General features: G+C 43.8%; 2 protein-coding genes and 1 long non-coding RNA gene across 3 annotated transcripts in view; all 3 read right to left on the bottom strand.

Annotated features, from left to right (window-relative positions):
- LOC311004066 (interleukin-1 receptor type 1-like) overlaps window positions 1–15522 on the bottom strand; it is a gene marked incomplete at both ends in the record, with an annotated part of 22211 nt that extends 6689 nt beyond the window's left edge. The window contains 2 exons of the mRNA XM_083996014.1: window positions 15129–15191; window positions 15417–15522. Of these exons, the coding sequence (XP_083852140.1) occupies window positions 15129–15191; window positions 15417–15522 (169 nt within the window). The remainder of the gene's footprint in view (window positions 1–15128; window positions 15192–15416) is intronic.
- A 15420-nt stretch (window positions 15523–30942) lies between these two features.
- LOC311004065 (uncharacterized protein) lies at window positions 30943–70537 on the bottom strand (the record flags this gene model as incomplete). The annotated part of the gene is made up of 7 exons (XM_083996013.1): window positions 70486–70537; window positions 70273–70332; window positions 68957–70142; window positions 33890–34027; window positions 33637–33801; window positions 33347–33492; window positions 30943–31191 (listed from the first exon to the last, which is right to left on the bottom strand). The coding sequence occupies exons 3-7, from the start codon at window positions 69918–69920 to the stop codon at window positions 30943–30945; spliced, it is 1662 nt and encodes a 553-aa protein (XP_083852139.1). The 5' UTR covers window positions 69921–70142; window positions 70273–70332; window positions 70486–70537.
- Window positions 70538–70629: 92 nt separating this feature from the next.
- Window positions 70630–71007, bottom strand: LOC311005082. The gene is made up of 3 exons (XR_014596331.1): window positions 70957–71007; window positions 70830–70865; window positions 70630–70731 (listed from the first exon to the last, which is right to left on the bottom strand). It is a non-coding gene; the product is annotated as an uncharacterized lncRNA (long non-coding RNA).
- Window positions 71008–72089: the final 1082 nt, after the last annotated feature.

Genomic DNA, 72089 nt, shown 5'->3' with positions numbered 1-72089 from the left:
AACTTTGACTTTCTGGCAGCAAACCAGAATATGCCGCTAAACAACACTCCTCATAATTTGATATTTATAAACACATGTTTCCACTGAAAAGTAGAAGTAAAAAGTATGATGCTTCTCTGATTAATGATATATCAAATAAATACCCAACATTTTGTGCTTTACTTCTTGTTTCAGCTCCAGAAAACTGGCAATAAAAACTTATGTTCCATGTTTGAACTCAACACTAACAATTCACAAAACAGATACCTCATCATCGGTTATGTAAGTGTAAAATCATATCTATGTGGGAAACTTTCATACCCTCATCAGCAAACTGCTCCGTGTTGATTGGAGAGAGGATTTCACAATGTTTCTGGGTTAACCCTCCTGTTATGTTATGGGTCAAATTGACCCATTCTAAAGTTCGAAGATCTAGGAAAAATAGTTAAAAGTATTTTTTCAGTATGAAACTTCTTCTGCTTGCCTTAATTAGTGTAATCAAGATATAATATGAAAATGGTTCATCTCACATATTTGCAACCACCCCCTGCATGTTTATATCACATAGATACTGCTCGGGTCAATTTGACCCAGCAGTCAAACTGGGGGTAAAAGGGTGTCAGAAATATCAGACTATTTCTTTCTTTGCAACTGTGAGACATGTTTCACCCCAATCACGCGCACGCACGCACAGGTGCAGGTGTTAATATTTTTGACGAGAACCATTCATGTTCTCGCGGGAAAACTCCACCCACATTCAGTGGACACTCAACAGGGGAGGGGCAAAACATATAAAAGATTCTCTGCATGGGAGTTCTACCAACATTACACTCTGTCAGGCAGACCTTTACAAAATGAGCAGCAGAAGCAAAAGGATGACAGTCCAGGAGGCTCTGGAAGTAATCATTGATCATGACAGTGAAATAGAGGAGGATGTGTCTGAAGATGAAGACTGTCTTGAGCTAAATTCTGATTCTAATGATTCTGATTTTGAACCAGATGAGGGACTTTCTATTCCTATTCCTCCAAGCATGACATTCATGTCAAAAAATTGTGAAATACAGTGGTCTTCATCCCCACATATGCGTCAGGCAAAACTGTCTGCAGAAAACATAATAAAGACAGTGCCAGGGCCCAGGATGGCAGTGACTTGTGTGACTGACATCAAGTCAGCTTTTGAAAGACCAACATATAAAACACAATAGTTTTACACAACATTGAAACATAGCATTTACATTTTGTTTTACATACATGCACTCTGTGAACCAGAAATGAACAAAATCGCAATACAACAATACAACAAAAAAGCAATTGCAATATGAACAAGTTGTGTGTGTGTGTGTGTGTGTGTGTGTGTGTGTGTCTCTCTCTCTCTGTCTGTCTGTCTATATATCTACACAGCACACAAGTGACATGACCTGCGCGAAATATGCAAAATTCCTTTGCACAAAGCCCAGTGTGATGGCATGTCACTCGTGTGCTGTGTAGATGTACAGACAGACACACACGCACACACACTCACACCTTGTTCATATTGCAATTGCTTGTTTGTTGTATTGTTGTATTGCGATTTTGTTCATTTCTGGTTCACAAACAGTGCATGTATGTAAAACAAAATTTAAATGCTATGTTTCAATGTTGTGTAAAACTGTTGTGTTTTATATGTTGGTATTTCAAAAGTAATAAAGTGGTGAAACATTAAAAAAAAGTTTAAACATGTATTTTTTTTAATGAAAAACGAGTGAATTATTATAATTGGACCATTACCTGTTAGAGGTAAGGAACACCATTGCACTAAATATTGATAGAATAGTTAGTAATGAAATGTTATCAATGCGTGTTAGGATTTTCTTTGCTTTCGGACATCTTTTGGATAATTAAACATGACCCGGGAACAGCATTGTTCCTGACAGTTCCTGACAAATGAACATAACAGGAGATAAAACACAGTGATCAGTGCTCCCTTCTCTTCTCTTTTCTTCAATGCTCCAGTGTTACAGCCATCATCATTTTCATTCTACGTCAGGGCTGTAAACTAACGGTCGCCACTCGCCAAATGCGACTAAAATATTCCCCTGGCGACTTAAATTTGGAGGGCTACACGCCATGGGGGCGGGTAGATGTCTGTCCCGCTTGTCCCGTGTTGTTGTTGTTGTGTCGCACTGAAGTACCTCCCCCGACAACCCCGCTGTAGAAAACAGTTGTAGCCTCATGCCAGTGTCACACGCGGACACCGCGGAAGCGCTGCAAAGCGCCGCGCACCGAAAATCTTGCGCTCTGCGCGAGCCGGAGCCCTCCCTTTCACACCAGACGTGCATTTCTCCGCGCCGGTTGACAGCGCTTTTGTGTGTGTGTGTGTGTGTGCGTGCGTGCGTGCCTATCTCTCTCGCGCTCACGGGCTATAGACCAGAGATGGGGACTCAGTTTGCGACTCTAACTCGAGTTGCACACACAGAGACTTCAGACTTGACTTGGACTCGTTTTTTGGGACTCGTGAGAGTCGTGAACAATCTTTTTTTTTGGCTCGTGCCAGAGTGCAGCCAAACACAAGAGAGAGGGACAGCAGAGCTCCTCTCTCCTCTGACAGCTCAGTCAGCTGCGAGTGAGTGACAGGTGACAGCCTATAGCCGCACCATCCGTACAGGTGAGGCACAACGTTTGTTGTCTGGCCCTCCTTCACGGGGACTAGCAGGGGTGGATTGGCCATAGGGAGTACTGGGAGTTTTCCCGGTGGGCCGGTCACTAATGGGCCGATAGGCGGCCGTTTTTTATTTATTTTTTAATTTAACTTTTATTTTCGCCATGCCTCGCCATGCCAATGGGCTCTTTGCACAGCTCCACTACTTCCTGGACTTAATGCTGCTCCTTTGTTTCCTGTCTTACATTATTGGACAACCTGATTAATCCAGGTGTGTCTGAGTAGTCGCAATGGTCAGACACACCTGGATTAATCAGGTTGTCCAATAATGTAAGACAGGAAATGAAGGAGCAGCATTAAGTTCAGGAAGTATTGGAGTTGTGCAAAGAGCCCATTGTCTCCCGGCCCAGGGAGAGAGACATGCATCGGCTCGGCCCACAGTGCTCAGCTGCAGACACAGCAGAGAGGTGACGATTGGCCTAGTGGCTTGTCTACCTGGCCCAATGGCCCTATGAGAGGCTACAGAGGCCCAGGAGTCCCACCCACGCATGTTCTCTAGACCCCCCCACGTCCAATCACTTTTAATGATGAGGAGTCACGATGAGAGAGAGAGAGAGAGAGAGAGAGAGAGAGAGAGAGAGAGAGAGAGAGAGAGAGAGAGAACAACAACACACCAGCGCACAAAAACGGAAAAGAAAAGTAAAAAAACGCAAAGGCAGCGCGGAAAAATGGAGGAAAGTAACAGAAAAAGAAAAGCTCTAGCAGCACAGACTGCTGAAAGTACAACAATTATGCAGATCAGGGGCCGCCTGGCCTGGCTGGAGCTAGAAGCACCGATGCTGCAGCTTCAGCAGCAGGTCCTTCACGTGAGTCTGAAGGGAGTGCGGCTCCCATTACCAGTGCCCTTACGGTACAGGAGGCTGAAAAAATAAGTGTTGAGGAAGACTCTCCACCATGTGAAGGAGGTAGTGTCAGTGATAACCATGGTAAGCAGTTATGTGCTTTCCAGACTGGTGTGGATAAACATTCATTAATGGTCCAGAACGGTTGCTATAACTTTACTTGACACAATAAATAGCTATAGCTAATAACTCTGATGGTGTGTTACAGCTAAATCTAGTTATCTAAAGTATTGGAAAACAATAACTATATTCACTATCCTGATTAATTGATTAGTTGCTTTTATTGCCCTCACTCAAATTTGGTCATGAAGGACATTGAGCTAACAACTTAACAAATATATACTTTCCATATTTTTTTCAGTCAGTGTTTATGGTTTATTGTCCTTTCAACAGTTTAACATTATAGAGTAAAAATTAATAAAACACAAATTAACTACTGTTACAGTAAAACATCATTCTGCATAGGCTACATATTACTCATGATGCAGTACACAAATTACAAGTAGCCTATTTCTTGTCATGCTTCATTGTCTATACATTATGTTGAGCTGTACTGTCTTTCTAAGATAAAAATGAGTGTTTGTCCATTTTTCAGATCATTGTAGGCTACTATTGTTTTCCATACTTTAGCCAACTAGCCAAAGTTCTGATTGCAGACTATGTGCATGTAATCTTGTCCAAACTTAACTTATTCCACACTATTCCTCTACTTTGTTGTGTATATCGTTTAGTAGTGGTGTTATTAAGAGCTTGTGTGTTTGTATGTACATCAACGGTGCTAGTTGGCAAAATATCCGCGCGCAGATAGTGGGCCGGTGTGGACCAAAAAGTCCAGGGCCAAATTTTTGTCCCAATCCACCCCTGGGGACTAGCTGCTGCATAACTGGTCTGGCACATATCAGGCTACTGTAGGATAAGTTGTTGTCGGGTTTTTTTTGCTGCGAAATATGACTGAAGGCCCGTATGGAAGTCTGCACGGGTCGACACGCCCCCATGAGTTGACTGAGCTAATTAAAAAAAAAAAAAAAAAACAGCAGTTCTTCTGTCAGAAACATGCAGAGGGGCAGAGCAGCCTTGATTGTTTCTTGACTCAGAATACAGTTTTTCTTTAAAGGAAAGCTTTCATTGTGTGTTTTCTTCATATTGCATTGCAATAGCCTATTTAAAGTGATCATAAACAACTAATCAATAGGTACTGTATGCTAATAAAGGAGTGATACAGTAAATGCTTTGAATTTCTTAGATTTAGCTGCAGTATTCTTAGTAGACCGGATAGCAGCAGATGATAGAAGGGTCATTACAACCAGAAGAGACAGGAGACTTTTATTACAAAAAGTTAGTTTACAGCCCTGTTCTACGTGATATACCTATTGAAACTTTTCTAACTCAAAGTTGTTGTACATTGGATGTACAATAGCTCCTTTAAACTCCCACTACCCAAATTAAAGGTTTATAAATATGTATTCTAAAAGAAAAACTCCTTCACCTTTAACCTCTAGCATCCTGGAGGCTGATGAGTTGTACTTGTTGTTATTGTATGGCCAGGTACAGATGCAAGTGTAGAGGCCGTTATCATCTTGGCTGGCCTCGTTCACCCATAGTTCACTTTCATTTTTACCTGGAAGATAATTGAAGTTCTGCAGAAGAGAAAGAACAGCTCTTGTTTAACATAAGGAACCCCAGCTAAATATTACATGCAAGAGTCTAAAATATGCTTAACAAAATATAGTACTGTAAATCCTGGTGATCATAAACTCTGTGTTGTTGTTTGCACATTATACTTCCAGTTGCTCAACAGCCAGTTTCTACAGAACTTCACAGGAAGTAATGGTTTCATAGCCACATAGCCCCAGACATGACATGGGAAAAAAAATTAAATTGTGGCCACAAAATAGATAAGCGCACTAAATACTAATTCATTCCCACGAGTTACTCATTTGTGGCCATGAAATAGTATAACGGGCACACGAAATACTAATTAATAATATATCATTCCTGGACTGGGTAAGCAAATCGAGCGCACCTTCTCTAACAGTTAGAGAAGGAACAGAGGAAGAGTCGTAAGTGGAAACATAATAGTTTCAAGGATTTATAGCACATTTCACTGCAGAGACTGATCAATAATATAGTGAACTTTTAATCTGCTGTGATTCTATTGAAGGACACATTCAGCAGTTCAGTCAGAGCTGTAAATCGATACAAACTAGTTACTGGTGATCACGACACTGATACAGTGAGTGCTACTGTAAATGCAGGTCGTGGTTAGTTTATGTATTCCCTCAGCTGAGCTTCTGACACAAGATGATCAGTGAAAGGCACCTTAAGCTGATTTCAAGCTGAAACTCTGAACAGAAGTAGGCGAGTAGCTACACCCTTCAGCTCTACTTGAATGTGTGCTGCAGCTCCTACCACCTAAATGTGGGACATATCGAGAAGATATTGACAAGAACAGAATAAGAAAAGTCAACCTTGGAAATCGCAAAGAGTAGACACGGTCGCGCACATCCAGTTCAAAAGGTGCTGGCCTCAAAATTGTAGACAGGAAAGGCAAGAAAAGGAGACCGCACACATCAGCTCCCTTATGTGCAGATGTATTAGCACATCAATAGTAACGTTTCGAGCTCATTGCTCTTCATCAGACTAACTCATACACATCAGACGCCCCGTTTTTAAACCTGCCCCTGAGGGTCACATGATGAGTCACATAGGGAATGTATAAATCAGAACACATCTTGTGCAAAACACAAACATACAAAAAGCAGTCAAAAACGCCATCATAATTAAATAGATCAACACCCATCAGGCCAACTGGCCGTCATACTGATCTAATAAATTAGAGGCGCCTCTAGTAATAGGATGGCTAATTTTCAACGTCTAAAACAAGGTTATCACATTTTTTTTTTTACATTTTATACATTTTAATCATGTTTAAAGATTTAACACATTTCAAAGTTCAATTACCTATAACCTTGAGCTAGATAAAGGACCAATCCAACCACAAAAAATGGAAAAGTTAACAATATATAGAAGATCAAACATGCATATAATCCAACAGTAGGACTCCCTCATGATAAGTATAACATGAGAAGTAACTACTACAATGATCATACGCAGGACATCTCAGGAACCACATATATCACACAAAAATAGAATATAGACAATAGAAAATTGTCAAATAGCAAATAACAAGAACCTTGGAAATCGCATAAGCTACTGCGGTTTCTAGGGGCACTCGATTTGTTTACCCAGCTGTCCAGGAATACCGTAATATATTATGTTTTAGTATTTCGTGCGCACGTTATGTCGTGGCCACAAATAAGTACTTTGTGCGCACATTATATATCGTGTGCGCAAATTAGTATTTTGTGGGAACGAATTAGTATTTCGTGTGCATTTTATTGTGGCCACAATTACATTTTTTGTCCCCATGTCATGTCTGGGGCTCCGTACATATCTGTTTCTTATAGCATTAAATAAAATAGGAACCAGTGGTAACACCTACTGGTGACAGAATGGCACATTATCTAACTAGGTCATTGCATCAGTTGCAGGGATAAGGTTGTGCCCTTATTCCTGCAACTGATGCAATGTAATACTATAAGTGTGAACACAACGTAGCTACACAAATATGAGTGACTGTCATTACTGTTTGAAATATTTTTTAATCTGTCCAACTAGTGATTCTCTGATATTGATACCAAAAGTTGGTGAAATCGCAAGTGACCATACCTTGTACCAAGTGTAGTTTCCTTTAAACTTGCCACATGTTTCGACAACAGGATCTGGACAGTTGATGTTAATATTGTCATTAGAGCTTTCCTGTTTTCCGTAGAAATAACTTGGGTTCTCTCGGTCACTTGCATTGTAGACACCAATGTATACATTAATGTTGAAGCAGCGTCCTGATTCTTGAATGAGCCTAAAAGAGACAGTCCAGATTATTAAAATTGGCATTTACAACCACGTCTTTAGTATGGAAGTTGAGAATGCCCTTGCTTTTTTTATTGCCGTTTTCTCATGATAACTACTTACTATCGATATAACAGTCTGTTTTCTTGTGATAGCCTAACCCTAACAAAGACTGTGATAACAAAATTATTTATCGTAGAATGTGTTGACATGGTTGCCTAGCAACAAGGTTCACAATCATTTCCGCTTACAGGAAGTTAGCTGTTGGTTAGCCGCTGTATGTTGGTAGCAGGAGGCTAATAAAGTGAGTCTGTCGCAGGTTAATTCAACCAACCGCGTCTGTTGAAATCACTACACATCTACAGATACAAAAGACTTTTGTTTCTTGGGATAATTATAGAACCAGAGTTGGCCATGTTACTTAGTTATAGTTACTAGTTACTTTCCCCCAAAAGTAACTGAGTTAGTACATGATAGTAATTACCAGGAAAAGTAACTATTGTGTTACTTTTTATAAAATGCTCAAATATGTCAAATTACTTAGACTTCTCTCTCTAACCCCCTTTATCTGGAATTAACCAATTCGCCCAGTACGAAGGCAGTCTCCGCGGCGTGCTGTATCACTTCTATCAGCTGTTTGGATCAGCGGCGTGTGGAAGAGGTGGAGTGCTAAACGCCTTTTTTCCGATCAGTTGATGAACTGAAAATAATGTGTGTAAGGTACACTTAAAGAGGAACTAAGCAGGATCTTTCTCGTGGCTATGCTACATTTTCACCTTAATTAATATAGGAGTAATTGTGATGTAACAAGTCATGTTAATTACATGACTTGTTAGTGAGAATGGAAGCTCTCTGCCTTCCACCTGGCGTCTCATGGCTGAAAACCAACCTTGCAACAGTGTAGTACTTGGCCGCTGCCCCGATCAGCTCTCGTTTCTGTGGAGCTTTCTGCCGCCTGGTAATCGCCTCAGCCTTCTGTCCCTGACCAAGATTTCAGCCTCTGCTCTCCTGATTCCTGTTTGCCTGTTTCTGACTGATTGCCTGGTTATATTGCTCCTCGTCAGATTGCCTGCCTGTGCTGTCGTCTCTATGGTACCAAACTCCTGCTTGCCCTGACCTAGCCGCCTGCCACTGAGTTTTTGAACTGTGTCTGCCAGAGTTTCAGTAAACCTTTGAACTCTCTCCATTGGTTCTGAGTCCTTTGTGGTCATTATTGGACCGACTGATTAATCCAGGTGTGTCTGACCTGCCAGCAATGGTCAGACACACCTGGATTAATCAGTCGGTCCAATAATGTAAGACAGGAAATAAAGGAGCTGTCTTAATTCAGGAAGTAGTAGAGCTGTGCATAAAGCCTATTGGGTTCATACACCATCTGTTACAAGATGTCAACAATGATGTACCAGTAAATTACACTCAGCATTAGTTTGTTTACTGGGCTGGGTTTATTTAAGGGGGCTAAGCCTAAACAGATGATAGGTTGCCCAACTCCCATCTATCCCACTGCTTCAGTTAAGGTAATGTTATGGCTGCTCAAATAAAGCTCCTGTTTTAACGTTAGCCTACATTTTCATCAGTGTAGGAAAACCCAAGGTCGCAGCTACCACGTGTCCATTAACATAAGGAAGGTTGTGATTCTGACAGAAGCAGCAAGTAGCTAACATTATCTTAGCTGAAATGGGATAGATTTGAGTTGGACGACCTGTCACTTTAAATAAACCCAGCCCAGTCAACAAACTAACGTTAAGTAAAACGTATCAGTGAGTAGGCTAACTGTTGACAGCTAAATGAAGTATTATCTGAGTGGACGATAATCATACCAGTGAGTAAGTGGATTTAAGTTTACTACCACATGCTCAAAGTGAATTTGTTATCACAAGAAAACATACTTTGTTATGCTGAGATAAAGTAGTTAAATCATGAGAAAACGGCAATTAAAAAAATATTTCAGTCAGACATTGAAATCATATTTAAGAGCACAACTATTTGCCTAAGTGAAGCAGAGCACGTGACTGATCAGCTGATTAGGATTGGTGCATCTTAAGTTGTCTGCCTGATCCGCAGGCTCCGCATCATACGTGTCAATTCTTGGCTTCCATACTTTAGGCTCATATTATAGCTACAGGTTGTGGTATAAATATTAAGATTAAAGCAGAAGTAAGCGATCCGGTTGTTTTGGCTAACTTCTTGTCAGCGGATGGAGTTAGCAGTCCCCGCCCTCGTCCCTACGTCACCACATTCACGCGCATCCCTTGGCTGCACACACAGAGAGGACCGCCCCTTTATGCCGTTCCCTCTCCTCATTGGATAAAGGTTGTAGGACACAAGGAAAGTTTTCTCCTCGGCTTACAGCAGAGCAGAGTGACTGACAGACCCGTGTTTCGGACCAAACACTCTATAGCCGTGTTTCCACTGCAGGAGTTCCTGGTAAAGGGAGGGGGTAGGAACTTCTACAGGAACCGTCCTCTCACTCGGCCCTCTCAGTGGCCGTGTCTCCACTGCAGAGTCGGACCCCGCGGTGACGTCATGAGTTTCGATCGCCGCTTAATCGCTGTGCGACAGTTTCGACCGTGACATCACCCAGACAGGAAGGAGCTGAGGCGGTAGCCGCGTTTCTGGTTTGTGTGTTTGTGCACATGGTGGTTGATTGTAATCCTGCTTGAGTTTTATTTTTATTTATTTTTTTTACTTTTCACGGCATTGTTTTGCGGCGTGATGATCCCCAGTGTGTCGAGGTGCGCTGATATTTTCATTTCGCCGCGATGACTCAAACCCCCTCTGAATCTCCTCGGTGCCATAGACTACAATCAATGTCTGCACCTCGTCGTCGCTCCATTTGTCGTACATCTTCCTGCTGTTTTCTTGTTGTTTACAGCGGTGTCTGCTAGGCTAATGCTCCCCTTCTGCTCCCCCTTTTAAAAATGTCGGTTGTTTTGGTGCTTTCTGGTAGCGTCAGAGCCTGCTCTAGCTTTAGCCAATCAGCGCCGGGTTAACCTCGAGCCCCACCCAGGAGCTTTTCAGGGCCGAACGGAGTACCTACCCTGGAGTATACTCCGTTGGCCCCCGTAAAAGTTCCTGTAAATGGCCCTGTGGGGGAGGTTCCTGCAGTGGAGACACGCACCAACGGGGCTGGCCCCGTAAAATTACCCTGAAGTTCCTGCAATGGAAACGCACCTTATATAAGTGATTGCTGTCGGAAGATATAACTATTTAAGACTTATATTAACACAAACATTCTACTTACTTCTGCTTTAAGTAAAGGTGTAAGGACAGTAGATCATCTCAAAGACAGAATACAAAGTTCAAACAAGGATTCTTACTGAGCAGTGTAATTGCCAGAGTCTTCAGGTAGAAGCGTTAAGAAGAAGAGCTCTCCAGCGTGATAATGTACCCTCTCTGTCTTGTCTGGAGAGATGTCGATGGAGTTTGTGGAGTTCTTTTTGTACCATCTGAACTGTTCATGTGGTATTTCGTCCAGATCTTGGTGCACAAACATAACATGTAAGGCTTCACCATCAGGTTGGTGGCGAGTACGCTCCTGTATGTCTGTACAATTCTCTAGAAATAGCAAAATAAAGTAATGTACGTGTTATTCATGAAGACACGTGTTTGTGTGCAGTACAAAATAATTTATCAAAACATCTTTTTTCTTCTGCTTCCTTTTTTTTTGCAGATGTCACTGCAAAAACCACATACCCACATGATATAAACCATCTCAAGCATCCATGATGTTGGATCCTACTTTGGCCTTTTATTCACTCCTGACATGATCAGGGCATGGGCGTACACTAGAGAATTATCCTATCTTTAATCAAGAGCATACATTTTCAGTTTGAGAGCATGATTTCATTCCTTTTCAGTGACACAGATCCTTTGTATGCTCAGACTTTTTCTCCTCATGCTCACATTTTGTGCTTGCACTTAAATGTCTGCTGCTTTCTTTCAAAATGTGTGCTCGAACTCAAAAATCACATGCCTGTGCTCACATTTCTCCTTCTTGCACACAAAAATGTTGCTGGCATTCAAATGTGCCCTGTGCGTGCTCAGAGCTAATGTCTGCACGCTAATGTAGTCAGGGCTCCAGACTAACTTTTTCACAGGTAGCACCGGTGCCACCTAGCTTTTCATTTAGTAGCACCAAAACAAATTAGGTAACACCATATTTTTCTTTGTATAGCGTGTTATTAACACGTGACCTAATACTCAGAGTGGCATGTTTAAAGAGGCTGCAGTAGAGTGGGCTGTTGATGAGGTAAGAATGCTAAAATAATCAACTATAGACCACAGTGATGGAAAGAGTACCAAAAAAATCTACTCAAGTAAAAGTACTGTTACCTTGATGAAATTGTACTCAAGTAAAAGTAAAAGTAGGCCTACTGGTATAAAAATCTACTCAAGTAAAAGTAAACTCATTTAAAATGTACTCAGAGTAAAAGTTACTTAGTTACTTCTTTTGGGTGAGGGGGTATAGTGGCCAGGGATTGGCCTCACATTCTGCGTGCATGTCTCTGTGTTCCAAATCCGTCCCTTCTCTATCGATACACTGGTCTCCATCATCTTTTAGCTCGTGGCACCAACTTCTCTATTCTGACCTTCTGACACTGCAGTTGTCCAGATAATCAGATGGACAGTTACTGGCACTAAGGTTGTCACGATCATGGTCAGGATACTAACATTTTCAACTCAATATCGATATTCGGGAAAATATTCAATAGCCTACCATAGGGATAAAAAAATATAATAATAATAAAAATCTCTCTCCCTACACACACCTGCTTCTTTACTGTCTTTCCTGTCTGCTCTCAAAGAGGGGGGGTATTTTACTGTAGTCTCTCTCTCTCTCTCTTTCACACACACACACACACACACACACACACACACACACACACACACACACACACACACACACACACACACACCACCTGCGTCTTTACTGTAACTGCTCTGAAGCAGTGCGCTTCTTGTCTGTTCCTCTGCTCCTAGATGACCATGGATCAACAATGGGCTCCTACATTTATCTCAACGGGCCGGTACCGAGAATGAAATCGGGCCGCGCCGGTCAGCGGTCCCGTTAAAAACAATGAACACCGCCGATGTTTTCATTTAGAAAAAAAAAAAAAAAAAACCCGGATGCCTCGGACCAGACGTGAAATGTGGACATGTCTGGGCAAACAGGACGTTTGGTCACCGTAAACGTAGCCTAATAGATGGACATGCCTGATAAAGTTAACGTCAGCTAGCTGCGGATAATGGTTAATAATAATAAGACTACAACATTGTAGCGACTAGCCCTGTGCACACGTAGCGGTGAGGGGGAGAGGGGGTGTCCCTGCCTGCTGCTGTGTGCGTGTGTGAAGGGAGGGAGAGAGAGAGAGCGAGAGAGGCGGCGGCGTATTTTTGACTGACAACCCATGCAGACGCAGTGCAAGTTCATCTATTTATTTTTTTACTTTGTAACGGAAGCTATTTAAAATAAAATAAAAACTAACAATTTTTTTTTCACTCGTCCTCCTGCAAGTAGTAGCACCGGAGCGACCACATTAAATTTTAACTCGCACCTTAAGAAATTAAGTCGCATAGCGACCTAATAGGTCGCACGCTGGAGCCCCGAATGTAGTACACGCAGTAGTGCTGCACAAAGCACGAAAATGTGCAATTGCGATTATGGTGGACAATATTGCGATTGCGATTACGATATTCTACTTGCTTGATTATGAAGGACAACACAAAGAATAACATAGATTTGAGTGTATTTCTCAACGCTCCCTTACTGTTCATTTTGTGTGTTTTTTTATTATATAGAAAAGAGCTAACTTTTTTTTGTGAAATGTCATACTGTAGTCTATTGCTATCATTTCATTAGATGTATTACAATGCATTTCTCTCCTTTGCAATGAGAGGGACTCCCCCCTCTCTCACAGCACACACAGGTGCTATATCACACCAGTAACACAGACACATGTGCGACCCTGCTCCATCTTTCTTTCTTTTTTGTGTCATTGTCGTGTGAGCTGCTACACTAATATGAATTTCCCTCCTCGGGATGAATAAAGTATTCTCTACTCTCTACTCTACTCTACTCTACATCCACCCACACTAACGACAGATTAACCCTAACCCAAGGGTATTTTACAAATGGACAACGATCTATCATGCTATCACTGACCTCTCTGTCTAAGGGTTAAAGTTGCAACCTTCCTCTCAAAATAACATGAGCAGGTGCATTTAAATGTCCGTTGAAAATCCTCCGCTGACACTTTGTCAATGGTCAGGATGGCGGAGGCGATGGTCTTACTTGTGCTTTTGTCAGTGGTTCTGAAAAAGGACAAACAAGTTGTCATCAACGTGAAGCGGTTCACCATGAAACCAAAGACAAAATATATACATTTAAGTTACAGTAGTAGAGATGTTTTAGATACTTGGGGGGGGGGGCTAATAATCAAAAAATCAGCTTTACAGAAGATTGAGTCAAAGGATTGGCACAAATATTTTACATAAATACAAAAACCTGTACATGTGTTGATGTTTCTAAGCAGAGAGATTTGTGCTGTATTTTTGGTCGGTATTATGTGTGGGTGAACAATAATGTTTGAACAAGTGGAAAAGCTTTCGATCAGTCTTACACTTTGGTGGTTTCTTTGTATCTGTCACTCATGCCTTGGTCAAGTGGGAGCCATCTGGCACCACAGCGACGTTCAGCCCTAAATCCACAATAAACTGAACAGTTCAACTTGATCCCAACACCTGGTGGACATAAAAATAGATATTACACAGATGAAGTGACAGTGACTTTGTGAATCACTGAGACATTATTGTCTGAATAGAGCTGCTTTGAACCATCACACACAAAATCAAAACAGTTTCACTTCTGCTCCACTGAAAGTATTTTCTGTCAGTCTAACAGAAAATTAAAAAGTCATTAATTCAAAAGTTCAGCACAGTTCAGGACATCAAAACTCTTCAACTTCCTGTCTTCGTTTTGTTCTTCTCCTTTCAAAGGGCTGCTCTTGTTAATGCTTCAACTTTTCATCTTTGAGTTTGTTCAGCTGCTGCACAAACTTGAAACAACTTACTTTTAAAGGACCAGCAGGGTGAGTCCACTCACCTGAGCTGTAGCTTTGATGGCATTTTTTGTCATAAGATATTTCAAAATAAACAACATCATGAAATTTAAATTGTCAAATTTATGAGTAAAAACTTGAATATTCTCTGACATTATCAAGTCACAAATTAGTGAGACATAAAACTCACAAATTATGAAAAATAGCTGATTTCCTGTAAATATATGACTTATGATTCTGAATTTTAAACTCACCTCTCTCAGCTTGTTACCTATGCCTGTGCATTTTATTTACCTAATTGAATATATCTACTCTGTATGTTAGACTTTATCATTAACAATATGCCATAACTTTGACTTTCTGGCAGCAAACCAGAATATGCCGCTAAACAACACTCCCCATAATTTGATATTTATAACACATGTTTCCACTGAAAAGTAGAAGTAAAAAGTATGATGCTTCTCTGATGAATGATGTTTCAAATAAATACCTAACATTTGTGTTTTTCTTCTTTTTTCTCCAGAAAACTGGCAATAAAAACGTATGTTCCATGTTTGAACTCAACACTAACAATTCACAAAACAGATACCTCATGGTTATGTCAGTATAGAATCATATCTATGTGGGAAACTTTCATACCCTCATCAGCAAACTGCACCGTGTTGATTGGAGAGAGGATATCACAACTTTTCTGGGTTAACCCTGCAAACAAAGATATAACACAGTGATGAGTGCTCCCTTCTCTTCTCTTTTCTTCAATGCTCCAGTGTTATAGCCAACCATCATCAGGTTTTATTCTACGTGATATACTGTACCTGTTGAAACTTTTTCTAACTCAAAGTTGTTGAGTTGTTGTTGTTGCTTCTTAAAACTCCAACTACCCAAACTAAAGGTTTATTAATATGTATTATAAAAAAACTCTCTCACTTTGAGCCTCTAGCATCCTGGAGGCTGATGAGTTGTACTTGTTGTTATTGTATGGCCAGGTACAGATGCAAGTGTAGAGGCCGTTATCATCTTGGCTGGCCTTCATCACCCTTAATTCACTTTCATTTTTACCTGGAAGATAATTGAAGTCCTGCAGAAGAGAAAGAACAGCTCTAGTTTAACATAAGGAACCCCAGCTAAATATTACACGCAATAGTCTAAAATATGCTTAACAAAATATAGTACTGTAAATCCTGGTGTTGTTGTTTGCACACATTATACCTCCAGTTTCTCAACAGCCAGTTTCTACAGAACTTCACAGGAAGTAATGGTTTCATATCTGCGGAGCCCAAGACATGACATGGGGAAAAAAACATTACATTGTGGCCACAATATAGATATGTGTATGGTACAAATTTATTCCCACGAATAACTAATTCGTTCTCACGAAACACGAATTTGTGGCCACAAATTAGTATTTTGTGGGAATGAATTAGTATTTTGTGCGCACGTTATATTGTGGCCACAATTTATTTTTTTTCCCCCCATGTCATGTCTAGGGCTCCGTTCCGGTGGTAACACCTGCATGAGTCTTGGTGACAGAATGGCACATTATCTAACTGGGTCATTGCATCAGTTGCAGGGAAAGGGGCACAATATGTAATACTACAGTATAAGTGTGAACACAATGTACACAAATATGAGTGATTGTCATTACTGTTTGAAAATGTTTTTTATGCTGTCCAACTAGTGATATTCTCTGATATTGATACCAAAAGTTGGTGAAATCACAAGTGACCATACCTTGTACCAAGTGTAGTTTCCATTAAACTTGCCACATGTTTCGACAACAGGATCTGGACAGTTGATGTTAATATTGTCATTAGAGCTTTCCTGTTTTCCGTAGAAATAACTTGGGTTCTCTCGGTCACTTGCATTGTAGACGCCAATGTATACATTAATGTTGAAGCAGGTTCCTGATTCCATAATGAGCCTAAAAGAGACAGTGCAGATTATTAAAATTGGCATTTACAACCACGTCTTTAGTATGGAAGTTGAGAATGCCCTTTCTTTTTTTATTGCCGTTTTCTCATGATAACTACTTACTATCGATATAACAAAGTCTCTTTTCATGTGATAACAAATTTTTTTCATTATCTCGTTATAACAAAGACTGTGATAACGAAATAATTTATTGTCTAATGTGTTGACATGGTTAGCCGCTGTATGTTGGTAGCAGGAGGCTAATAAAGTGAGTCTGTCACAGGTCTCTCCGTAAGAAAACGGATGAACTCCAAGCGCATGCACGCTTCTCTCACGAGTTTAGGGACGCATGTATCTTGGCTGTGACGGAGACTTGGCTGGCAGAGAAGGATCGGGACTCTGAACTGGTGTATTACTCAGTCAGTCAGTGTAGCACTTGGCTGCCGCCCGGTGTCCCAGCTCTCGTTTCTGTGGGGCTTTCTGCCGCCTGGTAATCGCCTCAGCCTTCTGTCCCTGACCAAGATTTCAGCCTCTGCTCTCCTGATTCCTGTTTGCCTGTTTCTGACTGATTGCCTGGTTATATTGCTCCTCGTCAGATTGCCTGCCTGTGCTGTCGTCTCTATGGTAATCATCACACCAGCGGTGGATTCAAGTTTACTGCCACATGCTCAAAGTGAAAGTAGTTAAATCACAAGAAAACGGCAATTAAAAAAAATATTTCAGTCGGACATTGAAATCATATTTAAGAGCATAAATATTTGCCTAAGTGAAGCAGAGCACGCAATTGATCAGCTGATTAGGATTAGTACATCTTAAATTGTCTGCCTGATCCGCAGGCTCTGCATCATACGTGTCCATTCTTGGCTTCCATACTTTAGGCTCAGTATAGCCTACACAAGTTTGTCTCGTGTCAAGTCTATTCCCCCTTCAGACTGTGGTCTGTTAGATTCCTAGGGTCAGATCTTATGTTGGGTTCAAGGTCAAGGTCAACATTACTATATTGTAACCTGTAGGTAGATTCAGATTAAAGCTACAGGTTATGGTATAAATATTAAGATAAAGTAAAGTGTAAGTGATAGTAGATCATCTCAAAGACAGAATACAAAGTTCAAACAAGGATTCTTACTGAGCAGTGTAATTGCCAGAGTCTTCACGTAGGAGGTTTAAGAAGAAGAGCTCTCCAGCGTGATAATGTACCCTCTCTGTCTTGTTAGGAGAGATGGGGATGGAGTTTGTGGAGTTCTTTTTGTACCATCTGAACCGTTCATGTGGTATTTCATCCAGATCTTGGTGCACAAACATAACATGTAAGGCTTCACCATCAGGTTGGTGCCGAGTACGCTCCTGTATGTCCGTACAATTGGGCTTCTCAGTCTCTGAAAATAACAAAATGAAGTGATGTACGTGTTATTCATGAAGAATAAAACACTTCCTTATACGTACATTCATGTATTCATACCACTACCCTCCATTAATATATTTTACAAAAATGGATATCTATTTTTAAGAGGTTTTTCTTTGACATGTGAAACCTTTATACAGGTTGATGCGGGTGCACTAATGCACTTCATTTTCTTTGTATCATAATGTGAACACTACCTGAACATTCAACTGCAGACATCACCACGAAAATGAGGAGGAGGAGTCGGGAAGGATCCATTATCTGAGGGTGATAAAGTAAATTAAAACTTTAGGCTGGATTCTTCATACAAACAATGGAGAGAGGAGAGAGAGGAGCCTCTTGGTGGATCATTACACAAGCTGATAAGTCCTTTTAATTTGACGCAGCAGAGGAAGCTGCTCCCTGCTCATCCAGTATAAATTCATAAGGAAAAGCCTATACAGCCAGGCGACCCCATAGTCCCACAGTGCCCCTGGCCACAACCGTACTTACTTGCAGTTGTTTGGATGCAACTGAAAACTGCAGCACTAAAAACTGTAAATTGTAAACGAGTAAAGGCAAGAACACCAACAGACAGAACACCTAAATTAGGGCTCAAACTTCACAAAATTAACCTTTTATTTAGTATATATAATGTAGGCTGCAAAATGTGAAACAGTAACTCTTCCTGTCAAATGATAAACTTGTCTCAAAAGTGAAACATCTCCCATGCATACAGCTGCAGAGGTATCTGCGTATCAGCACCAGTATCTGCACAGGAAAAAAGTTATTTATCTTCTGCACAGGAAGTTCCTTTCCTGATACGACCAGAAACCTGCAAGTTCAGTGGAACACAGATAAAATACACCACCACCTAAACACAACTTCCCATAAAGACGCGACAGTAGCAGTAGCAAACCCTGAGTGTGTAAATTCAGCAGTTTTATGATGTTAAAATGATCTTTTATGATAATATTGATAATGATTATTACCTTTCTTTGGTAAAAAATATGGTAAAAATATTATCTATCTGGGTAACACTTTACAATAAGGGTCCCTTTAATTAACGTTAGTTAGTACATTATTAAGCATTAAGTAACTGTTTACAGATCTATTAATTATTATTATTAATTATTATGTATTACTTATAGGAAACACATTTCCTAGGCCTAATCAGTTAATTAATGTTTACTACTCAAAGTTAGTTAATACATTATTAAGTAATAATAAACATTGAATAATGTAATTAGTTATCATTATGTATGCATAACTCAGCATTAATTAACACATTAGTTTATATATTAATGCTTAATAATGTACTAACTAAGGTTAATTAAGGGACCCTTATTGTAAAGTGTTACCTCTGTCTGGGTTAATCTGGTTTATATCCAGTGCTTTACGTTTGCAATGTCTGGGGTGAACTGCAATCAAACTGAATTAACAGCTCTCCTGGTGTATCCAGTGTATGGCCAGACCAACCAATCAGGTGTCAATAAACTTTCATTTGAAAATAATTAACCAACAGTTACAAAAACAAAAGAAAACACTTCTCAGTTAGTATCTTCCGACAAACAAAGAAAAAGTTACAGAGTGCTCACAGGTGAGGGGTAGACTCCAGACAATTTGTTCAGGTGCTCATGAAGTTGAGAAGTCCAAAGTAGAAACAGCTAAAGCGAAACGCTTACTTCAGGCACTCCGACTGAGCCAAGGAATTCTTTAAAAAGTCTTTATTTTATTTAGGGCATATCTCTATTAAAATATGAGACCCCATAGCGTCTCATATATAATATATATCACTGATTCTTGAGAGTCGGGACAAAACACGTTCTGAAAACCTTTTTTTGAAAATTTACACTATATTGATTAGAGTTATATATTCATGTAGATAAGGATCTGTGCTATTTAACCATGTAAAGGTGCAGGCTGGAGGTTAAAAAACATTTTAACAAATTCACATGTTTACCTTAAGGACTTGATTTGTGTCAACTCCGTCAGACACACTAAAAGTATATAATTATATAATTATAGCCTAACAAGAATCTTAAGTTCTGATGTATGTTTTAATAGTGTTTAGTTACTCTGATATTAATTTCACACTGTTATGAATACACAGATATCTAAAAATTAGCATTTTCAAACTTTATCTTTTATTTTGCCACTATAAATAAGAAAGAATTAGTTGTTTCCCCAAAAAATTACAAAAACATACATCCGACGGTGCTGATGAAGATCTGACGGAGCTGACGGAGTTGACAAAATTGTATTTGCATTTCTGATCAATGAGCAAAAGCTTTTTTAAACATATGGAAGTGACAATAGATTAAAGGGATAGTTCACCCAAAATTCAAATTTCACTCATTATCTACTCACCCTCATGTCGACTAAGGGCTGGGAGAAGTTTCAGAGTCCTCCGCGCCTTCTCTGAGTTACAGCGGGGCTCCGTGCTGCACTGCACTGCCATATGACCATATTGGTTGCGAATGGGCCTTACTTAAACATCCAAATACCTCCATAGTGCTCGTCTATAATGTCCCTCTTGTATTGAAGCCCCAACATGAGAAATTGGTTTAATTTATCATGTTGGGGCTTCAGTACAAGAGGGACATTACGAGCACTATGGAGGTATTTGGATGTTTTTTGGTGTGTCTTTTTGGACAAAGAAAAGTGAGCTCCGTTCGCAACCATCATACAGTATGGACATGCAGTGCTGCACGGAGCCCCGCTGTAACTCAGAGAAGGCGCGGAGGACTCTGAAACTTCTCCCAGCCCTTAGTCGACATGAGGGTGAGTAGATAATGAGTGAAATTTGAATTTTGGGTGAAGTATCCCTTTAAGAAATAACAACCCCTTGCCTTATACTTAACATATTTTTAATTCAACTGTAATAAACAAACTGAAAATACACCATTTCAAACTATAACAAATTGCATTTATTCATTCTGTACTCCGAAGCCCTTCTATAATGTCACAGTATCTAGCATTTGATTGGAAGATGTGTCCGTTTTTGGACAAATCTGCCACAGATGACACTGTACTGGAATGTATTACACTAATGACGGTGGAAAGGCAGGGTTTTGCATACTGTCCGAGTCAAAGAGACTGGATGCTGTGGCATTCTGGACACATATCCTATGGATCATGTCTTAAAATACTGTATATCAAGACAAAATTTCCACAGGTGCACTTTTGGTCTGACGGTCCAAGTAAACTGATTTGAAAAAGCAACATTGAACTTCTTCCCCACTCTATAAGAACGAAGTGTGTATATTTTCAATAGTGAAAACTATGCACTGCACGTTTAAAATTTTACATCAATCAACACACATGCTGGAAAGTTATTCAGTAATTAGCAGATAGAAAAGAGAAGAAAATTATTCAAGCAGACTATAGCCTGCCCGTGCTCTACAAATCATAAGTATATTGTAAAATAATGTAATTGCATGCTATATACCAACATTAATGCGCAGATAGAACCCTAAAATGACATTCTATCCCTTTACTATGTTTGAAAATAGTATAATATTAGCACATTAAGCGGTTATTGGTGGAATTGTCAACTCCGTCAGCTTACATGTCAACTCCGTCAGACATAAAACCTGACGGAGTTAACTCTGACGGAGTTGACGAAATGGCATGTTAGCTAGCTAGTTTTTTGACTATTGCTAGCTGTCTCCATAATCTCAATGAAATACTTTGTCCACTATGGTTTAAAAAAAAGCATCATAAGGGAAAGATGGTGTTGACATGCTCCGGCTGTGACAATAGGAAAATTTACATTGTTCATCTAAAATATCAAGTAATCTGAAGAAATCTGATGGAGTTGACAGAAACAGAGGACATAACTTTGATGGGCAGATTTCTACGGAAAATATTTTAAGATGTTCATGGCATGCATTGTTTTATACATTTATAACCCTTATCTTTGATTTGATAAATAATCCAGGCAAAATAGTGTTTTAAAACAGCCTAATTGTAACAGAATGTTTTTCACCATACATAATTTCTATGAGGTGTCTAGAACAACATACTAAAAGTCCTAAGAAATCCTAGTTGGGGAAATATGTTTAATTCACATCATTATTTACTGTATAAAGTCTATGGTGCCGACAACAATACACCCCAATGGGGCTATTTTTTTTTCCTTTACTCCTATCACAATGAAACTTTACACAATGAAAGTATCCATGAAATGTAACATTTTTTGTATTAAAAATTTCTTTGAAAATGAATTTGAATATGCAAATGAGCCTTACACTAATCAAATATGCCCCAAATACACCCGAATAGGCTTATTTTTTTCCTTTACTCCTACCACAATGAACCTTTACACAATGAAAGTAGACATTAAAAGTAAATTTTTTTGTATTACAAGTTTCTTGGGAAATGAATTTGAATATGCAAATGAGCAATACACTAATGGAATATGCCCAAAATACACCCGAAAAGGCTTATTTTCTTCCTATACTCCTACCACAATCACACTTCACACAATAAAAGTATACATGAAAAGTAACATTTCTGTATTTCAAGTTTCTTGGAAAATGAATTTTAAATGTGTAAATGAGCTCAACACTAATTGATTTATGTTCAAGAAGCCATAAAGCCACAAGCAGCAACAGGGGCCAAATAACTAACACATTCATGTCCATTCAATAAGTTAACCTATATGCACTGAGTGCTGTCACTTGCCACACTTGACTTATGCATACACACATGTCACTTGCCACACTTAAAAGACCTATATTGACCTTAAGAATTGATTGCACAGTCTTGTCTCCAGTTGCTTTCTAAATTAATTTTTTTATTAGCTAATAAGCCTTACCTAATGACTTTCCTCCCAGTTTGCAGAGAACATCAGAAGAAAGTCAGAATACATCAAAGTCGTTTCAACAACTGTGTGTGATGTTATATTAATTTAATATAACATCACACACCCCCGCCAGAAAATTCCTTTCTTTTTTGGTCATGACCCGTTTGCATCCCTGATTAAATATGCTGTTATGTTCAACAACATATGAGCGGGACTAAGAACTAAGTTATTTGGCCCCTGTTTTTGCTGCTTGCAGCTTTATGGCTTCTTGACCATAAGTCAATTAGTGTTGAGCTCATATACATATTTAAAATTCATTTTCAAAGAAACTTGTAATACAAAAAATGTTACATTTCATGGATACTTTCATTGTGTAAAGTTTCATTGTGGTAGGAGTGAAGGAAAAAAATAAGCCTATTCGGGTGTATTTGGGGCATATTTGATTAGTGTAAGGCTCATTTGCATATTCAAATTCATTTTCAAAGAAACTTGTAATACAAAAAATGTTACATTTCATGGATACTTTCATCATGTAAAGTTTCATTGTGATAGGAGTAAAGGGAAAAAAATAGCCCCATTGGGGTGTATTGTTGTCGGCACCATAGACTTTATACAGTAAATAATGATGCAAATTAAACATATTTCCCCAACTAGGATTTCTTAGAACTTTTAGTATGTTGTTCTAGACACCTCATAGAAATGATGTACGGTGAAAAACATTCTGTTACAATTAGTTCTATTTTTGGGTCCAAAATGAGCTAAATTGCCTGGACTGAAATGTTCACAATTTTAGAGGTTTTTAAAGTTTTTGGGGGCTGGTGAATACTGTGACCTATTGTTGAGGACAAGAGAAATAACATATGGGCCGTCTAATCACTGGTCATACAATTAAACAAATATCCCCCCAAAAAGGAATTATCTATGCTAAAACATAACATCGGTATTCACAATTCCTTTAGATCTTACTTTGTGAGTACTGTATGTCAATCATTATTAATTACTTTATTTTTTATATAAATAAAACCTTTCTATGTGGGACATGTTTTGTCCCGACTCTCAAGAATCAGTGTATGTTTTTTTTAAAATATATATACAGTATATATATATTTAATAGAGATATGCCCTAAATAAAATAAAGGCTTTTTAAAGAATTCCTTGGCTCAGTCGGGTACCTGAAGTAAGCGGTTTGGCTTTTTCTTTTTCTACTTCTCAGTTAGTATTTTAATATTACGATGATGCAGGACGGTTGGGTGTGGCGGCACAGATGTCATTGAGCATGCTTACCAGAAAAAAAATACAAAAGTAAGTATAAGAACAGTATGAAAACAGCTTATAGAGGATCAATAATAAAATAAATGGAAGGAAGGCAGGAAGGAGCTCTTGCCAGGTATGTTACATGATAAAGATATACATCAATGTGAGTAATTTTTACTAATAAAATCTTAATTGGCCCTGATTAGCATTGATTAAATTGGTGTAATAAGGTGATAAGTAAAATATAGCACACATGTCCTGTACATCAGTAGATTTCTATACTACACTCACTAAAACTTGAAATCAATGCACATAATCCATTAGAAAGACTGAGATAAACATGCAGCACTGCAGTAATGTTGTAAAAGTTCACTTACCTCATTAAAGTCCATGTGGCGACAGCTTGAGTGGTTTCAGTCAGACTCTGTCTGTGCTGCTCTCCTGCTCAGCGTGGCTTATATCTCCTCCACTATCGCTGACTTACGCAGAATCATGTGAGAGAGCAACATCAGAGCAAGGAAAACCAAGTTACACACACGGATACACACAGACACAGAGATACAGTATCAGTTATGCCCTAGCAGCAAGGTAGTGCATAATCATCATAGGGGTTGTGTCTGATGTCTGATTGCTTCACCCCGAGTACGTGACAGGTGTTTTTAAAAAGAAGTGTATATGTATATTTTATCCAAGTATCAGACGATGAGCTATGTTGGCTTATCTTATCATCCTCACCTCAAATACCCAGGGGGCAAAGCAAAAAAACAGACACGGAGCGTTGTAAAAGGTTTGACACCAGAAATGATATCTAGGAACTTCAAGGATTAAAACCTGGGTGGACAACCCGGGCAACTAGCTGCTGGAAAGCTACAGGGGGCTAAAACCCCTTTCTGGGGTCATTTTGCTGGCGAAATGATGTAAATGCAAATATTTAGGTACTACAATGACATAAATAGTCATACAACTATAAAATTTGGCAGAGAGTATCTTGACACATAGGGGGAGGCATGAAAAAAAGATTCTGGGGTTTGTTGCAACTCAATTTTAAGATATCACCCTCAACATCCCAAAAATGACCAAAAAAAGTACTGTTCGCCTGACAAATTCTCATGAAAATTATTATTTTTCAGCACTTTATGGAGAATATCTATGCTTAACCTCTTACCACTCCTATACATTCTGTAATATTCGCCTATCCAAGGCGTACCCAAAGTAAATTGAATGCTGTTCTTGAACTGTTTGGAGAATATGGATGGGCTTGGTCTCTTTTGAAAGGTATCACTCTGAAGTTTTTCCCCAAACTGAAATAATCACTATAAGTGCTACTATCATAGAGATATCTAAGTGGGAGCACACTGAATTAGAATGTTTTTATTCTCGCCTGAATTTTTTTGTTGCAATCAGATGCCTGAAGATGAGTGTGGCTGAGAATTTTTGCTGGAAAACACAATGGGACTACAGCATGAAGCCTTACCTGGCCCCAGTTCAAATTTGATAACAATCCTGCTAAAAATGAGTATTTTACACATGTTTTTCTAAGTGTATATCTAGGCGTTTTCCTAAAGTTGCCATTGAGAAACAATACATGCGCCAAAGTGCAGCTTTTGCAAAGTTACGCATGAAAATGGCAGTGCTGCCTTTTCCCAGGGACCGTGAATGCAGCACATCGTTCGTTTCGTAATCTCATTGGCTATTCAATGCTACAGTTTCCATCGGGATCGGTTCCTATTGGCTGAAGCCATTCAGCGCTGTCGGAGGGGATGTTCCTCATGAGACTCAGCCACTCATTCGCTATTGCAGGCGGCAGCCGGGGACAGGGAGCTTGTGATTGGTCGAGTGAGCTGTCAATCGAAAGGTCAGAGGGCAGCGCCATTTTGTAAAGTGAAATAAACATTGTTTTCATGTAAACGCCGGACTTATGAGGAGAAATAAACGGATTTACTGGATATACAATGCGTAATTTCATAAGATGCAGCAGCGGGATGAGGTTATCTACCGGTACAACCGTGTGTTTTGGACTAAATACTTTACTGGATTGGATTTACTGGACTTTTCTGAATGTAACGACACCAAGTTTGTGGGGAAACCCTGTGATCCTGAGCCTGCCCTGACACAAATCGTGAGTTATATCGGCTTTTTACGAACTTTGTTAGCATGTTTATAGTCTGATTCGAGTGTTGCTGTGATGATTATATTTAGGAATGGTCGGCATATCTTTAATCACAAGAGTTTTAGCTTTCCAACGATATGTGGCATGACTATTTCAAGTGACTGGTGACATCCTCTATGACACCTCCCTGATTAAAACCCCCCCGCGGGCCCGCCGGCGGGCCGTCGGAATGGCAAAATTTCCTTAATTCATAAGCTTCCATTTGAGTCCAAGATAGCCTTTCTATCTCAAAAGCCCCACTTGCTGTGGCCAACGGTATTCTCTATCTATCTGTTCACTTTGGGGAGACCAGAAATAGAATGGTTTCTGATCAGGCAAGTTAACATGTAGTTTTTCACAATAGGTGTTGCATTGTTTGGAGACAGCCTGTAGCTTTCCAGTAGCTAGTAGAAAGGCTATCTTGGACTCAAATGGAAGCTTATGAATTGAGGAAATTTTCTATATATATGTTAAGAATATATATTCTCCATAAAGTGCTGAAAAATAATAATTTTCATAAGAATTTGTCAGGCGAACAGTACTTTTTTTGGTCATTTTTGGGATGTTGAGGGTGATATCTTAAAATTGAGTTGCAACAAACCCCAGAATCTTTTTTTCATGCCTCCCCCTATGTGTCAAGATACTCTCTGCCAAATTTTATAGTTGTATGACTATTTATGTCATTGTAGTACCTAAATAATTGCATTTACATCATTTCGCCAGCAAAATGACCCCAGAAAGGGGTTTTGGCCCCTGTAGCTTTCCAGCAGCTAGTTGACCGGGTTGTCCACCCAGGTTTTAATCCTTGAAGTTCCTAGATATCATTTCTGGTGTCAAACCTTTTACAACGCTCCGTGTCCGTTTTTCAAAAAACTGGGATTTTGCCCCCTGGGTAAAAGCTTTGAAGTGACTTTATTTGAGGTGGGTCGCTCAGACCCGGTGCTGTGCGCTGTCATATACCGACCCCACAAATACAATAAGGACTTTGTGGATGACTTTTCTGGTCTTTTGGCTGAAATCATGCCGAAATATGACCGTGCCATTTTTCTGGGGGATTTTAATATTCATGTATATTGTCCTGATAAGCCGTTGGTGAAGGACTTTTTAAGCCTTATTGACTCTTTTAACCTGGTGCAGTGCGTATCTGGCCCCACACATGAACATGGACACACGTTAAACCTCGTCCTCTCTTACGGTTTATCCGTGTCTAACCTGGAGATCTGTAACGATGCGTTTTCTGATCGTATGCCTGTTTTGTTTGAGACTGCTTTATCCTGTGCTGATTTTAAATCTGGTGCATCTGTTCAGAGCCGTCGGTTTTTTAACCCTTTAACTGCTGGTCAGTTTTCTGTGGCTTTTGATCAGCTCTCTGCCTGTCCTGCCTCTGCTAACACAGAGGAGCTCAGCTCTTGGTTTAACTCCTCATATTGGACTCTGTGGCTCCAATAAAAAATGTGCAGCCCAAGTCTAAACCTGAGCCCTGGTTTAATGAGGAGACTCGTGCAGCTAGACGGGAGTGCCACAAAGCCGAGCGGAGGTGGAAGGACAAGCTGCAGGTTTCCTTCCAAATCTTAAAAGACTGTTGACGCTGCTACCAGGACACGGTCAAAGAAACCAAACAAAAATACTTGGCAAACCTCATCGAGTTAAATCGTCACAACCCTCGTGTATTATTTAAAACAATTGACACCGTTCTTAATGCCCCACAGCCTGTCAGCTTGGAGGCATCCCCTGAGACTTGCAATAACTTCCTGGACTTTTTTATCGATAAAATTGCTACTGTAAGGGCTCTGATCTCAGCTCCTGCATCGGACCCCTCTGTTCCTGTTCCTTGTTCTGCAACTCTTGAAATGTTTGAGCCGGTGTCTTTATAATTTTTAGAAGACCTGATTGGCCACATTAAACCATCAGGTTCTCCTTGTGATGTGGTCCCTCCTAGTTTTTTAAACGACGTTTTCCCTTGTATACCCTTGTGTACCCTTGTATACCCTTGTATAGGACAGTCTGTCCTGGCCATTTTCAATAGCAGTCTGTCCTCTGGTGTTGTCCCCCAGTGTTTTAAACATGCTGTGGTCCCGCCCCTACTTAAAAAACCTGGCCTTGATGGTAGCGTGCTGGCCAATTTCAGGCCTATCTCTAAGCTGCCTTTTATTTCTAAAATTTTAGAAAAAGTTGTGTTCACTCAACTCCAGTCGTTTTTAGATGAACATCAGTGTTTCCCCCAGAAAATGAGTTAGTTAAGGTGGTGTCTGTCCTGTTGGCGGGGGGGGGGGGGTACGCGCGAGCGGATCGATCGATCGTCGGGGGGGGGGGGTTCGGTGCGCCGTGCCGTATTCGCGGTCACCACGCGCGCTGCTGTTATGCATGCGCGCTTCTCTGTGGTGTGTATGTGTGTGAGAAGATACGGAGATGAATGAAGGCGCTCGTCCGACGGCGGCGAATATCGCTACATTTTAATTTTTTTTAAGACGTTAGTTTAGGCGGCAGCTCATTGTTGTAAAGGCGGCCGCCTTAACAGGAAAGCGCTGCGGGAAACCCTGAACATGATGTCCTGGAGGTCTTCCAGTCAGGTTTTAAAAGTCTGCATAGTACCGAGTCAGCTTTGCTTAGAGTTTTCAACGACATCCTCTTGGTAAATGACTCAGGTGAACATGTTATTCTGGTTTTATTATACTTGACGGCAGCTTTTGATACCGTGGACCACAACACCCTAGTGGCTCGGCTACGCCACCTAGTGGGTATACGTGGTACTGTACTAGACTGGTTCAAGTCATATCTAATTCTGAGGAAGCATGGCATATCCTTCCATTTTTATGCTGACGACAGTCAGATTTATGTGCCACTAAAAAAGAAAAATGCCTTCTCCCTCGCACCACTTCTGGCATGTCTTGAGGACATTAAAGGCCCCATGGCATGAAAAATGTGATTTTGGTTATTTTTTTGTGCTTGGGGAGGTCTCTGGGCCACGTATAAACTGCCCCATGCATCAAATTGGTCATAAACGGAGAGACACACACCGCCCATCTGTAGGAACATTCTATTTGAGACGAGCAGATAGCACTTCCTCCTTTCTGTGATGTCACACACAAGGTAACTCCGCCCACCGTGACCAGTTGTTTTTTTTCAATTTGTATGAATGCAGCTTAGGTTTCAGTTACTTGCCTGTGATTGGCCCGACCACATGCCACTCTAAAACAGTCAGCCAATCAGAGGAGAGGTTCTCATTCTCTCTTCTGATTGGCCAAATGACCTGTGCCTGTTAGAATTCCAGAAAGAGGCAACAGAAAGGGGCAATATAAACGATATTAAGCAGATCACAGGTACTCAAAACCAATGATACATTTTGTTAGGGATATCAGCAGGTAAATAAACCCAGAGAAAAGTGCACAGCATGGGGCCTTTAAAGCCTGGATGGCCCTCAACTTTTTAAATTTTAATGAGAAGAAAACGGAAGCGATGGTGTTCGCTCCCCCCCCCCCCCCCCCCCCCCCCGTTGACTTGGGCCCTTTGGCAGAGTTTACAAAGCCAACAGTTTTAAACTTGGGTTTTAAGATGGACAGTGATTTTAAAAGCACTTTGAAACAGTAATCCATGCCTTCATCACATCTCGGCTGGATTACTGTAATGCACTTTATTTTGGAGTCCGTAAGAGTACGTAAGAGGGAGCACATCACCCCTATCCTGGCCTCCTTCCACTGGCTGCACTTTAGAGTTCATTTTAAGATTATTTTATTTGTTTTTAAATCTTAAAGCAGAAGTAAGTGATATATTTGTGTTAATATAAGTCTTAAATAGTTATATCTTCCGACAGCAATCACTTACATAGAGTGTTTGGACTGAAACACGGGTCTCTTAGTCCCTCTGCTCTGCTCTGAGCTGAGGAGAAAACATTTATCGTATCCTACAGTTTTTATCCAATGAGGAGAGAGAACGGCATGCAGGGCTGTGTGTGCAGCCAAGGAACGCCGTGAATGTGGCGACGTAGGGACGAGGACTGTTATGGTGCGTTCAAGGAAACTCGTATTTTTCCGACCGTGAAGTCGTACCAGTTCGATCTGGTACGAGTTCACGGGTCTGAAGTTACGAGTGGCCGTTATAGTGACTTTCACCGGTAAAACAGGTCGGAAAAACACGAGTGGGTTGCCTGGAACGCTACAAAGTCGTAAGTTGTGACTTGAAGCTGTAATTTACGATTTCAAAAGCCTGCCTTGAACGCAGCATTAGCGAAAACGACCGGACCACTTACTTCTGCTTTAAGTTGAGTTGAGTTGAGTTGAGTTGAGTTGAGTTGAGTTGAGTTGAGTTTATGCTAGAAATGAGGTCCAGATTGTAAAAAAAAACACCAATTCCCCTTCGAGGTTCATTGTAATTAAATATGTATTAACCAAATTCATATATTTCAAACATCTGGGATAATTACACTGTGTGCACAATTATTAGGTAAGTGAGTATTTTGACCTTATCATCATTTTTATACATATTTTCCAACTTCAAGTTATATAAACTTGAATGTTTGTTGGATTTAAATATCTGTGGTTTATTGCAACACTTTACATACTATCAAACAAATAACTAACGTATGTCACAGCAAAAATGTTGCTGCACACGACTAGTATAAATAAAGAAAATGCCATGTCTTTATGAATTAACAGTGGGGATTAGAGTTGCATGGATATCATAGATGCTATGCCTGTAACACATAGGGCTTCATTTCAAAATAAAAGCTCACAGGAAAACAGTAGAACAAATTCTGTACATGATACAAGGTCTTAATTTGATTGAAGTTTACATACTTAACTACAAACTACAAATACAATAAATACATTTCATCTGGGATAAATCTTCATTTGGGATTCTGATATATAAATACTATACATATAGGACTTCCCTCAGCTACTTCTTATACATGCCATAGATTTGTCAGAGCAAATAAGACTGTATAAGTGTTTCAAACAATTGTTGATTGTGAACATTTCTTGGCCGGAGTTGCAGGCATTAGGTATCGTACTCTCTTCCAGAAGCGTGAGTTCCACGAGGCAGCTCCCCGTGAACCGTCAGGCCACCTCAGTGGGGCGCTCTTGCGAATCAGGTGTTGCAAGCCGATGGGAAGTTGTGTGTATCCCTGCGGCCCAGTGTCCCCGAGCTGGATCAGAATCACACTCATCTCCCTCTGGACCAACGCATGGTGGAGCCCCACCTGGAATATGACCAATAACATTTTTTTTTACTACTTCATCACAATCAAATAATTCCCATTAGCAGAAGAAAGCCACAAATGACAAATGTTATTTTAGTCTTAAGTTAATACAGGGCACAACTTGATAATCAAGTGTCAAGAAATCAAACAGTTATGGTGATTCAGTGATGATTATCTCAACATTTTAGGACAACAAATTATAATATTCTGGTACCTTTGCTCAACTCTCTATAGCTACTTGATCATTTTCTGAATGTTAAAAAGTCAGACAGATGATTGGTGAAACTTTATTTTGAACAAATCCAAACTAGGGATGCTCGTTTTTCTTAAGCCTGCCACACACATAAAGATTTTATAAATCTCAACCGATTTATTATCTGTGAGAGACCCCACACATGAAGATAAAAAATCTGTGATTGAACAGTTTTGATCGTATTGTGTGTGGTGTGCTGCGATATTCCAAACACAGCACACCACACACATTAAGATTTTTCAGAATCTTGACCCTCTGGTCAGAAAACAATCCGGCATCAGCAGCGATACCAGGGGTGTCGTTGTAGCTACTCTTTCGGGTCTATTTCCGGAATGGACAATGAGAGCGACGTAATTTTTTTTTTAATGAAAGCGGGACACTTCAGCCTTTACAACGATCCCATCTGTGTGTGTCTGTGGCTCCGGACGCCGAGCAGTCAAGCAGCTGTCCAATAGGGACCCGTGCTGTCACATGACGGGCTGTGAGCGGCGGTCACATGATCGTTTAAACATGGCTGCTGTATTGCCGGCTGTTGCCGGCTACGAGCGCTACTGTCTTTGCTATCAGTAGCCTCGCATCACCAGGCTCTTCAGACAAGCGAAGAGCCTGGTGTCCGTTACCTCTGAATTAGTCTGCATTCTGGTTCCTGTCTGTAGCGGATACCGAAATCACCAGATTCACCAAAATAAAAGTGTTCACCAACATAAAACTTATAAAATAAACATTAACTTGCAATACAATAAAAGCGAAATGTTAACTTAATGGCTCGGGGACTTTCTTGTAAATTATATTCCTTAAATTAAAGAGTTTTACCGCATTTTATTAGCTTGGTGCTTTTATTTTGAAGGAAAGGTCTGTCTCTCTCGCCCTGGATCCGTTTCCTTCCCAAAACAGCGTGTCAACGGCCCCAGACTAGCTATCAGCTATCAGGAAACCTCCCGTGTGCGTGAATGTCTGTGTGAACCTCATGTAATGCCAGGGCTGCACTGTGGCTCTCTGTGAGGTTGCCGGTGCTGTGTGGAGAAGTGGCTTGTTGCCGCGAGCAGCATGCAGAGCTCGGCAAGCAGGCGCTTCTCCGCACAACACCGGCTTTCCACACACAAGATGACTTTTGATTGAAACGGCCACGGTTGTCGGCCCCGATAATCGTAAATATTGAACATGTTTAATACTTACGATTATCGGCGCCGAACGTTTTCCGAGCCGATTGTCGGGGGAATTTTGACTCTTAACACACCACACACTACAAGAGAATCTTATAAGATAATCTTAAGACCTTAAGATAATCGGGCGGTGTCTGTCCGTGGTCGGAAGGGGGAAAATCGGGGCAAAATCAGCCCGATTATCTTTATGTGTGTGGCAGGCTTTAGTTTAGTTTCCGTTTATTTCAGACAAGTTAAAATAAATAAGAAATAATACAGTAATGGACAGACATAACAAATAAATACTTTACAAAGACAACACATGAAAAAAAATTAAATAATTGAAAATGAAAATAATTTGATTTTTCATATCCGAAAAGGAGTGGGAAGAAGTATAACTTATTTATTTTGAATTTCTTTTCTAACCAATTACCAACGCACATTAACAATTAAACTGTTGACAAACAAGATTAAATAGTATCTGTGACCCTTTAAAAAATACCAATACAACATGGTTGTTTTCATTTTAATACGATAATAATAAGAGGTATATTTTAAAATGTGCAAAACTGAACCAATAAGAACTTGGATCTCCTATGTAGGTAAATATTTTAGACTTAATAAAACTGATTATACATGAGAGAGTCTAACAAAATCAGAACACACCTTCATTGTTCAACTAGTAGTATTTATCAGTCCAAATCCTTATTGTATTGTTAATGGTGAACAGTCAAGATCCCTAAGGCTTTGTGACTCCTACCTGCCAGTCGAACCCTCCTATCGCTGACTCTTGGGTGGAGGCGGGACACTGGTCTGTGACCTGAGGCGCTGATCCTGAGTCCGGGGTGAGGATGACCATCAGTCTCCTGCTCTGCTTTATGCTGTCCTCCACCAGCTCCAGGCGATCTGTGGGGTCGGAGAGAAGGCTTAAAAAAACAAACTACCTTTTAAACCACAACAAGTAGCTCCACAGCCTCCATCCATACTTTACAGTATTTATCTTTGTTTAAAGCCAAAATACAAGAGAGTAAAGGCAAAAGGAATTCAGACCTTCCCCAGGTATGTCGTCCCTCCCGTGGATGAAGAGCCGGTAACCGCACTTGTCCTCGAGGACAGAGGGTAACATCTGTGTGACAAACCGACTGAGTTTATCCTCGGTGACCTTGTCCATGCTCTGCGTCTGGTAGACCACGTAGGCATCGTACATCCTCTCATCTGTTCAACGCAAACAAATTCCCCAAAGCAAAATGTAAATTGGAGACAACGTGGTGTCGTCTTGAACAAAAAAAACCCCTAACTGTACCTTTTCTCTGACTGCTCAGGGGGACGTAGCGTCTGAAGAGGAGAGCAAGGTCAATGGCGAAGCACTTCACCAGCACGGCAGCGCACACACAGGCGAGCAACACACAGATCGGGGCAACGATGAGAGGAGTTCTTGACTCTGGAAAACAACAGTCAAGTAAGTCACGTGTGTGTTTGGATACAGTCAGCATTTTTCATAGTATCTACAAATTTCACTACAAGACTAAAACCAACAATTGTATAACTTAAAGCAGAAGTGAGCGATATTAGTGTTAGTGTTAATATAAGTCTTAAATAGTTATATCTTCCGACAGCAATCACTTACATAGAGTGTTTGGACCGAAACACGGGTCTGTCAGTCCCTCTGCTCTGCTCTGAGCCGAGGAGAAAACTTTTCTCGTATCCTACAAGTTTTATCCAATAAGGAGAGAGAACGGCATGAAGGGCTGTGTGTGCAGCCAAGGGATGCGCCTGAATGTGGTGACGTAGGGACGAGGACCAATAGATCCATGACGAGGGCGGGGGCTGCTAACTCCATCGGCTGACGTTATGGTGCGTTCAAGGCAACCTGTAACTCGTGTTTTTCCGACCTGTGAAGTCGTACCAGTTCGATCTGGTACGAGTTCACGGGTCGGAAGTTACGAGTGGCCGTTATAGTGACTTTCACAGGTAAAACAGGTCGGAAAAACACGAGTGGGTTGCCTGGAACGCTACAAAGTCGTAAGTCGGGACTTGAAGCTGTAATTTACGGTTTCAAAAGCCTGCCTGGAACGCAGCATTTAGCCAAAACGACCGGATCGCTTACTTCTGCTTTAACCCTCAGGCCAAAAAAATACAAATTTTTCTTTTTTCTTTTTCTATTTGGGATAATTTTGGCTGTGTTAGGGCTAATGGCATGAATTTCTGCAAGAAGGATACTTCTTTGACATTAAAAAAAAAAAAAAGGAATTTACGTTCACAGGTCTATTGTACACTACAGAGCATCTTTGCATACTTTGGGGACCTTCGAGCCAAACATGTACAAGTAAAACAAAAATGCTTTAGAATCATACATCAGTATTTTTTTCTGCTTCTTTTTTTGAAGATCCTACTTTGACCTTTTATTCACTCCTGACATGAGCAGTGCATGGGCGTACACACAATAGTACTGCACGGTTTGACACTACTTGCTTGATTATGAAGGACAACACAGAGGGCCCTAGTTTGTTGGCGCAGCGCAGGTGGCGCAAGGTAGCGCAGCTGGTCTAATGCAAGTTTCGACCAGCGCAGCCTAGTGCAAAGTCAGATTGGGAGATTTGTAGATCGCGCTGCGCTGAGATAGGCGTGGCCGCGCAGCAGGGGGAGGCGTCACAGATTCAGCTTGGTGCAGTGGAAGTTTTGTGCGAAAATGTCCCGCCGAGGTTGCGCTGAAAGCTCGCCACCTCCAACCAGGTCTACTCTCAGCGCAGGGCGGAGCGCAGCAGGTGCAGTGGAAGTTTGGCTGACTGACCTGCAGTGCACACACGTCACCAAGACCTCACAAGCAGATCTCCACAGTTCCAGGCACATTTCAATGCAATAAATATCCACAATAACCACTATTTAATGCAACTAATGGAATCAACAGTGAATTTATATCTATATAGATTGTCCCGTCACATCTGACGTCAGATCAAAGCAGAGATCAAAGGCTGTCGGCGCGTAAAGGAAACTCCACCTGAATTAACACAGCAGGGACGAACTGGCACTGAAAAGCAGCTGTGGATGTCCCAAGCAGGACTGAGGGTGGATGACTGCATGTCGCTGCCGTGTTGAGATACGCACTCTGCCCTTGTGATGATCGCTTTATTTATTTATTTACTTATTAATTCATTAGCGCGAGCGACCGCGTCACGCAGCCGTAATGAAAAACAAAACACAAATCTTCATCTCTCTTAGGCTGTCTTTACACTGCACGGTTCAAGTGGCCCAATTCAGATTTTTTTCTCTCAAGTGGCTCAGATCGGATCTGTAACATGAATGTGTAAACGGGACAAATGCGCATGGAATCGGATATATATTGTCAGATCAGATTCAGGCCCCCGTTGTATGTGGAAATAAATCAGATACAAATCGGATCTCTGCCAATGCGTCTGCAGTCTAAACAGACAGATCGGATCTTCCCTGGCAATGCGTGTCATACGTCATCAATGATAATATTAATTCACGTGCTCGCGCGTCTCGCTGAACCTCTGTAGTCCGTGATTGACACGTGGGGCTGACCTGGACTACCGTGGCCAGCTGTGGCCAGCTGTAATCACTGTCACAGGCGTTACAGTGTTTAATAAACTCGTCGTCCCTGTAAATGAGGGAAACCTCAGTGACCAACGAGTTAAAATAAAGGTTTAAATAAATAAAAAAATAATTTTTGTGGTGTCCGCGCATCTGTTTTTTCCCCCCTCACTAGTTCTTGTTTTCATATAGCCACTACAGTAACATTCATTTCTATGCGGATCGATACGAGGGCAAGCGAGGGAGCGCGAGATAAACACCAGATTTCACGTTTTCCTACCGGCAAAAACTGAACCGAGCCAATAAGAAATCAAGAGAGGAAAAACAAACATTGTATACAAATGTGTGAGGCTGTCCCCCTCCTCACGACATGAGCAACGGAGGATCAAACGGTGGCACAACTGTCACCGTCACTCAGCTGCTCATCTCACAGCAGCTCCGCTCCACGCAGCCACTTCACTAACGTTATTTTGTAACGTTCACTTTGTAAGTGACGTGTTGGATACTCTGAGCACCAGACTCACCTTTGTTTAAAAATATTCTTATATTATTACATGACAATTTCCTGAAATCACTAGTTTATTTCCAGCGGGTTGTTTCATGCAAGCACAGCAGGTGTAAATGCAGATTATCAGATCTGGGTCACTTCTGATAGAACATGTAAATAGACCGTCAAAAAAATTGAATATAGGCAACAAATCGGAATTGGGCATCAAGACCTGCAGTGTAAAGACAGCCTTAGTCCACCACAACAGCCTCGGTATCAGATAGTCAGTATATAGCCTACTACAGTATACTCAGCATCTCTATCACAGAAAAAAAAGAAAAAAAAGAGACGGACAGAGAGAGAGAGAGAGAGAGAGAGGGAGAGCGTCCTTTACGCTGATTTCATCCCGCATGGTGTTTGTTTATGTTGTGATTAGTGTACACCTCTCATCTTGCTTACACAGGGTTTGAATAAATGTGAGTTTATTTATTAGTTTATTAGGGCCCGAGCGGCGACTGCTGTCGCCCAGCGAAAGCCCTATTGTTTCTGCTATGTTTATTATTAGGCCCGAGCGGCGAGTAGCACTCGCCGGAGGGACTATTGAAATCGCGTTGTTTTTTATTATTAGGGCCCGAGCCTGTGACAACGTCCCAGGGAGGACCCTATTGTAATTCGACATGCACATTAGTCAACGTGCCAGCCGACGAGTAACAACAAGTAAGCAAGCAAGTAATCAAGTACTCCACTGACCTGGCGCAAAATTCCCCGAAATGCAAATGTTTATTAGGGCCCGAGCCTGTGTCAACGACCCAGGGAGGTCCCTATTGTTATTCGACATGCACATTAGTCAACGTGCCAGCCGACGAGTAACAACAAGTAAGCAAGCAAGTAATCAAGTACTCCACTGACCTGGCGCAAAATTCCCCGAAATGCAAATGTTTATTAGGGCCCGAGCCAGTGACAACGTCACAGGGAGGACCCTATTGTAATTCGACATGCACATTAGTCAACGTGCCAGCCGACGAGTAACAACAAGTAAGCAAGCAAGTAATCAAGTACTCAAGTGACCTGGCGGAAAAAACGCTATCTTGAAATGCAAGTGTTTATTTTTATTATTAGGGCCCGAGCGGCGACTGCTGTCGCCCAGCGAAAGCCCTATTGTTTCTGCTATGTTTATTATTATTATTATTATATTCTCCCTAAAATCGCCTTTTTGGGGGCTTTAACATGCCCCAAAACGCGTAAATTTTGGCATGCACATCCGGCCTCGCGAAAATTTTGATATTTTGAAGTCGTTAGAAATGGGCGTGGCCAAATGCCTCTATAGCGCCCCCTAGAAATTTTAAAAAACCCCTCCCCATAGGGGTTTTTTTGGAGTTGGAACATGAAAATCGGTACACATGTGTAAGTTGCCAAGACGGACAAAAAAGCCTCTTAATGTCATGGTGAAATCACAACAGGAAGTCGGCCATTTTGATTTGAACTTTTGACCTGTTTGATCTAACTCGTCCTAGGGATTTTGTCCGATTGACTTCAAATTGGCTGGAGACCACCGAGATGCCACTCTGATCAAAAGTTGTGCTCCGCAGGTCTCTAGGTCAAAGGGCGTGGCTTCTGGGGCCTTGAGGATTTTGGCGACTTTTCGTTTGCTCGCCATTTCACCTTCGAACAGCTCTAACGCCCACATACTTTATCCGATCAACTTCAAACTTGCTGGACATGATGACGGCTCCGCCCTGAACGTCCCGATATATTAATTTCCTACGTCACTCATAGCGCCCCCCGGTGGTAACAGGAAGTGGCCAGGTTTTACCTTAACGTGTACTGATGCCACATAGTTGACCCCATCAACTTCATTCCACTTCTAAAACATGCAGACTAAGGTGGTGAAGCTACATTATGAAAGCTGTGAAGCTACGAGTAATGGCGTCCGTGTGGCGACGCGGCCACCATTCCTCGCCATGAAAATACGTTTGGCTTTATGATGGCTTTAATGAACTCGTATCAACATGAAAATTGGTACACAGGTCCAGGGTCACGACCTCAACGTCTCCATATGCTCATAGGTGATCTCACTCATGTTGCCCCCTAGTGGAAACAGGAAGTGGCATATTTTACATAAACATTGTCCGATTTCCACGAAACTTCACATGTGTGATGAGGGACTGACCCTGAACACACCTGCACGCATCGCATTACTGCCCCCTAGTGGACGAACCTTTAACTGCTCATAACTCCCTCATGCTTTGTCCGATTCACTCCAAACTTCACATGTGTGATGAGGGACTGACCCTGAACACACCTGCACACATCCCATTACTGCCCCCTAGTGGATGAACCATTAACTGCTCATAACTCCCTCATGCTTTGTCCGATTCACTCCAAACTTCACATGTGTGATGAGGGACTGACCCTGAACAAACCTGCACGCATCCCATTAATGCCCCCTAGTGGACGAACCTTTAACTGCTCATAACTCCCTCATGCTTTGTCCGATTCACTCCAAACTTCATATGTGTGATGAGGGACTGACCCTGAACACACCTGCACGCATCCCATTACTGCCCCCTAGTGGACAAACCTTTAACTGCTCATAACTCCCTCATGCTTTGTCCGATTCACTCCAAACTTCACATGTGTGATGAGGGACTGACCCTGAACACACCTGCACGCATCCCATTACTGCCCCCTAGTGGACAAACCTTTAACTGCTCATAACTCCCTCATGCTTTGTCCGATTCACTCCAAACTTCACATGTGTGATGAGGGACTGACCCTGAACACACCTACACGCATCCCATTACTGCCCCCTAGTGGATGAACCATTAACTGCTCATAACTCCCTCATGCTTTGTCCGATTCACTCCAAACTTCACATGTGTGATGAGGGACTGACCCTGAACACACCTGCACGCATCCCATTACTGCCCCCTAGTGGACGAACCTAAACTTCACGTGTGATGAGGGACTGACCCTGAACACACCTGCACGCATCCCATTACTGCCCCCTGGTGGATGAACCATCAACTCATCATAACTCCTTCATGCTTTTTCCGATTTGCTCGAAACTTCACGGGTGTGATGAAGGTCCGCCCCTGAGCTCATCTGCCTACATCTGGTTACCGCCCCCTGGTGGATGAACGAAATATTGCGTTTTTTTGCTCCTGCCAGGGTTTTTCTCCCTTCTCACCACAGCCCCCGCGTGCCTCAGGCCCCGCGGTGGCGCGGAGTCGCGAGGGCCCGATCATCGCCGCTTGCGGCTTTAATTATTATTATTCCTCGTCAATAAACCCCGATTTGACCCCTTTGCCACGCTCGAAAACTCACCAAATTTGGGACACACGTCGGGTCTCGCTTAAATTTCGATCTGATGCTATCGCCGTTTGTGGGCGGGGCAAATTGGCACAACAGCGCCCCCTGGAACTTTTTACCACCGGCCATAGGAACCAAAATTTTTTTTCCCGCAGGCCGACGAAACGTGGTACACATATGTATCATACCCAGACATGAAAAAAGTTTGTTTCGCGCGAAGCCCAAAAACCAACAGGAAGTCGGCCATTTTGGTTAGCATTTATTTTACGCAAAACGAACTCCTCCTAGGCATTTTGCCCGATCGGCTCCAAATTGGGGAGAGAACATCGTCAGACCTAGCTGAGCTTAACTTGTGCTCCGCAGGTCTGTAGCTCAAAGGGCTTGGCCTCTGGCGTGCCCCGAAGTTTGGCGACTGTTTCGGTGCTCGCCATGTAAATACGATTGGCTCTCATGCCCACATACTTGATCGTAGACGCTTCAAACTTGGTGCAAAAATCTATGGAGAGACCCTGAACGATCCGACATATTATTTGTCTACGTCGCTCATAGCGCCCCCCGGTGGTAACAGGAAACGTACAAAAATTCGTTAAAAATACATACTTGACCAAATCAACTTCGTTCCACTTCTAATACATGCAGACCCGGATGGTGAAGCTACATCGTGAACGCTTTGACCCTACGAGCAACGGCGTCCGTGTGCCGCCGCGGCGAATGTGTATCTTCCCAATTTAAATTACGTTTGCCAATTACGCGCACATACTTCGTCGTAGCCACTTGAAATTCAAAGAACATGACGTTGGCTCCTCCCTGAACGTTTTGATGTATCGACTTCCTGCCTGGCTCATAGCGCCCCCCGGTGGTAACAGGAAGTACGCAAAAATTCATTAAAAATCCATACTTCACCCGATCAACTTCATTCCACTTCTAATACATGCAGAACCAGTTGCTGAAGCTACATTATGAACGCTGTGAAGATACGACGAACGGCGTCCGTGTGCCGCCGCGGCGACTGACGATTTTTTATCGTACAATTACGTTTGCCTTTTTCGTGGCTTTAACGAAGTCGTGTCCTCACGAAATTTCATCCACAGGTCAAGAATGGCAAGATCTTTCAGCGGATAGAGTCGTTTCCCATGGGCGTGGCAAAATGCCTCTATAGCGCCCCCTTGAAATTTTTCCTAGATTCTCCATAGACAAATTCCGCTTACTTTGTCGTACACATACGAAACTCGACACACACCTGTATCATACCCAAACATACCAAAAATTGAATTGGAGCCACGCCCTAAACCCAACAGGAAGTCGGCCATTTTGGTTAGCATTTCTTTGACGCAAAACGAACTCCTCCGAGGGAGTTCGTCCGATTGACTTCAAATTGGGTAGAGAACATCTCCAGACCAAGCTGATTACGGCTTGTGCTCCGCAGGTGTGTAGGTCAAAGGGCGTGGCTGCTAGGGCACGGCCAAGTTCCCGAATTAAGCTAAAAAGGTTTAAATGCTATCGCGCCCACAGATTTGATCGCAGCAGCTTCAAAATTACTGGATATGATAATGGCGTGACCCTGAACGATTTGACATATTAATTTAATTCGTCACTCATAGCGCCCCCTGGTGGTAACAGGAAATGCCATATTTTGCATCGACATTGTCCGATTTGCTCGAAACTTAACATGTGTGATGAGGTAACGACCCCGAACGCAACGGCCCACATCCCGTTACTGCCCCCTGGTGGACGAACCGTAAACTTGCCGTAACTCCATCGTACATTGTCCGATTTGCTCGAAACTTCACGTGTTTGATGAGGGGACCGCCCTCGACTCAGCCGCCCGCGTCCGGTGGCGCGCGGGGGTTTCGACGAGCGCCCCGGGGGAGGCGGGGACCGGGGGGGTGTGGGAGCGGGACGCCGAGTGGCGTGGAACGAGGGCCCGTCATAGCCGCTTGCGGCTTTAATTATTAGGGCCCGAGCCAGTGACAACGTCACAGGGAGGACCCTATTGTAATTCGACATGCACATTAGTCAACGTGCCAGCCGACGAGTAACAACAAGTAAGCAAGCAAGTAACCAAGTACTGCATAGACCTGGCAGCAAAAACCCCAGATATTGTAATGTTTATTATTATTATTATTATTATTATTATTATTATTATTCCGCGACTTCGAACAAGATTTCGACCCCTTTCCCAAGCCGAGAAACGGATGAAATTTAACACGCAGGGGGGGAAGCCCAAAAATTGCCATTCTGTGGTGGTCTCGCATGTGGGCGTGGCCAAATGGCACCATAGCGCCCCCTAGACCGCGCATAGGAAATGGCAGTCTGCGACACCGATTTGTCCGAAACTTGGTAAACATATTCATCAACCTGAGATCTTCAAAAAATCTCATTACGGACATACCCGACAACCAACAGGAAGTCGGCCATTTTGCTTCAAATTTGGTTTACGCAAAACGAACTCCTCCGAGGGGTTACGCCCGATCGGCTCCAAATTGGGTAGAGAACATCGTCAGACCTAGCTGAGCTTATCTTGTACTCCGCAGGTCTGTAGCTCAAAGCGCTTGGCCTCTGGCGTGCCCCGAAGTTTGGCGACTGTTTCGGTGCTCGCCATGTAAATACGAACGGCTCTCATGCCCACATACTTGATCGTAGACGCTTCAACCTTAGTGCAAAAATCTATGGCGAGACCCTGAACGATCCGACATATTATTTGCCTACGTCGCTCATAGCGCCCCCCGGTGGTAACAGGAAACGTACAAAAATTCGTTAAAAATCCATCGTTGACCAAATCGCCTTCGTTCCACTTCTAATACATGCAGACCCGGATGGTGAAGCTACATCATGAACACTTTGACCCTACGAGCAACGGCGTCCCTGTGCCGTCGCGGCGAAAGTGTATCTTCCCAATTTAAATTACGTTTGCCATTCACGCGCACATACTTCGTCGTAGCCACTCGAAATTCAAAGGACATGACGTTGGCTCCTCCCTGAACGTTTTGATATATCGACTTCCTGCCTGGCTCATAGCGCCCCCCGGTGGTAACAGGAAGTACGCAAAAATTAATTTAAAATCCATACTTCACCCGATCAACTTCATTCCACTTCTAATACATGCAGAACCAGTTGCTGAAGCTATATTATGAACGCTGTGAAGATACGACGAACGGCGTCCGTGTGCCGCCGCGGCGACTGGCGATTTTTTATCGTACAATTACGTTTGCCTTTTTCGTGGCTTTAACGAAGTCGTGTCCTCACGAAATTTCATCCACAGGTCAAGAATGGCGAGCTCTTTCAGCGGATAGAGTCGTTTCCCATGGGCGTGGCTAAATGCCTCAATAGCGCCCCCTTGAAGTTTTTCCGAAATTCTCCATAGACAAATTTCGCTTACTTTGTCGTACACATACGAAACTCGACACACATGTGTATCATACCCAAACATACAAAAAATTGAATTGCAGCCACGCGCTAAACCCAACAGGAAGTCGGCCATTTTGGTTAGCATTTCTTTGACGCAAAACGAACTCGTCCGAGGGAGTTCGTCCGATTGACTTCAAATTGGGTAGAGAACATCTCCAGACCAAGCTGATTACGGCTTGTACTCCGCAGGTGTGTAGCTCAAAGGGCGTGGCTGCTAGGGCACGGCCAAGTTCCACGAAGCAGCTAAAAAGGTTTAAATGCTATCACGCCCACAGATTTGATCGCAGCTGCTTCAAACTTGGTGCACATGATGAGGGCGTGACCCTGAACGATCCGACATATTATTTTTCTACGTCACTCATAGCGCCCCCCGGTGGTAACAGGAAGTGCGCTAAAATTCATTAAAAATACATCGTTGACCCCATCAACTTCATTCAACTTCTAAAACATGCCGAACAAGTTGGTGAAAGTATTTCATGAACGCTATGACGCTACGGCTAATGGCCCCCTTGTGGAGGCGACAGGAATAGCGCTCCATCGTGAACTGCCACCTCCCACGGATTTTGCCCGATTGACTTCATATTCGCTACAGATCATCAGGAGACCAAGCTGGTCAAACACTATTAAAAGCTTTTCTCTACGTCAAACGGCGTGGCTGCTAGGGGGCGACAAAGTTGGCCAACAGCTCGTTTAGTCGCCATGCTATTACGTTTGCCTTCCACGCCCACATACTTGATCGTAGTCACTTCAAAATTTCAGTACATGATCAGAGGCCCGCCCTCTACGCCTCCATTTGATCGTACGCTAGCTCGCTCAAGACGCCCCCTTGTGGACACAGGAAATGTCGTGTATTGCATCGACATTGTCCGATCAGCTCGAAACTTCACATGTGTGATGAGGTCACGACCCCAAACACAACGGCCCACATCCCGTTACCACCCCCTGGTGGACGAACCGTAAACCTGCCGTAACTCCATCGTACGTTGTCCGATTTGCTCGAAACTTCACGTGTTTGACGAGGGGACCGCCCTCGACGCAGCCGCCCACGTCCGGTTGCGCGCGGGGGTTTCGAAGAGCGGCCCGGGGGTAGCGGGGACGCAGAGTGGCGTGGAACGAGGGCCCGTCATAGCCGCTTGCGGCTTTAATTATTATTATTATTATTCCCCGCAAAGAATCGCAAAAACGACCCCTTTGCCATGCACGAAAACTCACCAAACTTTGTAGCCTCGTGGGGCTTCGCGAAAAATTTGATATTTTGGCAGCGTCGCATTTGGGCGGGGCCAAATGGCTAAATAGCGCCCCCTACAATTTCCCCAAAAACCCATAGGGAAAAAAATGACGTTAACAAAAGCGGACCAAAATCGCCACACATGTTCATCAATGCGAGATGAACACAAAATCCTCCTATAGCGAAGCCCGAAACCCAACAGGAAGTCGGCCATTTTGCTTCAAAGTTTGTAAACGCAAAACGAACTCCTCCTAGGGATTACGTCCGATCGGCTCCAAATTGGGTTCAGAACATCGTCAGACCTAGCTGAGCTTATCTTGTGCTCCGCAGGTCTGTAGCTCAAAGGGGTTGGCCTCTGGCGTGCCCCGAAGTTTGGCGACTGTTTCGGTGCTCGCCATGTAAATACGAATGGCTCTCATGCCCACATACTTGATCGTAGACGCTTCAAACTTGGTGCAAAAATCTATGGCGAGACCCTGAACGATCCGACATATTATTTGCCTACGTCGCTCATAGCGCCCCCCGGTGGTAACAGGAAACGTACAAAAATTCGTTAAAAATACATAGTTGACGAAATCGACTTCGTTACACTTCTAATACATGGAAACCCGGATGGTGAAGCTACATCATTGACGCTTTGACCCTACGAGCAACGGCGTCCGTGTGCCGCGGCGGCGAATGTGTATCTTCCCAATTTAAATTACGTTTGCCAATCACGCGCACATACTTCGTCGTAGCCACTCGAAATTCAAAGGACATGACGTTGGCTCCTCCCTGAACGTTTTGATATATCGACTTCCTGCCTGGCTCATAGCGCCCCCCGGTGGTAACAGGAAGTACGCAAAAATTCATTAAAAATCCATACTTCACCCGATCAACTTCATTCCACTTCTAATACATGCACAACCAGTTGCTGAAGCTACATTATGAACGCTGTGAAGATACGACGAACGGCGTCCGTGTGCCGCCGCGGCGACTGACGATTTTTTATCGTACAATTACGTTTGCCTTTTTCGTGGCTTTAACGAAGTCGTGTCCTCACGAAATTTCATCCACAGGTCAAGAATGGCGAGCTCTTTCAGCTGATAGAGTCGTTTCCCATGGGCGTGGCAAAATGCCTCAATAGCGCCCCCTTGAAGTTTTTCCCAAATTCTCCATAGACAAATTTCGCTTACTTTGTCGTACACATACGAAACTCGACACACACGTGTATCATATCCAAACATACACAAAATTGAATTGGAGCCACGCCCTAAACCCAACAGGAAGTCGGCCATTTTGGTTAGCATTTCTTTGACGCAAAACGAACTCCTCCGAGGGAGTTCGCCCGATTGACTTCAAATTGGGTCGAGAACATCTCCAGACCAAGCTGATTACGGCTTGTGCTCCACAGGTCTGTAGGTCAAAGGGCGTGGCTGCTAGCGCACGGCCAAATTGCCTAATTCAGCTAAAAAGGTTTAAATGCTATCGCGCCCACAGATTTCATCGCAGCAGCTTCAAACTTGGTGCACATGATGAGGGCGTGACCCTGAACGATCCGACATATTATTTTACTACGTCACTCATAGCGCCCCCTGGTGGTAACAGGAAGTGCGCTAAAATTCATTAAAAATACATCGTTGACCCCATCAACTTCATTCCACTTCGAAAACATGCCGAACAAGTTGGTGAAGGTATTTCATGAACGCTATGGCGCTACGGCTAATGGCCCCCTTGTGGAGGCGACAGGAATAGCGCTCCATCGTGAACTGCCACCTCCCACGGATTTTGCCCGATTGACTTCATATTCGCTACAGATCATCAGGAGACCAAGCTGGTCAAACCCTATTAAAAGCTTTTCTCTACGTCAAACGTCGTGGCTGCTAGGGGGCGACAAAGTTGGCCAACTGTTCGTTTAGTCGCCATGCTATTACGTTTGCCTTCCACGCCCAAATACTTGATCGTAGTCACTTCAAATTTTCAGTACATGATCAGAGGCCCGCCCTCTACGCCTCCATTTGATCGTACGCTAGCTCGCTCAAGACGCCCCCTTGTGGACACAGGAAATGTCGTGTTTTGCATCGACATTGTCCGATCAGCTCGAAACTTCACATGTGTGATGAGGTCACGACCCCAAACGCAACGGCCCACATCCCGTTACCGCCCCCTGGTGGACGAACCGTAAACCTGCCGTAGCTCCATCGTACATTGTCCGATTTGCTCGAAACTTCACGTGTTCGACGAGGGGACCGCCCTCGACGCAGCCGCCCACGTCCGGTTGCGCGCGGGGGTTTCGAAGAGCGGCCCGGGGGTAGCGGGGACGCCGAGTGGCGTGGAGCGAGGGCCCGTCATAGCCGCTTGCGGCTTTAATTCTTATTATTATTATTAGGGCCCGAGCCAGTGACAACGTCACAGGGAGGACCCTATTGTAATTCGACATGCACATTAGTCAACGTGCCAGCCGACGAGTAACAACAAGTAAGCAAGCAAGTAACCAAGTACTGCATAGACCTGGCAGCGAAAACTCCAGATATTGTAATGTTTATTAGGCCCGAGCGGCGAGTAGCACTCGCCGGAGGGACTATTGAAATCGCGCTGTTTATTATTATTCTTCTCCGCCTTCAAACCCCAATTTGGCCCCTTTCCCCAACTCGAAAATGCGTGAACTTTTTGCCGGACGTCCGGCTTCTTCCGAAATTCGATATTTTGTGCTGCTCGCGCATGTCCGACGCGAAATGGCGAAATAGCGCCCCCTACAAAGTTCAAAAAAGCCCATAGGGAATTCGGGTCACTTTGGCGTAGACGGACGAAATTCGGTACACATATGTACCATACCCAGATATACAAAAAAGCCTCTTAATGTCATGGTGAAATGTCAACAGGAAGTCGGCCATTTTGAATTGGTCGTTTTTGGCGCCAAATTAACTCGTCCAAAACGATTCGCCCGACACGCTCCAAATTTGATAGACAACATCGTCAGACCTAGCTGAGCTTATCTTGTGCTCCGCAGGTCTGTAGCTCAAAGGGGTTGGCCTCTGGCGTGCCCCCAAGTTTGGCGACTGTTTCGGTGCTCGCCATGTAAATACGATTGGCTCTCATGCCCACATACTTGAGCGTAGACGCTTCAAACTTGGTGCAAAAATCTATGGCGAGACCCTGAACGATCCGACATATTATTTGCCTACGTCGCTCATAGCGCCCCCCGGTGGTAACAGGAAGTGAACTAAAATTCATTAAAAATACATAGTTGACCCCATCAACTTCATTCCACTTCTAAAACATGCAGAACCAGTTGGTGAAGCTACATTATGAAGACTGTGAAGCTACGAGTAATGGCGTCCCTGTGGGGGCGTGGCTACCATCAATTCCTCGCCATGAAAATACGTTTGGCTTTTTGATGGCTTTAATGAACTCGTATCATCATGAAATTTGATACACAGGTCCAGGATGGAGACTTCTTCCATCTGATAGGGGTGTCGCTCATGTGGCCCCCTAGTGGAAACCGGAAGTGCCATTTTTTGCATCAACATTGTCCGATTTCCACGAAACTTCACATGTGTGATGAGGGGCTGACCCTGAACACACCTGCACGCATCCCATTACTGCCCCCTAGTGGACGAACCTTTAACTGCTCATAACTCCCTCATGCTTTGTCCGATTTCCACGAAACTTCACATGTGTGATGAGGGGCTGACCCTGAACACACCTGCACGCATCCCATTACTGCCCCCTAGTGGACGAACCTTTAACTGCTCATAACTCCCTCATGCTTTGTCCGATTCACTCCAAACTTCACATGTGTGATGAGGGACTGACCCTGAACACACCTGCACGCATCTCATTACTGCCCCCTGGTGGACGAACCTTTAACTGCTCATAACTCCCTCATGCTTTGTCCGATTCACTCCAAACTTCACACGAGTGATGAGGGGCGGCCCCTGAACGCACCAGACCACACGCGGTGACCGCCCCCTGGTGGACGAACGAAACATTGCATTTTTGGCGTCCTTCCAGGTTTTTTCTCCATTTCTGCTCCGCGCCACGGCCCCGGCGTGCCTCAGGCCCCGCGGTGGCATGGGCGAGCGAGGGCCGTCCATCGCCGCTTGCGGCTTTAATTATTATTAGGGCCCGAGCGGCGACTGCAAGTCGCCCAGCGAAGCCCTATTGAAATCGCGCTGTTTATTATTATTTATTATTATTCTTGCCTACTCGAAATCGCATTTTTGGGGACTTTCCCATGCTCCAAAATGCATGTAACTTTGCACACATGTCAAGACGGCCCAAAAATTTCATAATTTGGGGGCGTCGCCCATGGTCGACGCAAAATGGCTCTATAGCGCCCCCTTGAAATTTTCAAATAACCCTCCGCATAGGGGTTACTTTCACGTAGGCAAACAAAATTTGGTACACGCATGTATCATGCCAAGACGCACAAAAAATCCTCTTAACGACATGGTGAAATCACAACAGGAAGTCGGCCATTTTGATTTGAACTTTTGACCTGTTTGATCTAACTTCTCCTACAGATTTTGTCCGATTGACTTCAAATTGGCTAGAGACCACCGAGATGCCACTCTGATCAAAAGTTGTGCTCCGCAGGTCTCTAGGTCAAAGGGCGTGGCTTCTGGGGCCTTGAGGATTTTGGCGACTTTTCGTTTGCTCGCCATTTCACCTTCGAACAGCTCTAACACCCACATACTTTATCCGATCAACTTCAAACTTGCTGGACATGATGACGGCTCCGCCCTGAATGTCCCGATATATTAATTTCCTACGTCACTCATAGCGCCCCCCGGTGGTAACAGGAAGTGGCCAGGTTTTACCTTAACGTGTGCTGATGGCACATAGTTCACCACATCAACTTCATTCCACTTCTAAAACATGCAGACTAAGGTGGTGAAGCTACATCATGAACGCTGTGAAGCTACGAGTAATGGCGTCCGTGTGGGGGCGTGGCTACGATTCCTCGCCATGAACATACGTTTGGCTTTTTGATGGCTTTAATGAACTCGTATCAACATGAAAATTGGTACACAGGTCCAGGGTCACGACCTCAACGTCTCCATATGCTCATAGGCGATCTCACTCATGTTGCCCCCTAGTGGAAACAGGAAGTGGCATATTTTACATCAACATTGTCCGATATCCACGAAACTTCACATGTGTGATGAGGGGCTGACCCTGAACACACCTGCACGCATCCCATTACTGCCCCCTAGTGGACGAACCTTTAACTGCTCATAACTCCCTCATGCTTTGTCCGATTTCCACGAAACTTCACATGTGTGATGAGGGACTGACCCTGAACACACCTGCACGCATATCATTACTGCCCCCTAGTGGACGAACCTTTAACAGCTCATAACTCCCTCATGCTTTGTCCGATTTCCAAGAAACTTCACATGTGTGATGAGGGACTGACCCTGAACACACCTACACGCATCCCATTACTGCCCCCTGGTGGACGAACCTTTAACTGCTCATAACTCCCTCGTGCTTTGTCCGATTCACTCCAAACTTCACACGAGTGATGAGGGGCGGCCCCTGAACGCACCAGACCACATGCGGTGACTGCCCCCTGGTGGATGAACGAAAAATTGCATTTTTGGCCTCCTTCCGGGGTTTTTTCTCCATTTCTGCTCCGCGCCACGGCCCCGGCGTGCCTCAGGCCCCGCGGTGGCATGGGCGAGCGAGGGCCCGCCATCGCCGCTTGCGGCTTTAATTATTATTATTATTATTATTCCTCGTCAATTCGCCTCGATTTGACCCCTTTGCCAAGCCGAGAAACGGATGAAATTTGGGACACACGTTGGGTCCTCGAAAAATTTCGATCTGATGCTATCGTCGTTTGTGGGCGGGGCAAATTGGCACCACAGCGCCCCCTAGAACTTTTTACCCCCGGCCATAGGAACCAAAAATTTTTTTTCCGGAGGCTAACGAAACTTGACACACTCATGTATCATACCCAGACATGAAAAAAATTTGTTTCGTGCGAAGCCCAAAAACCAACAGGAAGTCGGCCATTTTGGTTAGCATTTATTTTACGCAAAACGAACTCCTCCGAGGGATTACGCCCGATCGGCTCCAAATTGGGTACAGAACATCGTCAGACCTAGCTGAGCTTAACTTGTACTCCGCAGGTCTGTAGCTCAAAGGGCTTGGCCTCTGGCGTGCCCCGAAGTTTGGCGACTGTTTCGGTGCTCGCCATATAAATACGAAAGGCTCTCATGCCCACATACTTGATCATAGACGCTTCAAACTTGGTGCAAAAATCTATGGCGAGACCCTGAACGATCCGACATATTATTTGCCTACGTCGCTCATAGCGCCCCCGGTGGTAACAGGAAACGTACAAAAATTCGTTAAAAATACGTAGTTGACCAAATCGACTTCGTTCCACTTCTAATACATGCAGACCCGGATGGTGAAGCTATATCATCAACGCTTTGACCCTACGAGCAACGGCGTCCGTGTGCCGCCGCGGCGAATGTGTATCTTCCCAATTTAAATTACGTTTGCCGTTCACGCGCACATACTTCGTCGTAGCGACTCGAAATTCAAAGGACATGACGTTGGCTCCTCCCTGAACGTTATGATATATCGACTTCCTGCCTGGCTCATAGCGCCCCCCGGTGGTAACAGGAAGTACGCAAAAATTCGTTAAAAATCCATACTTCACCCGATCAACTTCATTCCACTTCTAATACATGCACAACCAGTTGCTGAAGCTACATTATGAACGCTGTGAAGATCCGACGAGCGGCGTCCGTGTGCCGCCGCGGCGACTGACGATTTTTTATCGTACAATTACGTTTGCCTTTTTCGTGGCTTTAACGAAGTCGTGTCCTCACGAAATTTCATCCACAGGTCAAGAATGGCGAGCTCTTTCAGCGGATAGAGTCGTTTCCCATGGGCGTGGCTAAATGCCTCAATAGCGCCCCCTTGAAGTTTTTCCGAAATTCTCCATAGACAAATTTCGCTTACTTTGACGTACACATACGAAACTCGACACACACCTATATCATACCCAAACATACAAAAATTTGAATTGGAGCCACGCCCTAAACCCAACAGGAAGTCGGCCATTTTGGTTAGCATTTCTTTGACGCAAAACGAACTCCTCCGAGGGAGTTCGCCCAATTCACTTCAAATTGGGTACAGAACATCTCCAGACCAAGCTGATTACGGCTTGTGCTCCGCAGGTCTGTAGGTCAAAGGGCGTGGCTGCTAGCGCACGGCCAAGTCCCACGAATCAGCTAAGAAGTTTGCAATGCTAACACGCCCACAGATTTGATCGCAGCTGCTTCAAACTTGGTGCACATGATGAGGGCGTGACCCTGAACGATCCGACATATTATTTTCCTACGTCACTCATAGCGCCCCCCGGTGGTAACAGGAAGTGCGCTAAAATTCATTAGAAATTCATAGTTGACCCCATCAACTTCATTCCACTTCTAAAACATGCCGAACAAGTTGGTGAAAGTATTTCATGAACGCTATGACGCTACGGCTAATGGCCCCCTTGTGGAGGCGACAGGAATAGCGCTCCATCGTGAACTGCCACCTCCCACGGATTTTGCCCGATTGACTTCATATTCGCTACAGATCATCAGGGGACCAAGCTGGTCAAACACTATTAAAAGCTTTTCTCTACGTCAAACGGCGTGGCTGCTAGGGGGCGACAAAGTTGGTCAACTGCTCGTTTAGTCGCCATGCTATTACGTTTGCCTTCCACGCCCACATACTTGGTCGTAGTCACTTCAAAATTTCAGTACATGATCAGAGGCCCGCCCTCTACGCCTCCATTTGATCGTACGCTAGCTCGCTCAAGACGCCCCCTTGTGGACACAGGAAATGTCGTGTTTTGCATCGACATTGTCCGATCAGCTCGAAACTTCACATGTGTGATGAGGTCACGACCCCAAACACAACGGCCCACATCCCGTTACCGCCCCCTGGTGGACGAACCGTAAACCTGCCGTAACTCCGTCGTACGTTGTCCGATTTGCTCGAAACTTCACGTGTTCGACGATGGGACCGCCCTCGACGCAGCCGCCCACGTCCGGTTGCGCGCGGGGGTTTCGAAGAGCGGCCCGGGGGTAGCGGGGACGCCGAGTGGCGTGGAACGAGGGCCCGTCATAGCCGCTTGCGGCTTTAATTATTATTATTCCCCGAGTTCGAACGCGATTTCGACCCATTTCCCAAGCCGGGAAACGGAGGAAATTTAACACGCAGGGGGGGAAGCCCAAAAATTGCGATTCAGTGGTAGTCTCGTATGTGGGCGTGGCGAAATGGCACCACAGCGCCCCCTAGACCGCGCATAGGAAATGGCAGTCTGCGACACCGATTTGTCCGAAACTTGGTAAACATATTCATCAACCCGAGATCTTCAAAAAATCTCATTACGGACATACCCGACAACCAACAGGAAGTCGGCCATTTTGCTTCAAAGTTGGTTTACGCAAAACGAACTCCTCCGAGGGGTTACGCCCGATCGGCTCCAAATTGGGTAGAGAACATCGTCAGACCTAGCTGAGCTTATCTTGTGCTCCGCAGGTCTGTAGCTCAAAGCGCTTGGCCTCTGGCGTGCCCCGAAGTTTGGCGACTGTTTCGGTGCTCGCCATGTAAATACGAACGGCTCTCATGCCCACATACTTGATCGTAGACGCTTCAAACTTAGTGCAAAAATCTATGGCGAGACCCTGAACGATCCGACATATTATTTGCCTACGTCGCTCATAGCGCCCCCCGGTGGTAACAGGAAACGTACAAAAATTCGTTAAAAATCCATCGTTGACCAAATCGACTTCGTTCCACTTCTAATACATGCAGACCCGGATGGTGAAGCTACATCATGAACACTTTGACCCTACGAGCAACGGCGTCCGTGTGCCGTCGCGGCGAAAGTGTATCTTCCCAATTTAGATTACGTTTGCCATTCACGCGCACATACTTCGTCGTAGCCACTCAAAATTCAAAGGACATGACGTTGGCTCCTCCCTGAACGTTTTGATATATCGACTTCCTGCCTGGCTCATAGCGCCCCCTGGTGGTAACAGGAAGTACGCAAAAATTCATTTAAAATCCATACTTCACCCGATCAACTTCATTCCACTTCTAATGCATGCAGAACCAGTTGCTGAAGCTACATTATGAACGCTGTGAAGATACGACGAACGGCGTACGTGTGCCGCCGCGGCGACTGGAGATTTTTTATCGTACAATTACGTTTGCCTTTTTCGTGGCTTTAACGAAGTCGTGTCCTCACGAAATTTCATCCACAGGTCAAGAATGGCGAGCTCTTTCAGCGGATAGAGTCGTTTCCCATGGGCGTGGCTAAATGCCTCAATAGCGCCCCCTTGAAGTTTTTCCCAAATTCTCCATAGACAAATTTCGCTTACTTTGTCGTACACATACGAAACTCGACACACACGTGTATCATACCCAAACATACACAAAATTGAATTGGAGCCACGCCCTAAACCCAACAGGAAGTCGGCCATTTTGGTTAGCATTTCTTTGACGCAAAACGAACTCCTCTGAGGGAGTTCGCCGGATTGACTTCAAATTGGGTCGAGAACATCTCCAGACCAAGCTGATTACGGCTTGTGCTCCGCAGGTCTGTAGGTTAAAGGGCGTGGCTGCTAGCGCACGGCCAAGTTGCCTAATTCAGCTAAAAAGGTTTAAATGCTATCGCGCCCACAGATTTCATCGCAGCAGCTTCAAACTTGGTCCACATGATGAGGGCGTGACCCTGAACGATCCGACATATTATTTTCCTACGTCACTCATAGCGCCCCCCGGTGGTAACAGGAAGTGCGCTAAAATTCATTAAAAATACATCGTTGACCCCATCAACTTCATTCCACTTCTAAAACATGCCGAACAAGTTGGTGAAGCTATTTCATGAACGCTATGACGCTACGGCTAATGGCCCCCTTGTGGAGGCGACTGGAATAGCGCTCCATCGTGAACTGCCACCTCCCACGGATTTTGCCCGATTGACTTCATATTCGCTACAGATCATCAGGAGACCAAGCTGGTCAAACACTATTAAAAGTTTTTCTCTACGTCAAACGGCGTGGCTGCTAGGGGGCGACAAAGTTGGTCAACTGCTCGTTTAGTCGCCATGCTATTACGTTTGCCTTCCACGCCCACATACTTGATCGTAGTCACTTCAAAATTTCAGTACATGATCAGAGGCCCGCCCTCTACGCCTCCATTTGATCGTACGCTAGCTCGCTCAAGACGCCCCCTTGTGGACACAGGAAATGTCGTGTTTTGCATCGACATTGTCCGATCAGCCTGAAACTTCACATGTGTGATGAGGTCACGACCCCAAACACAACGGCCCACATCCCGTTACCGCCCCCTGGTGGACGAACCGTAAACCTGCCGTAACTCCATCGTACGTTGTCCGACTTGCTCGAAACTTCACGTGTTCGACGAGGGGACCGCCCTCGACGCAGCCGCCCACGTCCGGTTGCCCGAGGGGGTTTCGAAGAGCGGCCCGGGGTTAGCGGGGACGCCGAGTGGCGTGGAACGAGGGCCCGTCATAGCCGCTTGCGGCTTTAATTAGGCCCGAGCGGCGAGTAGCACTCGCCGGAGGGACTATTGAAATCGTGCTGTTTATTATTATTATTATTCTTCCGCGACAACATGCCCCAATTTCGCCCCTTTCCCCAACTCGAAAATGCGTGAACTTTTTGCCGGACGTCCGTCCGGATCCGACATTCGATATTTTGTGCTGCTCGCGCATGTCCGACGCGAAATGGCGAAATAGCGCCCCCTACAAAGTTCAAAAAAGCCCATAGGGAATTCGGGTCACTTTGGCGTAGACGGACGAAATTCGGTACACATATGTACCATACCCAGATATACAAAAAAGCCTCTTAATGTCATGGTGAAATGTCAACAGGAAGTCGGCCATTTTGAATTGGTCGTTTTTGGCGCCAAATTAACTCGTCCAAAACGATTCGCTCGACACGCTCCAAATTTGATAGACAACATCGTCAGACCTAGCTGAGCTTATCTTGTGCTCCGCAGGTCTGTAGCTCAAAGGGGTTGGCCTCTGGCGTGCCCCGAAGTTTGGCGACTGTTTCGGTGCTCGCCATGTAAATACGATTGGCTCTCATGCCCACATACTTGATCGTAGACGCTTCAAACTTGGTGCAAAAATCTATGGCGAGACCCTGAACGATCCGACATATTATTTGCCTACGTCGCTCATAGCGCCCCCCGGTGGTAACAGGAAGTGACCTAAAATTCATTAAAAATACATAGTTGACCAAATCGACTTCGTTCCACTTCTAATACATGCAGACCCGGATGGTGAAGCTACATCATCAACGCTTTGACCCTACGAGCAACCGCGTCCGTGTGCCGCCGCGGCGAATGTGTATCTTCCCAATTTAAATTACGTTTGCCTTTCACGCGCACATACTTCGTCGTAGCCACTTGAAATTCAAAGGACATGACGTTGGCTCCGCCCTGAACGTTTTGATGTAACGACTTCCTGCCTGGCTCATAGCGCCCCCCGGTGGTAACAGGAAGTACGCAAAAATTCATTAAAAATACATAGTTGACCCCATCAACTTCATTCCACTTCTAAAACATGCAGAACCAGTTGGTGAAGCTACATTATGAAGACTGTGAAGATACGAGTAATGGCGTCCCTGTAGGGGCGTGGCTACCATCAATTCCTCGCCATGAAAATACGTTTGGCTTTTTGATGGCTTTAATGAACTCGTATCATCATGAAAATTGATACACAGGTCCAGGGTGGAGACCTCTTCCATCTGATAGGGGTGTCGCTCATGTGGCCCCCTAGTGGAAACCGGAAGTGCCATTTTTTTACATCAACATTGTCCGATTTCCACGAAACTTCACATGTGTGATGAGGGGCTGACCCTGAACACACCTGCACGCATCCCATTACTGCCCCCTAGTGGACGAACCTTTAACAGCTCATAACTCCCTCATGCTTTGTCCGATTCACTCCAAACTTCACATGTGTGATGAGGGGCTGACCCTGAACACACCTGCACGCATCCCATTACTGCCCCCTAGTGGACGAACCTTTAAAAGCTCATAACTCCCTCATGCTTTGTCCGATTCACTCCAAACTTCACACGAGTGATGAGGGGCGGCCCCTGAACGCACCAGACCACATGCGGTGACTGCCCCCTGGTGGATGAACGAAACATTGCATTTTTGGCCTCCTTCCGGGTTTTTTCTCCATTTCTGCTCCGCGCCACGGCCCCGGCGTGCCTCAGGCCCCGCGGTGGCATGGGCGAGCGAGGGCCGTCCATCGCCGCTTGCGGCTTTAATTAGGGCCCGAGCCAGTGACAACGTCACAGGGAGGACCCTATTGTAATTCGACATGCACATTAGTCAACGTGCCAGCCGACGAGTAACAACAAGTAAGCAAGCAAGTAACCAAGTACTGCATAGACCTGGCAGCGAAAACCCCAGATATTGTAATGTTTATTATTATTATTATTATTATTATTATTATTCCGCGACTTCGAACACGATTTCGACCACTTTCCCAAGCCGAGAAACGGATGAAATTTAACACGCAGGGGGGGAAGCCCAAAAATTGCCATTCTGTGGTGGTCTCGCATGTGGGCGTGGCCAAATGGCACCATAGCGCCCCCTAGACCGCGCATAGGAAATGGCAGTCTGCGACACCGATTTGTCCGAAACTTGGTCAACATATTCATCAACCCAAGATCTTCAAAAAATCTCATTACGGACATACCCGACAACCAACAGGAAGTCGGCCATTTTGCTTCAAAGTTGGTTTACGCAAAACGAACTCCTCCGAGGGGTTACGCCCTATCGGCTCCAAATTGGGTCCAGAACATCGTCAGACCTAGCTGAGCTTAACTTGTGCTCCGCAGGTCTGTAGCTCAAAGGGCTTGGCCTCTGGCGTGCCCCGAAGTTTGGCGACTGTTTCAGTGCTTGCCATGTAAATACGAACGGCTCTCATGCCCACATACTTGATCGTAGACGCTTCAAACTTGGTGCAAAAATCTATGGCGAGACCCTGAACGATCCGACATATTATTTGCCTACGTCGCTCATAGCGCCCCCCGGTGGTAACAGGAAACGTACAAAAATTCGTTAAAAATACATAGTTGACCAAATCGACTTCGTTCCACTTCTAATACATGCAGACCCGGATGGTGAAGCTACATCATTAACGCTTTGACCCTACGAGCAACGGCGTCCGTGTGCCGCCGCGGCGAATGTGTATCTTCCCAATATAAATTACGTTTGCCGTTCACGCACACATACTTCGTCGTAGCCACTTGAAATTCAAAGGACATGACGTTGGCTCCTCCCTGAACGTTTTGATGTATTGACTTCCTGCCTGGCTCATAGTGCCCCCCGGTGGTAACAGGAAGTACGCAAAAATTCATAAAAAATCCATACTTCACTTGATCAACTTCATTCCACTTCTAATACATGCACAACCAGTTGCTGAAGCTACATTATGAACGCTGTGAAGATACGACGAACGGCGTCCGTGTGCCGCCGCGGCGACTGACGATTTTTTATCGTACAAATACGTTTGCCTTTTTCGTGGCTTTAATGAAGTCGTGTCCTCACGAAATTTCATCCACAGGTCAAGAATGACGAGCTCTTTCAGCGTATAGAGTCGTTTCCCATGGGCGTGGCTAAATGCCTCAATAGCGCCCCCTTGAAGTTTTTCAGAAATTCTCCATAGACAAATTACGCTTACTTTGTCGTACACATACGAAACTCGACACACACGTGTATCATACCCAAACATACAAAAAATTTAATTGGAGCCACGCCCTAAACCCAACAGGAAGTCGGCCATTTTGGTTAGCATTTCTTTGACGCAAAACAAACTCCTCCGAGGGAGTTCGCCCGTTTGACTTCAAATTTGGTACAAAACATCTCCAGACTAAGCTGATTACGGCTTGTGCTCCGCAGGTCTGTAGGTCAAAGGGCGTGGCTGCTAGCGCACGGCCAAGTTCCCGAATTCAGCTAAGAAGTTTGCAATGCTATCACGCTCACAGATTTGATCGCAGCGGCTTCAAACTTGGTGCACATGATGAGGGCATGACCCTGAACGATCCGACATATTATTTTCCTACGTCACTCATAGCGCCCCCCGGTGGTAACAGGAAGTGCGCTAAAATTCATTAAAAATACATTGTTGACCCCATCAACTTCATTCCACTTCTAAAACATGCCGAACAAGTTGGTGGAGCTATTTCATGAACGCTATGAAGCTACGGCTAATGGCCCCCTTGTGGTTTTGACAGGAATTGCGCTCCATCGTGAACAGCCACCTCCTGCAGATTTTGCCCGATTTACTTCATATTCGCTACACATCATCAGGAGACCAAGCTGGTAAAACACTATTAAAAGCTTTTTTCTATGTCAAACCACGTGGCTGCTAGGGCACGGCCAAGTTCCACGAGTCAGCTAAAAAGGTTTAAATGCTATCGCGCCCATAGATTTGATCGCAGCATCTTCAAACTTGCTGGACATGATGATGACGTGACCTTGAACGATCTGACATATTAATTTCAGACGTCACTCATGTCGCCCCCTGGTGGTAACAGGAAATGCCATATTTTGCATCGACATTCTCCGATTTGCTCGAAACTTCACATGTGTGATGAGGTAACGACCCTGAACGCAACGGCCCACATCCCGTTACTGCCCCCTGGTGGACGAACCGTAAACTTGCCGTAACTCCATTGTACATTGTCCGATTTGCTCGAAACTTCACGTGTGATGAGGTAACGACCCCGAACGCAACGGCCCACATCCCATTACTGCCCCCTGGTGGAGAACCATGAACTTGCCATAACTCCATCATGCATTGTCCGTTTTGGTCCAAACTTCATGCTACAATTAACATGACATCACTTTTAATTGGTTATATCTATCATTTTTTCAATGATATATTTCTTCTCAACAGTCAAACAGGCTGTAACCTTTGCCAAGGTGTTTGACAAGATTTTATGGTGACACCAGCTTTTGATCATATTTGTTGTATACATACTCTATGATTTATGTGTAGTATTGTGTAGAATTGTCATTGGACCAACCTGTTGTCAATCTTGTGTTCTTGTTGCTGATTGGTTAGGGAGGATGCCCTCCCTTTGCGCATCCTTTTACCAGTCTTAGCCAATCATAGATCAGCAGGAAAGGAGATCCTGTCCCAGGTGTCTAATCTAGAGGACGACAGAAGACTTCCATCCTCCTCTAGCCCCCCCCCCCCCCCCCCCCACCCTTCCCCTTCTGCTCCCTGCTCTTCACACAGACTGCTCTGTCTCCTCCGACTGCAAGCGGCGCTGTTGAACCTTTTTAAGTGAATTAAGTGGATTTCTTCTATAAAAGATATTTAACAATATATTATAAATGATTTTGTAATGGTTTATTTCAAGCAGTTACTCTTTATTTAAAATATGTTGATCTTTCTCTTGCCTCTCAAAAATAGAGGACCCACCAGCTCTGACTCTATGGACCAGCCTCCACTGTTTCATACATTGGTTTGTTTGTGTATTTGACGATTTCACTGTAACATTGTTGTCCAGCTGATGATCGTCAGTCCTTGCTGGGACACATTAGTAGATTACACAGCAATTTTTGCTATACCTCCAAATGCCAATTAATGGACAGATATAGCATCTTATTTCACCCCTTTATTCATTACTCCCAGCAGGTTGTTCTCTTCTTTTCATTTGGCTTGGTGCTTCAAGTCTTCATGGTTTGCTGCAAACATTATTGATGGTATCTTTGCACAGGTGTTGTTATTGTTGAATAATAGACTAATTAAGACCCAGTTGAGTAGATGCAGCTGTAGTTTATTATGACAACAAAACATTAGTACATACAACACATGGCAAACTTAAATAAAATGGCAAAAGGTATTATGTCTTTATAAATCCGTTTTTATTTTTGAACTATTAGAAAGACACTCAACAGTTCTCACTTCAGCAACAGTGGAGAGGAAAAACATCCTTTTAACAGGTAAAAACCTCCAGCATAACTAAACTAGTGTGTGAGTGAGAGAGAGAGAGAGAGTGAGAGTGAGAGTGAGAGAGAGAATATTTCATACAATCAACTATTATAATACATGTTCATATATTAGCATCACTATCAAAAATTCAAAACTACATTTTAATACATTCATAAACACTATATTACACAGAATTACAGAACTCAAATACTACACATTAAAATCATGATTCACAGTGTATTTACAGAGATTACATATAACAACTACAGAATTCAACACAAACATATCCATATATACTACATTTGTACACCTAGAAAGAAAACACAATACAATAGATGGCTTGGCCTCTGGTGTCCATGTAGAAGATGCCTGAAGTAAATGGCTGGAACCACCTGGAACACAGAACATACAAAGGGCCAGCAAGGAAACACAAATTCATACACTGAACACAGATTAATACATGTTTAACATTTAATACATGTTCATATAATTCATAAGGCAATATATGTTTATTACTTTAGCGTTATTATATTAAATTTCTATATACATTACACATTTGAAATTACAACAACTAACAAATTCATATAAAATATATTACTATATCTACATTACACATTTCATACTACATTACTCAACTAGGTCTTGCTGAAAGAACAGAGAATTCCTTCATGGTCACTAAAATAAATTGGCAACACTACTGCCTGTACATCATAAATTGATGTTTTGATGTACACATGGTCAATGAGTGTGCCTCTCTCTGTTGTCGGTTGTTTCACACGTTGCACAAAACCGTTCTCTGCCATAAAACGACAAACAGATGAAGATGCTGACACATCTTCAGATGAAGATGGGGAAATATTATCATTAAAGTCCCCTATAACGGCAATAGTTCTACTGAAGGAATCCAATGTCTTTAGCAACTTGCTGAGATTTTGTTTAAACAAAGACATAGTATATAATGGCGGTCGATAGATAACAGCTAACACTATGTCCACATCATCACAGGCACAAACCAAACATTCCAGGTCCACGTCTGGTACCTGAAGTTCACACACTAAACTATTCCTACAGTACAGACCCACACCGCCATGTTGCTTCCCCTGGAAATCCACTAGCAGTGGATTACTGCTAGTGTACGACAGACTTCGGGGATGACTATGGAAACTAAAACCATCTATCTGGACTGATTCTAGTAAAGATTGTGCAGACAGCCATGTTTCTGTCACAGCAATACAGTTAAGCTGCAAGTGCTGAGTACATGATGCTAAATCTGCAATGTGTCCAGATAAACCCTGCACATTCATCAAAAACACAGAGAATCCATTTGACTCCATGTTAGGCCGAGCTGTATTGTCACTTAAAAACCTTGGCATGCTTCGAAGTGCATCCTTTATTTTGGCGTTGCAGAAAATGACCTTCTCTTTAAAATCTGTAATGATCAACCCATCGATAGTCCTAACACGACTCAAAGCTACATAAGCCTGTCCTGGAGCAAATATCCTCTCTAGAGAGACCACTGCCTTGTCAACAGTGAGTCCCTGTGTTTTGTGTGCAGTACACGCCCAGGCAAGTTTCAATGGAAATTGCCGGCGCATCCCGCCTTTCCCAGTGGCTCTTTCCTCTTCAGGCTTGATGCCTGTTGAGCCAGCTACCACTGGTGGGGTATGTGCACTGTTCTTCCTCCTCTGGGCACCAACATTAGCATCATCAAACTTGACAAAAACAACCTGAGGAAACCTACTGTCAGGCTGATGAACTATATCAGTGACTGTGCCACATACCCCATTCACAAGCCCATCATTGACATCCACATTTTTTATCAACATCACACGAGCACCTTGACCTAACAGTAGCACCTCTTCCAAACATGTGTTGGGTGCTCTCCTGTGATGACCGCTTATCAATTCCAGCTTCCCTGTTTTTTTGCTGTTCTCAAAGTCCTGGGCGTGGATCTCTTCCCTCTCTTCCTCAGTACATACTATTTGCACCTGTTCAAAATTGTAGTCATTGACTTGGCTATTCGTAGCAAATATATGCAAAGCTGAGCTCTCTTCACCTGTTACACGTTGTTTCAACATATCAATATCCTTGTCCTCCAATGGTGTCTCTTTAGGACGAGTTCTGAGCCTGTTCAACATATCTGCAAACGATTTTTCCTTCTGCCTTACAACTGTTGTCAATTCCACAACCTTAAATAAACTGGACCAAAGGTTCACAGTCACATCATCATTATACAACGCTTTCCCTCTAACAGGAGGCAGCTGATAAAAGTCTCCAACAGCCAGCACACACACATTCCCAAACGGTGAAAAGTCACCTGTTTGTTTGATCTGCCTCAACCGTCCATGGATGTAAGCCAGGAGGTTGTGATCTACCATGGAGATCTCATCAATAATTACAATCTGCAGATCACCTAACTTAGCTCGCAATGAATTGAGCTTCTCTTCACCCAGAGGACTGTACGGCAAGCGCACATCCTTCCCTATGCTAAATGTGGTGTGTATCGTTGCTGCATTCAAATTGTATGCAGCAATACCTGTTGGAGCACATAACAACACACACGTGCTATCAGGATGGCGGCTAACAGTAGGTAAAAGTCTCCCTGCCTCATACTGAATCGCTCTGATTAAATGGCTCTTCCCTGTCCCAGCACCACCTGTAATAAACACATGCAGAGGCTCCGGCTTTTCCCCTCTGACCCTATCCAAGCACCACTGACGGACCTGATAAAAAACAGACAACTGTGTGTCATTTAGTGATCGAATCAATGTCAAGCCATCGCTTCTGCTCATGACATTCTTCTTCTCTAAATGAGAAACCTGTTGCCTGGTAACAGCTAAATCTGGAATGTTTTCTGGCGGGTCATCCCCTAGCTGTGGATTGTCCTGAAGTTCCTGCACGCACTCTAACCGTTCCAGCTCCGCCTCTGGACACAGCTCAGCCCAGGCATCCTCAAAAACACCCTGATCATCTAACTGTTTCTGAGCATTCTCTATCTTATCTGCTTCTATCTCAAATCTACGTCTATTTACATCAACAACTGACCTCACAGAATGCCTGGCCCCATCACTAAACCTGACATTACCAGTCTCGTAAAAATCTTTAAAAGTTACATAGTTAGTGGGTTTAAGGTGGGAATCTGAACGATGTGGCAGGAACAACTGTAAGATGCTTTGGTGGAACAACTCTGGACTCTTGGTCTCAGAGAAGCGAGCATAGCGAACTACAGCTGGCTTTGTCCGAGTTCGTTTGGCTACAGAACCAAAATTCCCATTTAATTTAATTGCCCCTTTACATTTCTCATTTTTGGTGAGAACGCGATACTCAGACGCAAACAAAGCCAAACACATATCACTGAACACATCATCATTAGGCCTGTTCCTGTAACGATCATTTAAACTAGTCATCCACATGTCTTCGTCACTAAAATCAGATGATGACGCAGATGATGCCTTATGTTTTAACACACTTAAAGGCAAACTCATTCTAATTGTACTTTCCCCTGTGGGGATGAACATGACTTTCCTGGAGCACTCTTTAAGATGCATATTAGTAAGCCTGTAAACAGCCTCCTGGGCAGACACATCTCTATGGTGAAGGTAAACACTGCCTAAATTCTTAAGAGCATCTTTTGCACTACGATTACCTTCTTTAGAGGCCTCCCTATGTGCATTCCCTAACATTAATCCCATTTCCCGCTCTGCCTTGGAAATATAGGAAATAATGTATACTACACATGCATACGCGTCCACTACAAATTGGATATCTAAATTGGCATTCCAACATTTTAATAAAGACTTGTTGTAGTGGTTAATCCACGTTTCATCAACCTGTCTTTTCAAAACCACCTGAGTGCGCCGTTCAAGCACTCTTACACTTTCCTCAAATGCCTCCTGAGTAATGTTCAAGGTCTGAAACAGCTGCTGCACACTATCAAAACTTCTGTTTTCATCTGACAAAGCCGTCTTAATGGATGTCAGAACCCTGTTGGCCCATTCTTTCTTTTTCTTTTTAAGTTCAGCTAAACGTGTAAGACATGGACACAGTCTACCAGGATGAGCTGGGTCTACAGGACAAGTGCACGGTGGCACTGTTTCATCGGGGCGCCGGCTAATAAATGTCCTAGTAGACACAGGCCTTGGGAAATTGAAACGACAAACAGTGTTTTTCTTTTTACATGTCTTGGCATGTCGTTTCGAATGTCGCTGAACAGTAGTAACAATGTCCAGCAACTCCTCATCTGATGATGGGAGTTCACATGTTACATATTTGTCAATGAACTGAACTACCTCCTCATCAGTGTTTCTGTCTATCAGCGGAGCGTTCTCTATCCAGAATAGACAATGGACATGAGGAGAGCCTCTCTGCTGAAACTCCACCCTGTAAAAGTAATCTATAATCTTACCAATCGGTTGACATGGTGACATGAGCACGTTCCTGAGGAAACAATGCCATCTATAATCAAACATGCGAGCAGCTGTGACAGGATTGCGTCTCAACAAATCACACTTATCAGCCCACTCTAAATCTTCTACAGTGGCTGTTCGTCCTTCCTGCTTCAGAATAGTAGAGAGCAGATTGCCCCAACGCATATCTGCAGAACTAAATGAACAAAACCAGGTTGGAATGCCCAGCTGACGCACACAGGCCAGGAGGTCACGCTGGGCTCCCTGCCAGAAAGCTGGAGTGCCTCTAATAGGTCGAAGAAAACGATAACCATCATCATACTCCAGCATCTTCTTGAAATTCTCCTCATTATTCAGAATATCTGACACCTTATACGACCTCTCACCCCCTTTACTTTTACGTAATGCAATTGACACATTTGACACAACCTGTTCAACCTCTGACATATACTGAGCAAAAAATATGTATTCAAGATTATTTGCAAACCTACCATCTGCGTGTAAAATGCGATTATTAAAGTATCGTGACAAAGTCAACCGATACTGCCGATGCTCGTGGTAAGTGTTTCTGGCCCTTGGGAACAACACTGGGAAACACTTTGCTTCATTAGTAATATCAGAAAGCAGCTTCACAGGATTGTTGCCTTCTGCTGGTGCTACATTCAAAATATCATCAAAATATTGGTCAAGAACCTCCTGACCAATATCAACAGGCATCAGACAGGTGTCCTGAAACATGCCATGTGACTGTCTATCATGCAGAAGCTCCTCCTCCTCAGCTGCAGCAGCATCATCATTAGCATCAGGTCTGTTTACAGTCTGTGATGCTGCAGGAACGTTACCACCAGCACTGTCAACAGTCTGTGATGCTAAAGGAACTTTAGCATCAGCACTATCAACAGTCTGTGATACTAAAGAAACGTTAGCATCAGCACTGTCAACAGTCTGTGATACTAAAGAAACGTTAGCATCAGCACTGTCAACAGTCTGTGATGCTAAAGGAACATCAGCATCAGCACTATCAACAGTCTGCGATGCTAAAGAAACGTTAGCATCAGCACTGTCAACAGTCTGTGATGCTAAAGGAACATCAGCATCAGCACTATCAACAGTCTGCGATGCTAAAGAAACGTTACCATCAACACTGTCAACAGTCTGTGATGCTAAAGGAACGTCAGCTTCCTGTTCCTGACAAAACTCATTTAACCACGCTTCATTAAACACAATGTCCTTATAAAGGCTATTGGTCTGTTTTAAATACTGCAAGGCCTGTCTAATGCGGAGAGTATCAACAAACTGATACTCATAGTGACCTTTATAGGTCAACTTACGCTTTAACTTCACTGCCAACAAAGACCCCTCCATATTTGAACGGGGCAACAGGTTACTGGTCTGCACAATGTTGGCTGGAACACAGGTCACTGGACCATGTACTCCATTTTGACCCCCTTTAGGCAAAGCTAGCATCTTCATAAATGGAATATTGAGAGCAACCAAATGTTTCTCCAAACTATTCAAACAGGCTAGCTCAGGAGGGACAGCCTGAACTGCTAGATTGTTCTGAGAACACTCAGGTGGCATCTCACCTCTGTTAATCTTATAGTGACAAGTGTAACAAATCCACAATTTACCCCGAGCAGTGTCTAACACCTGACATGGCACAACACAAAATTCATTACACTTATGCAAGTAGTCCTCGGTTATGCAGTTTGTTGCTATTGAGGCTACTGTCTGTGTTTTGTTATAATCATCTCTTTTACAGTTCAGAACCTGGTGCCTGAAGAGCAAGCGGAAACACACTGCGCAGACATGTTCAGGACCTTCCAGCACGTCCTCTAAAAACTGCTGCATAACAAAGTCAAACTGTCCCATATTCTCTTTCTTAACCTGCCTTTTCCTTCTAACACCTGCTGCAACAGACCTTTTATGATCAGGATTTTTCCGATACTTAGTTACACTTGCTGCCTTCACTTTCTCCCTGTGAATTTTATTGAGCCGATACTTAATTTTACTCGTTTGTTTAACTCTACTGCTATGTAAAAGATTATGGTGATATTTCATAACACTTGATGATTTCACTCTTAATCTATGCCCAATATTTTCTTTGTACTTTTGAATACTGGTCGCCTTTAATTTTAATTTATGCTCAATATTGTCTTTGTATTTCTGAATACTCAATGCCTTTAATTTCAATTTATGCACAATATTGTCTTTGTATTTCTGAATACTCAATGCCTTTAATTTCAATTTATGCACAATATTGTCTTTGTATTTCTGAATACTCGATGCCTTTAATTTCAATTTATGACCAATATTTTCTTTGTATTTTTGTGTAGAGAACAACTGTACTCTTTCCCTGTGCTCAACATTTTCTTTATATTTCTTCACGCTAAGGGTCTTCAACCTCATCTTATAGAAAGCCTGCTGTTTGTATTTAGTTGCAATCGAATGCTTTTTGCCTTCCTTATACAATACATTTTGTTGATATTTTGTTTGACACTGCAAGCTGTATTTCTGCTGGAAATAATTAGATAAGTTAGAGCTAGCAAGATTACAGGTACCATCATCAGAAACGTCACTTTCAGCTTTAGTATGACATCTCAAGTTATAGCCTTGAAAAGGTGTGTTAACCATACAGTAACCATAGCAACTCTGTGACTGAGGCTGCTGTGCACAGACAACTGTTTCATAATGATTAGCATTAACATTATGTAAATACACAGCTTCATTTGACAACTTCCTATTTTGACAGCTATATTCAAGCCAGCGATCATTATAATAGGTGAAAACACTAACACCTAAATAATCAGCTGTGGCTTGAATCTCTAACTCAGTGGCCCAACTACCAACATAGGACATCCTTGACATCTTGATGTATTCTGATATTGAAGGATACTCGCTTCTCAGAAGACTCTGATAGGCAACAGGATTGCTTTGTAACTGCTTCACAGCTGCATTTCTAATTTTCTTATGGTATTTCTGTGTACCACTAATGGCCTGGCTAACAGCCCTAAAGAAACAGTTACCATCACCCACAATCTTCTCTGTCATACAAGGAATTCCTAAAGAACCAACAGCAGAAGAGGCGGCATCTACTCTCTCTGATTCTATGTTAGTCTGCTTACACAAAGCTAAAGCAACATCTTTAGAAAGGGGACGGAATTCTAAGTTTTTACATGCTACATCCCCAACAAACACAACATCTGAATTGACATCATTATCAAAACTCTTTGCTTTCTTGGAAGTGACATGTCTCTGTGTGCATTTACGTTTTTCACGTTGGTTAGTGGCTGCACGGACCACTGGTGTGACAAGAGGGGTAACCTGTCCCTCTCCACATGTAACAGCTGTCTGTGTGCATTTACGTTTCTCGCGAATGTTAGTGGCTGCACGGACCACTGGTGTCACAGTAACCTGTTCCTCTACACAATCAACAGCTGCACCAGCACTCACCACTGGTGTGACAGTAGCAGGAGCAGTAACCTGTCGCTCTATACACTCAGCAGCTGCACCAGCACTCAAGGACACAGTTGAGGGTTTCACTTGAACACCACAGATCTCAAACTCCTTGGGAAATGTCTGACTACCTGCAAATTTGCTAAAGTGCTCAAACAGATGCTGTACACAACTAAAATAGACTACAACACTCTGTCCTTCACCATCAACCATCCCATACTCATCGCGAGCGTGGGAGTCAACCACAGCATACTCACCATCTTTACTACAAATGACAGCACATGTAGCCCCACCCATTGTAACCAAGCAGGGCTTGTCTTGTGTACACCTCTGACAGAGACCGTCAAACAGAGAGATGTGCTCAGGTGAAATACGCACACTTGGAGGGGAGGCCCCAAATCCATATACAGGTTTCACATCATACTCAAAATCAACAAAACCATACTGCTTAGGCAACTCTGTAACAGCAGGGAATCCAGATGGATGTGCGATCTGATTGCCTTCCCACATGGATGTGTACAGTTTATCACCTGCGAGCACTACCTCGTCCAGTGTGTCAGACTGCCACTCAAAGACGCTGTCTTTGGAGTGTCTCAATAAAGCAACCAAACCAATGGCCATACACTGACGACCGTGATATGCAAACTTACTCTGGTCGCCTTGATGGAAACTTCCTCTAACAGAAGCGCGACCTTGGGACTGACTAGTAACAACTGGATCAATCGCTACTGAAACACTGCTGGTCTCTCCCTCAGACTGAGTGGGTACAACTGGTTCAATAACCACAGAAACATTGCTGCTCTCTCCCTCATCAACACACTGCTCCACAGAAATGCTCTGTCCCTCATCAACACACTCCTCCACACTGCCGCTCTCTCCCTCAGACTGAGTTGCCACAACTGGTTCAATAACCACAGAAACATTGCCGCTCCCTCCCTTATCACCACACTGCTCCACAGAGATGCTACTGACAGAAAAAAACTCTGTAAACAAAGACTGGCCCAGAGCAATGATGTGTTCCACCAGGTCATCAAAGGTGGTGTTGAAAACGACCCTAGATCTGCCTGGATAGGACCTCTTTCCCTCTTCGGAACGTGCCCCACAATCCACAACAACAAAGAAGTCCTTGTGCTGCATGACCAACACTGCTGCTGTGTTGAGCCCCAACACACACATGCCATCCCCTGACAACTGCTGCCTCAACTTCTCCTTCAACTCAATCACATCCCTGATGCTCCTATACTCTGGCTCCCCCAAATCCACGTTCCACTGATGACCACACACATCAAACTGCCTCCTCACCCCCCCCAGCCAAGTCCCCAAAGTTAACCCCTGTTTGCGAACAAAATCAAGATCATCGCCACGCCACGTACAAACCGGAGCGATGCTATGTTTAATTGCCGCGACAACACAGCATGACACGTAATCATGGACATCATATTCGTGTTTTGGAGAAAGATACTCTGTCCCTGATGCTGGAGACCCTCCCTTCATCAATGAACAACAAGGCACAGTGGGAATACTCTGACCTTTAGTAGCTTCTGGTGTGTCCCCTTCAGTTGCTCGCTGGGTTTCCCGGACCACCGTCGCATCCTGGGGAACAGGTTGGACAGGCTGAGGGCTGGGAGGGACAGCAGCAGGAAGGGCAGCGACACTGGGAGTAGGAGCGGTCCCTGGCACATCACAGGTCGACACAGGGTCGGGTGTCGCCTCCACCTGCAAAAGAAGAAACATGAAAACATTAATACCTGTGGAAGAGAGAGTCATGCTGGCTATAATAAAGATGGTGTTAAATTTGCCACAACAACAAACACAATTACAAAGACCATTCAATAACTCTACTTGCCTTCTGGTCCACGGCCTGGGCTTCAGGACGGACAGTCAACGTGGGAGTTGAGGTCACGACCTAGAAAGAATAAGAAAGGAAAGACATCCCATTAAATCTACATATTCAAGTAAATCTGATCCAGATTTTGCAGTTATACATCATTCACAATGACTTTCTGTCCATCACAATAATACATGAACACATCTCCTTCAGGATTTAAACACGACATACCTTCTTCCTAGCACGTCTGGGCTTCTTGGGGACAGGTCGAGTACGAGGTCCCACAGGCAGCGGCTAAAGTGACAGAAACATAGTGTCAAAACAGTGGACAAAAAGAATATCTGAACTATTAGAAGTTTCTTGTTCTATAAATACCTGCTCGCCCGTGGAAACAGCGTCCTCGGCCGAAGGACCAGCGTCGTCCGTGTCAGGCAACATCCCAGGCGGCAGCCAGAAAGGGTTCAGGGGAAGAAGACGCTGTATGAAAGACATAAAGATTTTTTGTCACACTTATCGTTTTGTTAGGGAATAGAATGTCACTGTCAAGATCACAGTTAAATAAAATGACAACATACCACTCGAGGAACCCTCCTCTCCCGAGAGCAACGGCGCTACAACGACAAAACAGAAAAGACATTAGGATACAGAAAAACCTTCATTTCTCAGTTCATGACCATATGTAGACAAAGTTCGTCTTCTTACCTTCCTGCCTGGCACGGTCGTCCAGGCGTCCTCGTCCCTGGGAGGGGTGGGTGGAGGTGGGGCTGGGACCTCCCGACCGGTCCACGTGGGAATGGGCCTGGGCCTGGGGGACACCGGAAAGACGACGGGTGGCGGAGGTGGCGGAGGCACAGGCCGCTCCAGGTGCTGCTTGGTGGCAGCCACCAGCGACTCCACGAGGATAGGCATCCCCGCGTCGTCACTGAGGTGCGTCTATGAAGAGGAACAAATAAAGATTACAATACAGTAATGTTGAACAAGATGACATTTACTGTCAATCATACTGTGTTGTCTAAATAAGCATTTCTGAGATTCAAAGTCCAATTTTCACTTACACCATCGACAGCCCAGAGCTGCCGTTGCCTCGGTGGGAAGCGTTCCGCGTGGCAGTAGAACCGCAAACCTAAAGACAACAAAAACAAGGAAAACCCACGGATTACTGAAAAACTCAACGCACAGTCCACGGTCAACTTTCATAACACAAACAATAAAGGAGCATTGCCTCAATTATAGCTGAAATAGATACTTCTGATAAATCATAAGTGCCTAAACCCATGCATTGATATTTTCAAACATACGGTGCTGTCCTGCGATGCGCTGGAAGTTCTGTCTGTGGGACTCCTGGACAAACCCCTCCACAGACAGACGAGGGACATGGTCCACGACGAAAACCTACACAAAATGTCATAACGGTCAGTTACAAATCGATAGTCACAGTACATATAATTTCATGTTCAACAAATACATCAATGACCTACCTCTGCAGTCCGCCAGGCTTCCATGACAGCGCGCAGGTACCGGTCAAACGCTGCAGCTGCTCGGTCCGGGGTCTGGTTCAGGTTGTTGCTGGGGGCAAGAACACAAACAGCATCAGGGATATGAGGACAAGTGTGGACAACATGATTTACCTCCATCCTGAGCAGGTCCGCGCACGCCCCCGGCACAGACAGGAAACCGAAGGTGTAGCCGTCCGCTTCCATTGGCACGAATCCATCCACGATGGGGCGTAGATGGGATGCCCCGACAAAAACAACAAGCTGGGAGAAAAGGAAAAAAACACGTCTTAAAGGATGTACACTCACAATGACACTTATTATCAGCATTCATCATGATTT

The sequence above is a fragment of the Trachurus trachurus genome (assembly GCF_905171665.1).
Source record: "Trachurus trachurus genome assembly, chromosome: 21".
Taxonomy (NCBI): domain Eukaryota; kingdom Metazoa; phylum Chordata; class Actinopteri; order Carangiformes; family Carangidae; genus Trachurus; species Trachurus trachurus.
This window is presented reverse-complemented; position numbering and strand designations above follow the sequence as displayed.